This window comes from Nuphar pumila, chromosome 6 (genome assembly GCF_984573655.1).
Source record: "Nuphar pumila chromosome 6, dmNupPumi1.hap1.1, whole genome shotgun sequence".
NCBI lineage: Eukaryota > Viridiplantae > Streptophyta > Magnoliopsida > Nymphaeales > Nymphaeaceae > Nuphar > Nuphar pumila.
In genome coordinates, this window is record NC_143254.1 from 133,979,475 (window position 1) to 134,051,563 (window position 72,089).

Genomic DNA, 72,089 nt, shown 5'->3' on the forward strand with positions numbered 1-72,089 from the left:
AGCATCTCATAATCACTTCACTCAACTAGGTAGCTAGCAGCATATGTCAGTAGAAGAAGGGGAATGTAGCAAACACAGGTCACTTTCTTGTGACTCCGGGCAATAGGGAGTAGAGGAAGTGTAGGAGTCACTTTTGGATCTTGGAACTCGATCATGCAACTATTTGTCTCCAATAGTGTTGCAAGTATCCTCGATGAAGACGATGAACCTATGAGCGGTAAGCTTCACCATAATTCACACTTGTGATGTACGGTATCCTAATAAGTCTGTCATGCATTGATTGATGAGAGATGATGTAGAAAACTTGAAACAATTGTACAGATGATACCAACAGATACCAAAACAGTAAAGAAATTGCAAATCAATACAGTTAGTATTATAATAGCAATCTGGATGACTCTGATGATGACCAAAACTAACAAGCAAACTCTAATAACATCTTGGGGTATCTCTGAGACTACTTTGGTAAACTCTAATACCAGTTATAGTATGCTCTTACACCAATTGGTATGCTTTGATACCAATTGTCACGGCCTTTTCTTCACACTTCCTATCTCTCACGAAGAGGGAGTTTGGCAGGTTGTTTGGGTCGTGTTGAACGTAGCTTTCCTTAGAGGCGAGAAGCAATGTAAGCCTAGCAAAAGTGTATTCGAAGCAAGGTATATTTCATGCACGCTTAGTATAGCATAATGTCTGGAGCAATAATTTCGAACAGGTCAGTAGCGAGGTGATGCCAAAGTCTTTGGCGTATGAGCTTCCAAGCCAACAAGAGACGAGTGTGTTTCCTTCCTGTGGTGAGCACATGAACAATTAAGGGTCGTAAAGCCTGCTATGCGTCTGAGTGAGCATCACGAACATTAGAGTGAGCATCAAGTTTTTGAGATATACTGAACAAAGGAAATATTGTATTTTGGGACCTGCAGGCCCCATAGAGTGCAGAGCGCACCCCACGAGGAACCCATGTTATGATAGAGAAGACCTTTCGCCCCTCAACCGAATTCAATTGTTAGTATGATGTAGTGAAACTCCCTAGCCAAGAGGGATCATTGTCACTCAACATGCACTCATCGAGGCCCTCATAAGGGTGTGAGGTTGGGCGGCAAGGCGGGCGATAAGCGTGGGCCTTATGCATGCCTAAGATGCTCAAGTAAAAATTTTGCATACTCGTGAGCATCCTCATGCACTCCGATGTGCTACTCATGAGATATAGGGGTTGCATACTCAAGACCACACGGTATTATACCAATGCAAGTAAAAAAGAAGGTCCCCTATATAGGAGTTATGGGTGCTAACCCCCACTAGTAGGAGGAACCCTAATACTACTTAGAAACATAATGCTTTTGTCTCTAATGGTGTTTCTGAATGCAGACTTCATATTTTATCGAAATGATTGCACCAAGGCCTTCCCCACATATGAATGTGTTGGTGAGATTTCGATCTTGGCTCAGAGATTTTCAATGTGCATAGAGATACGTGGTCCTGAAGTTTGGGCGGGCCCGCATAGGCACCAACATGGCACCTCTAGATGAAGTAGCTCCTTTATTTGTTTTAATTTCAAGGATGTGTTCCTCACATATGATTGTACAGGAGAATACTCAACCGTGGCATATGAAATTCATATAGAAGTCCTTTGTTTGCGGATATGAAGGTGAGACGGGTCACAGGTGGCGTAGTACCCCCGAATCATGGCACATGGACACGGGTGGCCGGAGAGAACCTCGTGGCATGGAGTTGAGCAGGTGCACTTGAGATGTAATGCGTACACTAAGGCTTGCTTGCTGAGATGCTAGCGAGCAATGTTGTGTTGCCTCGTGCCGCCGCTGCATGACATAGGCAAGACATGGGCTTTTCACTTAGCAACGTGTGTGTCATCATATATAGGCCCCACCACAATGCACACGTACATGCATCACTTTTGGCTGGTGATGAATATAGTTTGTCACATTCTCCTCCACTAGAACAAACTCGATGTCCTTGTTCATACTTCTCTAAATTGAAGGATCTTGAAACCGAATCGCATAAAATAAGGTAGAGCAAGCATCCTTCAGAAGACCGTGTCCAAGGTAGTAGAGTAGAGCATGTAGCTTAGTGTTAGTCCCTTTGAGTTAGGGAAGCAAAGTCCCCAAGAATATGGCATATGGAAGCCACCGATGAAGCACCAATATAAGAATCATCACCCACGAAGATGTGTGGCGTAGCAAGCTGCCTAGGGGGTTTCAAAGTTGAAGGCGGTCCAGTCCTCTTGAGTTGAGCGGTTGTTTGGCACCCCAAGTGGTTTGTTGAGTTAAGCAGAGCAATGCGATCACGAGGAGATGTGACCCAAGCAACGTAGCAACATAGCCCACTAGCAGTGAATAAAGTTTGTCACATACTGTTGTGTATATCAAGCGACTGTAGACTTGCTGCTACACATGGCTGGCCGTGCAAGGTCCCTACACATGCGGGCAGGCCCAAATGGGCCTGCTATGCCACGAGGCTAACCCGACTGCATCATGCATGTCATGGCCAGCTTATTCTTATTCCAAAAGGGTTTCGCCCTGCATACTGTACACACCCTCATGCTCGGTTGTTGTCTCTGTGCTCATGCACACACATGTCACACATTTGCACAACCCAATCTTGAACCTTGGCAAAAGGCACAATTCATGGCACACACATCTTCTACACTTCGCATTGTGCCATGTCCCATACCGCGCCGCGCCACAAAGGCTTCCAAAGTCATGTCATGACTTTTTTTTTTTTTGCCTCTTTTTGATAGAAGTGGTTAAGATAATACAACCTTAATCATCCAACTATTTTAGTCGGGTCATGGTATTATGCTATTTATGAAAAATATGTTCTCACCAATGCAAATAGCAATGGATTGTTTAAAAAACAGACAATGACGCAGATGACACTAATTTTCAGCACAATGCAGCAACTTGCCATGAACTAGAAAATATAACAAACATGACCAAATTACAGTTTTCTTAACGATTTTGCCCTTTTGTTTTTTGTTTGGTTGAAATCATTGTTTTTGCATTTTTTAGGTGGTAAATGAGCCGAACGAACAACACAGCTTGTTTGGGATCGGCTCGCTTACCAGTTGGCCCAACTCGGGCTCCTTCTCGGGTCTATGCGAACCAAACCCAAGCTGGTTCGTGTTAAAAAAACCAACGTGTTAAGGCCCAACTCGGGCTCCTTCTCGCAGCTCGTCTCGCCAAGATCGTTTGACGGACATGAACGAGCTTGGGGCTAGTCGGACTACGAGCTGCTCAGTTCATTTCCTAGTCCTAGTCTCAACTTACATGGCTCCCGTTTTTTTCAATGACAACTTGCATTGCGCTTGAACTTATCAGGCGACAACTTACCAAGGTACCTAATTTTTCTGGTGACAAAAAGGTAAAACCATGAAAAAAAAATTCAAATGACCAGATTTGTCAAATTCTGAGTCATGAAGTGACCATTTTGTTATACTTGGTGCAAAAAGTGAGTGTCATCTACGTTTTTGTCAGTTAAAAAAACAAAAGAATACAAAGTAATGCTAGACCCGTGGAATCATTCAAAAATGAAAAGAAAATTTCATTTAGGGGCCAATTTTTTGCTCCTAATTCCAAGAATGGGCCTCATATTTCTAAATTTCTTGATGCGGGGCTTTCAAATTTTTTGTGCCTAAGGTTCACATTTGAAGGTTTCAATGACAAACACTGGCCCATATCAAGAATTTTAGAAAAAGTGAGGCATATTTTTGTAATTAGGGTAAAATGTAGACATCTAAATGAAAATTCTCCAAAATGAAATGGATCACGGGATTGTGCACGTTTGTATGTGAGTAAATTGCTATTAAACTTTTTTCACTAGAGAAAAATTAGTTCATTTGAGGGTTGGAAAACTTTTCTCTAGAGGAATTTTTCATGAAAATGATCGGTATGACAAATATGAAGTATTCTCTCAAAATGCAATAAAATTTCTGAAATTCTCTCGTTGTCCAAAATCGCAAGTAAGAAACTTTTTAAGACCTTTTTACCCTTCACATCCTTCTGCCCGTTGGCTAATATTTTTTTGCAGTCCTCAAGAAATACGCAAAAAACTATGTTCTTTATATGGTCTTCTCTGTTAACCATAAAATTGTAAATATCTTTGCAAAATTGCATAATTTATACTAAAGTCATGAGAAACAGTGTGAACCTCTCTTCTTTTTTCTTTAACCATCACTTAAATGTATGTTCACACCTTTTTTTTTTATGAAGCACACAAATATAATTTATGTGAACCTCCTTTAATGGTAACTTTGCAAATGATGAAGTAAAATCACATATTTTATACCAAAGTCACGGGAAACCATATGAGCCTCTTTTCTCCTTTTTGTAACCCTTAAATATATTTTCATACTTATTTTTTTGCGGTCTTCATGAAGCGTGCAAATATAACTTATATGAACCTCCTTATGATTATAATTTCATAAATAACATAGTAAAATCATATATTTTATAAGATCACATATCTAATTGTGCAGAGAGACACAAATGTATTATATAAGAAGATCATATATATATATATATATATATATATATATATATATATATATATATTCATTAAAAAATGAACCTGGTCATACATATATATTCATTTAAGTCATTCAAAAATGTACTTTCTTATACACATATTCATTTCATTCATTCAAAAAATGAACATGTTGCAAACATTTATAGTACATAGCTTAACATTAGAAGATTTGATCTTTGGCTTCTTAATGCAATTAGAAGATTTGCATCATGATTTTTGAAGTACTCTACTTGGGTTTGGCGGAATATGTCATATAGGGTCATTAATTAATGAAATAGAGAAAGGCTCAACATCAGGAGGTTTGATCTTTGGCTTCTTAATATCAGTCAGGTTACTATTGTTGTCTGTAGACCCTCTCTTTTCTCGAACAAATGATTGAGGAAAAATTGTTACCTCTACAATCTGACTCTTGAGCCTGTAAATCTTGCAATTCGACCCTGAAGCATGCACTTGTTCCTCCAATGGCTTATTTCCAACCAAACATAGCTCAACATCACATTTTAGGTTCGATATTTGGCTTCTTAATGCCACTTGAATTACTATTTTTATTCGCAGACCCTCTCTTCTCTTGAGCAAATGATTTAGGTGAAACCATGTCCTCTGCGCACTACCCATAGTTGAGACTTTCTCTTTTTGCTGAGAATCGTCAACATCATTCACCACCTCATCATCTCCACCTCTTATCTTCTCTACCTCAGTCATGACATTTTCCCTTTATTGTTTCAAATTCTTCTCCAACATTGCTTTTTAAAGGCAAAAATAAACCCTAAAATGTGAATTGTTATTTTTTTAATATCGAAGTATCACAATTAATGTGGATTGTCACATATTTGAGAGGAAATTCATATACTTGAGAGGACCTTAGCATATTTGAGAGTGCAAATTAGTCTGAGTATTTGTGAATTTTTGAAGTTTGAGTTTAACAGGATGTTCGCAAATATAATTATTTTTGCAACAAAAATGTGTGGGCCTCTTTCTACACGGTCTTTAACAATATTGGTATAAAATATATGATTTTACTAAGGTTTTTGCAATTTTATTATTAATAACCTAGTTTTGTCTTTAGCTCTGGAAGGTTGGATGTCATTCATATTGTTGCGATGATGATCATTAACATTGGGCTACCCACATGGTTCTACATCCTCTTATCATGTAGACCATTATAATTGGTCATGGAAGTTCTTCATTGTCTGCATATTGAATATTTATATTCCTAATTAGTTTAAGCAACTGCATGCCCTCAACGTGTACAATATTACTATCATTCATTGTTCAGGACAATTCATGTTTGGAACATCAACATCGTTCATTATTTGGGACATTTTAAGTATTTCTTATTGCACTATGTGAACCACTATGTAAATGTCACCACTAAATAACATCGCTTTTACATCATCATTGTCAAAAATATTTACTCAAATTTGTTTGTCACTTGTCTTTGAAGAATAAGTATAATAGACATTGACTAACTCTTCACTATATTTAATTTTATGAGATAATATAACAAAAAATTCTTTAAAGCTAGTGTTTTTGGGGGGCACTAAAGATCTCCAGTTACTTACGATCATCAACGAGATTGTTCCCTTGCGACTTACAGTGTACAGTTGCGCTTAGAGTCTGTTTTGCTTTTGTTGAGTCTGATGTAAGCTGCCCGGTTTAGGTGAATCAATACCCCGAAGGGGTAGCCCGTATACTTGAACTGTAATGGCCTGCGGGCAAAATTGTGAATGAAGTAAATGCGTTGAGCTTTCTTTTGCTCACCTTCGTTGTGATTGCTTCTTGTGATTGCAATTTCTCTTCCTCTATTCTCTCTTGCTCTCTTGCACTCTGATTACAAGCTTCCGCGATCGGCAAGCGAGCTACTAGTAGGCTTGCGGCGGTGAGGATGGATCGTCGCGCCGCGCTGGCCCATTGAAGGAAATAGGCCCGTGATAAGTGGTATCAGAGCTCATTCTCGTGCTGGGGAAGGGACTCCGGAGTCGGTGTCGACAGACACGCCAACAGGCTACGATTTGTGAGCAAGACATTGTGGCGCCTTATCAAAACTTGCGCAACACCAAAGGCAAGTCAGTTGTCGAAGCTGAGGAGATGGGTTCACCTCGGGGCCAAGAAGAGTTGGCTGCAACTGTTAACAAGCGGATGAAAAAAGTGACTTCGCATGAGGAAGCGATTTCACGCGCATGTGAATCATTTAATGAACTGAATGATGTGGTGGCGAGCCTACAAGAGCAGGTAACTTTATTAATGGGGCAGGTCACTTCATTGACAACTACAGTGGCCGATTTGCAGACTGAAGTATGGGAGCTTCAGTTGAAGAACCATACGTTGCAGCGGACGGTGACCCTAAATAGCAGAAATGGTGAGAGGCCATCAAGGATTGATGTGCCAAGACCCGTAAAATCCAATGGTTCTCGTGACAGCAAGGCTATTGAGAACTTTTTGTTCCAAGTAGAAGACTACTTGGATATCCAGAATGTGACCCTTGAAGATATGAGGATTAAGGCTGCAGCGGCCTTACTTGATGGAGATGATATCGCTTGGTGGAGGCGGAAGCGCAATGACATGGAGAGGGGTCAATGTGTGATAGACACCTTTGATGACTTCAAAATGAAGTTGCGTAACTACTTCATGCCAAGAAATGCGCATAGACAAGCGTACTGGATGGTTCATGAACTCAAACACTTTGGTTCATTGCAAGAATATATCAGAACGTTCCAGAAGCTTATGCTGGAGTTACCCAACATGCCAGAAGACGACATGCTCAAGTGGTTCATTGTGGGACTTCAGTTATGGGCACAGTCTGAAGTGGAAAGGAGCAACCTTCGTATTTTGGAAGATGCAAATGTGGCGGTTGAGCGCTTAGTTGACACTCAGCGTAAGTTTTTCACCCCATCAACCAAAGTCAGGAAGAAGCCTGACTACGGAGGCAAGAAGGGTGAGTAGCGCAATGATAACGGTGAGGCGTCGACACACCATCAATCTGAAAAGAAACAGAACTTCACAAAGCATAACAACAGCAACAAGGGTGCGGTTGTGACATGCTGGTTCTGCAGTGATAGACATATCGCCAAGCAGTGCCCAAAGTGCCTCGTAAAGGACGACGGGCAAGCCAATGCTGCATAGGAAGAATGCAGCGATACTGAATGCAGTGATACTGAAGCGATGCAACCAAGGATGGGGACCATGTGATCGATTAACGCAGCTAGAAGTTGTGCGGCTAAGAACATGCAGGTCAGTAATGAACTTATGTATGTAGAAGTCATTATGAATGAAAAGTCTACTACAGCAATGATAGACTCCGGGGCCACACATAACTTTGTCTCGCGGGAAGAGGCAGAGCGGTTGGGCTTGAAAACTGTGCCAAAGCAGATGACCATCAAAACAGTAAACTCTGAGGCCAAACCTATCCTTGGTGAAGCAAGAGATGTGGCTACTCAAGTGGGGAGTTGGGTCGGCAAAGCCAACTTCTCTGTGGTGCCCCTAGACGATTTCAAGGTGATTATGGGTATGGAGTTTCTGCGAAGCCAGAATGTTATGATGCTGCCAAAGTTTAACACGTTGACGATCATGAGGTCAGACTTGTCCCACACAATGTAGTGCCTTACGCAGAAAGGCAAGTCTTCAGTGTTATCGGCAATGCAACTGAAGAAGGGTGTCAAGCATGGGGAGCAGACATTCTCAGTTGCAGTGCGTGCAGATGAAGGGAAGGTAGAAGCAGCAGTGTCGCCGACCCTAGCCCCACTATAGGAAGAGTTTCGGGGGGTGATGTCTCCGGAATTGCCAAAGCGTCTTCTGCCAAGATGTGAGGTCGACCACAAGATTGAGTTGACCCCGGGAGCGAAGCCTCCCGCAATGGTTCCATACTGTATGGGGTCAGCTGAACTGAAGGAGCTGCGCAGGCAGCTAGACGAGATGTTGGACGCAGGCATTGTTTGTCCATCAAAAGCCTCATTTGGTGCCCCAGTCCTTTTCCAGATGAAACATGATGGCTCCAAACGATTATGTGTAGATTACTGTGCTTTGAACAAGGTCACGGTGAAGAACAAGTACCCATTGTCACTGATAGCGGACTTGTTTGATCAGCTAGGCAGTGCCCGTATCTTTTTCAAGCTAGATCTGTGATCGAGTTACTGGCAGGTGAGGATTGCTGAGGGTGATGAGCTGAAGACAACTTGCGTCACCCGCTATGGTGCGTACGAATTTCTAATAATGTCATTCGGGTTGACAAATGCTCCAGCCACGTTCACGACTTTAATGAACCAGATCTTCTACCCTTAGACAAGTTTGTGGTAGTCTACCTGGATGATATCGTGGTTTACAGCAGCAACATGGAGGAACATGTCGGGCACTTGCGAATAGTGTTTTAGGTGCTAAAGGAGAATGACCTCCATGTCAAACGAGAGAAGTGTCTCTTCGGGCAGGAGGAGATTAGCTTCCTTGGCCACATTGTGGGGCGTGGTGTGTTGCGTATGGATGGGCAGAAGATAAGGGTCATTCAGGAATGGGTTCCGCCAAGCAAAGTTCCAGAATTGCGGTCATTCCTCGGTTTGGCAAACTATTATCGATGTTTCATCGAAGTCTATTCCCTCATTGTTGTGCCCCTCACAGATTTGTTAAAGAAAAATCGGGTATGGCTCTGGACAGTAGCGTGCCAAGATGCCTTCGATGGCTTGAAGAAATCCTTAGTGAGGGAGTCAGTGCTATGACTGCCTGATCATTCGAGACCCTTTGAAGTCCACACGGATGCCTCAGACTTTGCCATTGGCGGAGTTATTATACAAGATGGTCATCTGATTGCATATAAGAGTCACAAGCTTAAAGATGCAGAGAGGTGTTACACAGTGCATGAATGTGAGATGACCGCCATTGTGTATTGCCTTAGGACCTGGCGGCACTACCTTTTGGGTGTCGAGTTCGTCGTCAAGACAAACAATGTGACCATGAGCTATTTTCAGACATAGAAGAAGTTGACGCCTAAACAAACTCGATGGCAGATGTTTTTGGCTGAGTTCGACTTTGCCTTGGAGTACAAGATTGGAAAGACCAATGTTGTGGTGGATGCCTTGAGCCGTAGGGTTGAACTGACAGCTGTGCGCGCGGAGCCTTTTTGAAGTGCATTTGGAGGGTGCATTGCTGAGCCGCATCCGTGAAGGTACGCAGCAGGATCCGACCGCACAACACCTTGTTTCTCTTACGCAGGCAGAGAAAACTCGGCGATTTTGGCTACAGGATGGCCTCCTCGTAACAAAAGGGGAACGCATCTTTGTGCCGCGGTGGAGAAGCCTTTGTCGAGAGCTACTTAAGGAGTGTTATGATACACTATGGGTCGGTCATCCTGGTCAGGAGCGGACCTTAACACTCTTTGAGCGCGACTACGACGACGTTGAGGGGTATGTGCGGACATGTCTCATCTGCCAGCAAGATAAGGGGACAAACCAGAAGGCTGTCGGTCTCCTTGAGCCTCTACTAATTCCAAAACGTCCTTGGGATAGCATCTCCATGGACTTTATTGTTAGTCTGCCAAAGGTAGAGGGCCTCAGTTCTATTTTGGTTGTGGTGGATCGTTTCTCAAAGTATGTCACCTTCATCCCAGCTTCCAAGGAGTGCCTTGCAGAGAAGACTGCAGAGTTGTTGGTAAAGCATGTGGTGAAGCACTGGAGCATACCAAAGAGCATTGTGAGTGATCGCGATGCTCGCTTCACGGGAAAGTTCTGACATGAAGTATTTCGACTACTTGGCTCTGAGTTGTTGTTTTCAACAAGCTTCCATCCGCAGACAAATGGGCAGACAGAGCGCATCAACGGGATACTGGAGCAGTACCTTAGGCACTTTGTTAGTGCCAATCAGAAAAATTGGGTGAAGTTCCTTGATGTGACACAACTTTGTTATAATCTGCAGAAGAGCGAGTCTTCAGGCCACAGTCCGTTTGAGATAGCCACGGGGTAGCAGTCACTGACCCCGCACACTCTTGCCGCACAAGAAAAGGGAAGGCCATCCTTCACCTATCAGTTTGTTCGCGACTGGCACGAGCAGAATGAGTTGGCAAAGGCATTCTTACATAAAGCGGCAAAGAGAATAAAGAAGTGGGCGGATAAACACCGGCGGCCCGCAAGGTTCCAAGTTGGGGACCAAGTGTTGGTGAAGTTATATCCTGGTCGCACAGGTATCTTCCGCGGGTAGCACCGCAGACTACTCAAAAAGTATGAGAGACCCTTCATCATCACAAAGAAGGTGGGCAAGCTGGCATACAAGCTGGAGTTGCCCTTAGACTTCAAGGTTCACCCGGTGTTCCATGTGTGCAACCTCAAGCAGTTCCATCCAGATGATGGAGACCCGGAATGCAGTGTGCCACTACGCGCTCCCATCATGCAGAGGGCCCCGGCAGCACAACGGGCCGAGAAGCACTTCAGTCAGATCCTTCGCCACAAGGTCAACTACTTGGGGCAAGCGAAGAAATACTTGGTGCAGTGGGAGGAAACAGTGAAACCAACGTGGGAGCCTTCATTTCGAATGAACAGCCGCTACCCGGCTGAAGTCAGGGCTTACCACGAAACAGATGGCGCCGAGGACGACGCATGATTTGAAGGGGAGAGCATGTTCCCTTGCGACTTATAGTGTACAGTTGCGCTTAGAGTCTGTTTTGCTTTTGTTGAGTCTGATGTAAGCTGTCCGGTTCAGGTGAATCAATACCCCGAAGTGGCAGTTCGTATACTTGAACTGTAATGGCCTGCAGGCAAAATTGTGAATGAAATAAATGCGTTGAGCTTTTTTTCGTTCACCCTTGTTGTGATTGCAATTTCTCTCCCTCTATTCTCTCTTGCTCTCTTGCACTCTGATTACAAGCTTCCGCGATCGGCAAGCGAGCTGACTAGTAGGCTTGCGGCGGTGAGGAAGGACTATCGCGTCGCGCTGGCCCATTGAAGGAAATAGGCTCGTGACAGAGACAATGGTGTAGTTTAACAAATATTGAGGCTATCATTAACTGCCTACGCAGAAAACAAATACACATTACACCAACAAAGTTAACCATAGCCCCATTACACGAACACTGAAACACTAAAAAAAAATCAAAATGAAAATAAAACAATATGCATAATATGAAACTCACTTTTCGACCTAACCGAAGAAGACAATGCGAAGGATGTTGCAACCGCGTTAGAATGCAATGATAAAGTGTCGCTAGTAAATCATCAGAAAAGAGTGGACAGAAATAGTGGCTGAAAAGTTATTAGATTGGAAGATCGAACAAGTTGGGCACCACAAAGAAATCCTAAAAAATGTCGAAATGTCCCTGGGGTGCGGACAATCACTTTTCATATAATAAAAAATTGCAAACATAAAAGAATATCACATTTAAGTACCATATATTTGTGGAGTTAATAACATATTTGTGTCTTTCTACACAATTAAATATACGATCTATAAAATATATAATTTTATTGTGTTATTTGCAAAGTTACTATTATGAGGAGGTTCGCATAAGTTATATTTGTGTGTTTTGTGAAGACTACATAAAAATAGGTACTAACATACATTTAAGTAAGGGTTACAGAAAGGGAAAATAAGGTTTACATGGTTTTTCGTGACTTTGATATAAAATATGTTATTAGACTTTGTTATTTGCAAATTTACAATTTAAAGAGGTTTGCATAAGTTATATTTGTGTGCTTCACGAAGACCGCAAAAAAATAAGTGCAAACATACATTTTTTTTTATGGTTAAAGAAAATTAGATACGAGGTTCACACTATTTCTCGACTTTGAAATAAAATATACAATTTTGCTAAAATATTAGTGATTTTATGATCAACAGAGAAGATCACATAAATAGCATATTTTTTTGTGTGCTTTTTGAAGACCGCATAAAATGTTCAAATATACATTTAAGTGTGAGGTTTTGCTTTAGCCGAGCAAATATTTCAAAAATATTAGGGCATTTGGGAAAACGTGTCATATTTGTCACGATCATCTTTTGAAATTTTCACATTCTTGTGAATTTTTTAGTTCTCAGGTTTTTCATAATGAAATCTTGGTTCCATAATTTTTTTTTCTATGAAAAGCTTTTTGTTCCAATCAGGTCGGACGAGCGCACAAGAGTTTGGTTTAGGGGTCTAATCAAGCTGAAGGGACACTCAGCTGCCACTTGAACAAACAAAAACCATGGATGGCACGCCTTCTATGCTTCCAAGCTCTTTCATAATAATAGGACAAGGTTAAAAGCATATAATTGCTCGTAGAACCCATCAGACCTGCTGCATAATTAGGAACATGGGCTCAGTCCCAACCCATTCAATACGAGGTGGAAGAACCTAGACTTAAGGTGTGCCATCAATTCCGTTCTTTTCTATCACACAAGCAAGCTCCTGTGCCCTACCAGCCTGAGCGACCCAGTCTATCCTTAGCACCACCACCACAAGGATGAGGGTACAAGTGGCAACTCCGACCAAGAACCCCAAAAACAACCCATCCAGCCCAAGTCCAACCTTGAAAGACAGCACCACACTCACCGGCAATGCCAAGAAGTAGAACCCACCAATATTGGCATACACAGCCCGGGTGGGCTTGGCCGTCCCTCTCAAAATCCCTCCGGAGACTGCCATTGGAAAATTCAAAACCTCAAGAGCCCCCATGAAAACCATCATCCTCTTCACTCCCTCCACCACACCATGGTCCCTGCTGAAGACCCTGCCCCACACCGGCCTGATGCACACCAACAGAGAACCACCAATACAACCCACAAACACACTGGACGCAAGGGCAATAGTAGCAGCTTCATATGCTGTCTGAGGCCGGTTGGCGCCGAGCTCGTTCGCCACCCTTGTCGACGCCGATGTCGCCATTGATAACATCACTGAGTACAGCAAATTGTCTGCGTTTAGCACAATGGCCAGCACAGAGACTGCCCATGGGGCGTCGGGAAGCCGCCCGGTTAGCAACACCAACATCTCATAGCACCACCACTCCAGGCATGTCATCAAGCAACAGGGGCCGCAGAGGCGCAACAATTGAATCCAGTCATGAATCGACTGCGCTCGCAAGCACCTCCACCACCACCATGGCTCGCTGTACTCGTCGTCACGTTGTCCGTTGGAATTTGCGAAGATGTATAGTAATAAGAGGAAGACCATGTTAAGGTCTGTCCAGAAGATGGAGAGGGCAATGGCGGGAATTCCACCTTGGTGGTGTGAGAGGAAGATGTTGACGGGTATATGAAGAGAAACTGAGACTACAGAGCACAGCAACAGGGGCACAGTGATCCGCTGAGCGCTCAAGTAAGCCTTGAGAGGACATAGAAATGAAGTGGCCACTAGGTCTGGCAATAGATAATGAAGATAGGTCTGGGCTATCTTTGAGATCTCTTTGTTCTGGCCAAAACAAAGGAGAATCTTTTCTACGTTGAGCCAGAGGACAACGATCGGTATGCTTGCGAGTAGGAGGAGAAGGAAGGCCATAAAGAGTGTTTTGTGAAGCAGTCTGAAGTTCTTAGCACCAAAAGCCTGACCGCAGATGGGTTCCATTGCGCTAGACAGGCCGGTGAGCACCGAAAACCCAGTCACGTTGGCAAAGGTTAGAGCAAGAGCTCCTCCTGCCAACTGAAGCTTGCCGAGCCGGCCCAGGAACGCTGTCGATATGGTTAACTTCACTAAACAGGCGAGGTTCATGGCCGACATGGGCAACGTGAGCTGAAGCAATTTTCTTTGCTCCACAGCAAGCGTCTTCTTCAAGTCTAGCGGCCATCTTGAAATGTCAGCAGAAGGTGGTGCATGAGCAGGAAGAGGGTTTTGATGGTTGATTTCTTCTACTCTGCAACTGGATCTTGATGGTGTAGACATCTTTCCTTCCTTTCTTTCTCTCTGTTCCTGTGAATCTTCCTTTTAACTTTTGGAAAAGAGAAGAAGGTTGTGGGTTTTGATTTTGCGTGAAGAAGGCAATGCTGTCGTACGAGCACTTGGCTGCTTTTGAGGTTGAGTGGGTGCAGAGATGAGGTTTAGTTATGGTGTGTGCATGGTTTTCATGAACGAGGTAGCGTGAATGGATGATGCTGGCGGTGACGGTTAAAGGCACAAGGAGTTGCTTGAATGGAAGGTACACTTCCTTTTGGCAGTGGCCACAATAGCTGAATACTTTTTTTTCATTAGATCAACGATGTGATATTGAATATAATGGGGATTTTAATTTCGTTAGCGAGTGGGTGATGAGAAAGAAGGCAATAGAGCATATAAAAGGAGATACGGACGCTCAATAAGGCTCACATAATCACTATTGGAAAGAAGATATAATCAAACCCGCTTTGCTTCCACCACTCATCCTATTGCGTAAACAATTCTGGCTTCCACATCCCCCTTTTAAATAAAGCAGGGATATTCTCTCAAAAAAATAATATAAAGTAGGGATATCTTTTCTTGCACCAGGGGACCCCCATCCTTTTTTGGTTATATTATTGAGAGAGAGAGAGAGTATTCTTAGTGATCCCTCTCCCTTTTAGCTTCCATTATTTTGAGAGAGAGAGAGAGAGAGCTTTAATCTTGCCTTAACTATTGATCGGGACATTTACCAGCAAGCGACCCGGAAATGAAGCATCTGATGTGACAGCTGCACTGACAGCCATCTGATTGCATACTAAAATAGTGCACATATAAATGCACGCAGACACCCATGAATGCCACAACAGCCATATCAAATGGTTGTGATTGTGAAACAGTTTCAGTGCATAGTCAACCTCCGAGTTGGCTTACATAAACTACCGAGTCACAGGTTGGATCCATTCCAAACATGGATGATTCTTAACGTTCCCAAAGAAAACATCAATTCATGCCACATAGCACATGCTTTATTAAGTTCAACTCATAACAGAATAGCTGTTAACTTTTTTATAGGTGGAAAGCTCCCAAATGCGAGTCTCGATCGGGTGCAATATCATTGCACAAAATTTTGTGCATTAAGCACTCCATCGCCCTCCATCAGGTCTTGGGTCCCACACCTTACAGGCCCTGTCCCCAAGATGGATGGTGATCAGGTGCTTAATGCACAAATATTTGTGCAAACATATTGCACCTGATCTTTTCACCACAAATGCTTAACCAACAAAGAACATACAAGCATAATGGAGTATTATTACCTGCTTATAAGCAAAACCTCCGAGACACTAACAAGGAAAGAAACGTAGGAACAAACACCAAAGAATGGATCATAACATTTCAAACCAGGAAAAGGCTGAAGAAATTTGTAATAAACACAACAATGTCGACTCTGCCAAATAAACTATGCTTCTGCTATTACTTTGAAAATGACAAGTATTTCAATACTCTCTCTCTCTCTCTCTCTCTCTCTCTCTCTCTCTCTCTCTCTCTCTCTCTCTCTCTCTCTCTCTCTCTCTCTCTCCATACATATGCTATCAATCTACAGATAAACAATCATAAAAAAAAAACAAAAGGGAAAGGCTAGAAAGGTGAAATATCGTACACTGAAGAAGCTTAATCAACATGATTTAAGCAAAATTGGACCCACCCAGGTGTTCAACATGTCACTGAGTGCCACCTGAACTTCACCTGAACCATGCTCACAGCTGATCAAGCCACAGAGTAATGGAAAGAATTGGGTCACATTCTTCCCAAATGAATATTCTTCCAATCCAGTGATAGCCTGAAGCGTTGCAACAACAAGTGGTGCACGTGCTGCCAATTCTCTTCGTTTTGCTGAGCCCAGTGGAATCAACCAGTGAGGACGAGAGAGAACATCAGCAGCATCGGCCTGTGGAAAATACTGTGCTGTGTTAAGGTAAACCTGCAGCACTTCTTTGCACAGGCCGATAAGGAAAACTTCTGCTTCAACTTCTCCATAATTGATGGGTTTGTCAAGTATTAGATTCTGCAATAATGTTAAGCATATTTGGTATGACTCATTCTCAAGGCGCAGCAAAGGAGGGTCCTGCATCTGCGTTATCGAGCCCAGATCTTGTAACTTAGACCGTAGTGTGCCATCACTATTTATCTTATGCGCATGGGATGCAACAGTATGCAAAGCATCAAAGAGTACCACAGTGTTCTTGGCAGACAGATGGGTCCGGTACATGTTATAGATCTCCATAATAGCCTGCAAATTAATGCAGAAGAGAACAGATAAGAAATTTTCTCCTGCTAAAGTTTAATAGAGGCTTGGTTGGTCTCAGTGTGTTGGACATTGTGTGAGCATCAGGAAAAAAAGGTGACATGCACACATTAAGCATTTCTGCATATAAGCATTTTTCCTAAGAAAAATCAGTTCTGGGCAGACAATCGAATGGACAGCCACAAAGAAGAAGTAAACTACAAGAAAAAATTATGAAAAAACACAAATAGGGTACAAGTATCCAACAAGCCTTATCCTTTCACTAGCAACCAGAACTAATTTATCCTCCCTTTGATTCTTCACTGCATTATCCTAAGTACAATGGCCTGAGTACTTCAAGAGCCAATAAAACGTAAAAGAAAAGTTTAAAGAGTAAATAAGAAAAAGAAAGAATCTCCCACATGCTCCCCAGGCAAAAATGAAGGAACAAGAACAGACAAAGAAAAATAAAAAAGTCAACCTGCAAAGCTCCAACATTCGTACTGGAGTTTGCCATAGTACTTTTCCTGTTGCAGAGATTCAATTAGGAATAGTGCAAAAATATATAGGGATGTACTCTAAAGTCATCAATGCCAATAAGGCGCCTATTCGAATATGAAGCAGGCAAGTTCGTTTTTGTTAATAATTCCAAATCCCCATAGTAATGATCACTTTGCACTTAGACTGGATACGAATTCAAATATCATCCTACGTTATAACTTATGACTCATATATATAAGGTTTATATATATATAATATATAGGATTAATATTTGGTGCCATTGAAGTCACAGAACTATTGAGTATAAATCACATTTTTTTCATATGTTTTAGATCCGTTTGTAGATCAGACCTTATGGATGTGAGCTACAAGGTTTGTTTAGTAAAAGATGAGTTTTGAATCATGTGATTGTGACAAGTAGGTTTTTTAAAGGCTTCAAAAATCAACAATCCACAATGTTATATAAATATATATACACACACTTTAGTTGTATAAGTATGAATATATTTACATATACTATATGTATATTATATATAATATTTTTGTAATTATTGTGTAAATATTTTTTCTGTTTTTTATTTTTATTTTTGTATTTTTTGGCTGGTTTGACCAAGCCTTGACTAGACATTAGGACTAGTCTAAGGGCTAGTTAGTGCCCTTCTTGTGTATATATAGGGGATCTCCCCCTCTTGTAAAGTATGCATTCTTTGTGCATTTCAGCCCTAATAGAAATATTTAATTTTTAAAGTGGGTGTGTGCTCTCTTTGGCCCTTAGTGGCTCTTGTACTTGTGCCCTTAGTGGTTTGTGATTGTGAGCCCTTAGTGGCTTGTGTTTGTGCCCTCTATGGGTTGTGTGGACTCTCTCTCTCTCTACTTCATTACACGATGTCAAAGCCTTGAGCTCTTGATTCTTGGTGATACTAGTGATCAAGTTGTTTGTGTAGACGTGAGCTAGTAAATCGTATGTTCGTGGGTCATGAGCTCATAGTGTCCATGAAGCCTTGCTATCCATCATCCATATTCTCCTCCTTGTCTTCTCTATCTTCATTCTCATTTCTTTGCCATCATTATGGAGGACAAAGAATTTATCACTGCCATTCATGTGAAGCTCAATGACTCCAACTACGTAATATGGGCTTCCATTATGAAGCACCACATTTGGGGCAAAGGAATATGAAGATTAGTTGATGGCACTGAGAAGGAACCAAAGTTAGTCCTCACCAAGAATGACAATGGAAAGGAGTTCGCACTTCAAGGAGAAGACATGAACAAGGTTGTTGCCGACTATGAAAAGAAGTTGAAGGAATGAAAGATGGGTCACTCTAAAATCATGCCATGGCTCGTAGTGTGGATATCAACAAATGTGCAAGCTTGGCGAAATTTGATTATGCAAATGACGCATGGAAGTATCTCTAAGACATGTACTCTCTCAAGTATATTGCACATGTGTAAAACCTTCAAAACAAAGTAAGGACCATGACCCAAGGAGGCATGAGCATGCACAAATACTATAATGCTCTATCTGTCCTTTGGGATGAGCTAGCCCTACTTGAGTATTAACTTTTTGTACTATCAACAATTACCCAAAGCACTCATGCAATGAAAAGTAGATAACAAGAAGTATTGAGGCTGCAATCCCACATGTCCCAACAATAGGGCAATGTATGCTCTTCTATTCCCTTTAAATTGATATATATGACATATTACAAAACTGCTTTGGAGAGCATAATTCATCAGAATAAAATACTAAGAGCAAAAGAGACAAACAAATAAAGAATAAATAAAACATAACATACAATTCGGATCTGGATCAGAATCCAGACCCGATCCAAGGTCAAGTCTCAACAGCCTTCATCAAGTTGTACATGGTCATTACCATGGACAACTTGCCCTTCAAGAAACAAAATCTTTGTTTAGTGAGCCCTTTTGTAAACAAATCCACAATCGGATTTGCTGCAATTTCCTAATCTTCTATTTTTTGCCTGATAAAATACCGGTCTATTTCAATATGCTTAGTTCTTTCATGTTGAACAGGATTCAACGAAATCTTGATTGTACTTTGATTATCATAAAACAGGATGGACATTGGAATCCTCTCACCTAATTTAGTTAGAAGATGTCTAATCTATGCTACTTTTGGCATGGCAGCTGCCATGGATTTAAACACAGCTTATGTGATGAACCAAGCTATGGCCTTTTGTTTTTTGTTGCTCCATCACACCAAGTTTCTCTCCACAAACACACAATATCCAAATATTAACCTTCTTTCATCTGATCTCGTGCCCAATCAGCATCAGAGAAGACCATCAACACGTTCTCACTTTTTACTCTTTTCTTGTATACCAATCAATCTCCAAGAGTCCCTTTCAAGTAATGCAGGATTCTTTTGACAACTTCCATGTGTCCTGTTTTAGACTCGTGCATATATTGAGACACTTGATTCACTGCATAAATTATGTCAAATCTGGTAAAAGTCAAATATTGGAGCATGCCCACTACACTTCTATACTTGGTTGGGTCATCATATAAATCTTCATCATTGGCACTCAATCTTTGATGAATTGGACTTGGGGACTCAGAGTAGCTGCTGGTTTGCATTCTTTCATTATTGTTTTACTCAACAAGTCTAAAATGTATTTATATTAGGTCAAAACAAGTTCAACAATCTTTTGATCTACCTCTACTCCAAGAAAATATTTGAACCTTCCAAGATTCTTGATCTGAAATCAAGAGAGCTTTGATTTCCTCAATATGAGTTTCACAATTACCAGTAATAATAATATCATCCACATATATAAGAATAAAGTCATCTGGTCTTTTGAAATCATGTTTTTGAATTTCATCTGAAAAATTTTTGAACCATGACTGTGATGCTTGTTTTAGTCAAAATATAGCTTTCTTTTAACTTGCAGACATACTTCTCGGGACCTTTCTCATTAAAACCTTGAGGTTGCTCTATATACACTTCCTCTTTAAGGGCTCTCCCAAGGAATGCATTCTTCACATCAAGTCGGTTTAATGACCAACCATGATCAAGTGCCAAGGACATGATGATTCTGATAGTTCCCATCTTGACCACAAGACTAAAAGTTTCTTTGTAGCCCAAACCATATTCTTGAGTGAATCCTTTCGCAACCACCCTACTTTTATATCGCTCTATGCTTTCATCTAGCTTATATTTGATTTTGAATACCCACTTTGAACCAACAACATTCTTATCTTTTGGCCTCTTCACACTCTCCCATGTTTGACACTCATATAAGGCTCTTAACTCTTCATTCATGGCTTCAATCCACCTTATATTATTGTGGGCTTCCATAAACTTCTCGTCTCTTCATGTTTCTTAATTTCAGCAAAAAAGATTTGGTGCTCTAGACAAAAGTTTTCATAGTTCACCCATTGATCAATGGGATGACACACACGTGTGGATCGTCTAACAGCTTGTTCTTCAACTGCTTTACTTTCCATCTCCTGCTGATTTACATTATTTTGTTGTTGTACCGCATCTCTGTTATGACCGACATACACATGTCCATATCTCGAGCCTCCCTCAGACTGATTCTGACTATCGACCAGATTAGGAGGATTCACATCATCACTATCTCCTTTGTGATTATGAGCTGGTTTTTCAACCTCATGACTGGCTGATTGCTGATTTTCTACATGATTTCCATGCTGAATACCTAAAATCAGATGTGCACTCAACCACGGTTCATAATTTCTGGCTCGTTCTTATCTTCCCCTTGAATTAAATCCTTGCATACATTCTGAAAAGAGTATTCATCAAATATAACATTTCTTGAAACACAAATACATCTTTTCAAGGCATCATAACATCTATATCCTGCATAATTATCAGCATAGCCTACAAACTTACAGGTAACATCCTCATCTCCAAATTTATTTATGAGACTTTTATCAATGTGAACATAACAAGTGTAGCCATAAGCTACAATCATAATCTGGTTGCTTCCTATACAAAGAAAAATATGGAGATTTATAATCAAGAATTTTCATGGGCAGCCTATTTATGATATAGACGGCAGTATGAAAGGCTTCCGTCCATAAATTCTGAGAAATGTCACCAGCATGCATCATAGATAAAGCACTCTCAACAACATGATTATGCTTCCTTTCAGCTAAGCCATTTTGTTGAGGTATCCGTGAGCAAGAATTTCTAAGTTTGATTCTGTTTTCTTATAGAAATTCAAAAAATTCTTTTGACATGTATTCCCCACCATCATTGCAGTGGAAATTAAGAATCCGAAGGGAGAATTGGGTTTTGACATGCAGGAAATTTATGGAACAAAGGAAACACTTCATATTTGTTTTTCATAAAATAGATCCAAGAATAATGACAGAAAACATTAATGAAAATAACATAATATCTGCTACCATAAATAGAATTAATGGGAGCTGGTCCCCGGACATCAAAATGAATAAGTTCAAATGGCCTCAAAGCTATGTTATTCAAAGCATTAAAAGGTAACACATGACTCTTGTACACGCAGCAACTCGGACATAAATTTTTACTACTAATGGATGACACAAAACCAGATTTATGAAAAAGACCATAGTCTATTAATGTAACCCTGACTATAATGAACAAGACGAAAATGCCAAACATTGAATTTATTCGACTCTGAATCATTAGAAACGAAAACATCAAGAATCGGCTTTGAGTGAGCAACACGATCCAACTAACAATCCAAGGATGAAGAGTCTTCCTTATTGACATACATATTTCCTTGTCTCTCCCCTTCAGCGTACATCTTCGTGAGAAGATCCTTCACATACACAAAAGAGAGAGTGAAGACAACAAAGGAATGTGTATCATCAAGCATAGAGACAAAAAATAAATTCTTTTTTATATTAGGAACACACAAGACATTAGATAAAGGTAACAAATTAGAATTGGACAAACTAATAGTTGCATTTCCAATATGAGATATAGAGTGATGAGTACCATCTCCAGTAATGACTTTATTCCTACCAAAATAAGAAACCAATTCAGATAACTTAGCTACGTCACCCGTAGTATGACCAACTCCCTCAGAATCGATATACCAAATGCCATCTTCATTCTTTTTGAAATTCAATCTTGCAAAGGCAGCAATGAGAGCCTCTTTATCCCCAGAAGTTTGAGAACTAGAGCCTCTTCCTCTGACCCTGATTCTTACTCTATGAAACATTCACTTCAGAATTATAACTGGGGTCATTTTTAAACCAACAATTGGCCTTGACATGTTCTGGCTTCTTGTAAATGTAACAAGTGGGGATAGATTGCCGTCCCTGAACATTTGGGAGAATATTTGGAGTAGGGAAGTTGCCTTTACCCCCTTGACCATTCACTCTACCACATCCTCTGTAAAAGTATCTTCAACAAGATACTAGGATCAAGATTACAATATTCTTGAAAATAAATACGTGTACACACGCACAACAAGAACACTTGTGCACAAAAGCACAATACAAAACTCACAAATGCACAAATGCATACACAAGAATTATAAGCATTAAGAAATAAGATTGGGCAATAGTCCCAAAGCCACGAAGAAAACAAGAGGGAGTGCCCTTATTCATAGGGCTTAGTGGGCCTTGGAAGGGGCTCCACACATAGTCGTTGGAGCCCCTCCAACGGTCACAAATGTGACCATTGGAGGGGTCCAACGACTAGTGTGTTGGCCCCTCCCAAGGTAAGTACAATAATTAAAAAAAAGAATTTAAGAAAATAAAAAAAAGAAAAAACAAAAAAGGGTTACAAACATATTCACGAAAAAGAACATGTGTAAAAAGACTAAACTACCCCTACGGCTAACAAAATAAAATATATATATTTTATATATATAATAAGTAGATACATATACATATATGTAATATATGTATATGTATTACCATATATATATATAATATATATATATATTAGCTTACATTTGATTTACATGATTTAACACCCCCTCTCAAACTTAGGGCAAGATGACCGAGAGTTTGCCAAGGAGGAAATTGAAGCGTGGATCACACAAAGCTTTAGAGAAGAAGTCTGTCAACTGAAATTCTGACGTGACATATGAAAGGTCAATGACTCCTTTGAGATATGCCTCACGGACATAGTGACAGTCCATCTCTATGTATTTAGTTCGCTTATGAAAAGTGTGATTTTTCGCAATATAAATTGCACTTTTGTTGTCACAGCACAGCTTGGTGGGTCCTTCTATTGTGATCCCCATGTCTTCTAGCAACTGATGGATCCACACAATTTTCATGGTAGTAGTCACCATGGCACGATATTCAGCTTCAGCCGAAGATAGAAAAACTTTTTGTTGCTTCTTACATCTCCACGAAATCAGTGAGTCTCCTATGAACACACAAAAACCAGTGGTGGAGTGACGGTTATTTGGGTCACCTCCCCAATCAGAGTCAGTATAAGTAATTAATTTTAAATCAGAAGAAGAGGACAGAAAAACTCTCTTATTTAGAGTACCATTTATGTATCTTACAACTCGCAAGATGGCACTCATATGGACTGATGTTGGTGCATGTTGAAACTGGCTTGCAGTATGGACTGCATGAAAGATATCTAGTCTGGTAATACTCAGATACATCAAAGATCCTACAAGCTGTCTTTAGGGGGTAGGATCCGAAAGAGGAACACCATCATCAATCTTCATTTTTGCTCCTATTACAGCAGAAGTTTCACAAACCTTTTCATCTGTAATACCCGACCTGTCAATGATCTCAGAAGCAGGCTTAGTTTGAGATAAAAAATACCTTCTATGAGAGTATGCTACTTCAATGCCCAAAAAATAAGTTAGAAAACCCAAATCAGACATTTCAAATTTATTTTTCAAAATTGATTTTATACTCTTAACCCCGTTAGAATCACTACCAGTGATAGCATATCATCCACATATAACAGTAAGATCACAATTCCTGCATTGGATTTTCTAACAAACAAAACAGTGTCAGTAAAACAGGATGAAAAACCATTTTTTATCATTACAGAATTAAACCTATCATATTAAGCCTTAGGGGCTTGTTTCAAACCATAAAGTGATTTTTGAAGGCGAAGCACCTTTTCTTTAGGAGTCTTCATTCCAAGAGGAGCATCCATATATTCTTCTTTATTTAGATCTCCGTTTAGGAAGGCATTCTTAACATTCATTTGATAGATGTTTCACTTGTTGATTGAGGCAACGGTTATAAGACATCGGACAATGATCATTCAAGTCACTGGAGCAAAGGTCTCCTCATAATCAATCCCATATTCTTGACTATACCCATTTGCAACCAGTCGGGCCTTATATCTCTCGAGAGATCCATCACTCTTAGTCTTAACCTTAAATACCCATCTACACCCTATTGTTTTCTTACCTTTAGGAATGTCTTGAAACTCCCATGTCTTGGCTCTTCTCAGAGCTCCGAGTTCATTTTCCATTGTGGCTATCCATTCTGGACATTTCTGTGCTTCATCAAAGTTTTTAGATTCTATGTAAGAATGAATAGCGCTTAGACATGCTCTATGTTTAGGTGAAAATGATTCATATGAGATGAACCTAGAAGGAGTTTTTCTATGTCTTTCGGTCCTACGAAGGTTCTCCTCACTTTGAGGAACAGTCCTACTAGCATCATCATGTCTTTCAAGAGCACTTCTGAAGGTGTTTCTATCTCTATGAGTATAAGTGATGGGATCTCTAGGAGGTTCCTCATCGACATGTTGATGAAATGGAGAGGACACAGGACTGGTTTCCCTGATTTCATTATCACTTGAGTCATTCTGATTTGACTCATCATCACTAGTATCATCACTTTCAATTAATAGATCAAATAGAAAAGCGTAATCTACATTCTCGTCATTAGATTCAAGGCTTTCGAAACCACTAAGATTTTTCAAAAAAACTTACATTTCTGGAAACATATAATTTGTCATTTTTAACATCATAACATCGAAAACCCTTTTGGGTTTCGGAATAACCAAGAGAGGCGTAAGGAATGGCCTTTGGAGAAAGTTTGTCATTTTTATCAATAAGGACAAAACATTTACATCCAAAAACCCTTAACCTGCTATAATCAGGTTCTTTCTCATACAAATTTTCAAATGGAGAAATCTTGTTCAAATTTTTTGATGGAAGTCTATTTATGAGATAGACCGATGTAAGAGCTGCCTCAGCCCAGAGTTTCTTTGGAATATTTTGCGAAATGAGCAAGGTTCTAGTTGTTTCAATGATATGCCTATGCTTTCGTTCAGCTAACCCATTTTGTTGTAGGGTTTTTGGACCGGATTTTTGATAAAGAATATCATAACTTTCAAGATAACTCTTGAATTCGTTTGAAAGATATTCGCCACCAAAGTCGTATCTAAGAATTTTTAAACTTCCATTGAATTGATTTAAAACCATCATATGAAAAGCTTTAAATGTTGAAAAAACTTCATGTTTATATTTAAGAAAATATATACAACAAAATCTAGTGTAATCGTCCACAAAAATTACATAGTATGTGAATCCTCCTTTAGATATCACAGGAGCCGGACCCCGTACATTGGAATAAACAATTTCAAAGGGTTTTGTCGTAAACATGGATCTTTGAGTAAAAGGTAGACTTTTCATCTTCCCAAGAATACATTCATTACATACAAAATTTTCTTTACAAAGATGTTTAATAAAAGGCAAATAAGAGATTTTAACAATGTGGGGATGTCCCAGTCTCTTATGCTATACATGAATATCTTTGTTTTGAGCAACATTACAAAATTGGTTTTTGGGAATTTGAAGAAAATCAACATAGTAAAGGTATGTTCTCCTAAAGCCTTCCCCAATCAACCTCCTGGACCGGCGATCCTGTATCCAACATTTGTTAGAAGAGAATTTTATATTGCAACCATGGTCCGAGAGTTGAGAGACCGAAAGTAAATTTAAATTTAGTTTTGGTATAAGACAAATTTTTGTAACAAAGAAATCTTGTTTTTCAAAATTGCATATTCCTTTAATTTCAAGAGGTGTCCCATCCGCCGTTGAGACAAAAGATGGAAGAGAATTTTTAGAAAAATCGGAAAGAGGAGAAGCACTTGGAGTCATGTGAAATGATGCACCGGAATCTAGAAGCCAAGATGTCTTATCAGGAGGTGAAGAAGACGACATAGCGGCTCCAGAAGTTCCCCTCTTGAGAAGAGGTTGTAAAGTTTCCACGATTTGTTGAAGAGAGAGAGAGACCCATTTGATGAGGATGGTCGTTCCTCCATTTGGGATGTCATAGCCATTGCAAGTAACTTTTTCCATTTTGGGCAAATGGGTTTGATATGCCCCGATTCTTTACAAAAATGACAATTTCGTTTACTATAATCTCTTTTGCCATATCGATCATTTCCTCCTTGACCTTGATTCTTGAAATGAGGAGGTTTGTAGGCCTTCACATTATTTCTGGGTCTTGATACGGCATGGACACCTTCACAATCTTCTAGAGTAGAAGAGGTAGCAAGAATGCTATGGTTATTCTTACTAATCCTCATACGGGTTTCCTCTCCACTTAACTTAGTGATAACATCTTCAATAGAGGGAGATGTGAAGGCGGAGAAAAGGGAGGACCGAATTTGTTCAAATTCGGGTCTAAGTCCATTCAAAAAATTGAATAACTGATCTTCCTCTAATTGTTTGTGTCTTAATTCTATTGCTTCTCCACTCCACTTTGTTTCAAGCATAGCTAGCTCGTCCCAAATAGAAGATAGTTCGGCGAAATATTCCCGAATAGTCATATCGTTTTGTTGAAGGGTCAAAGCCCTCTTTTGGAGATAGTATTTGTGTGATAAATTCCTTGAAGTATACATTTTTTCAAGGTATAACCAAACTTCGGAAGCCTTTTTAAACTTAATGATGTTGGCATTGATCTTGGTTTCTATGGATGAAAAAATCCAAGACAAGATCTTGAAGTTCTTCATCTCCCGTTCATCATGCTTTCTTGAATAATCTTCAAGGGTCTTTTGTCTATCTTCCCCTTCAAGAATCTTAATATCCCCCTTTTCAATGACTGTAAGTTTGGGTTCGGGTTCCGGTATTGAACCTTGAACGTACCCCCAAATCCCCTTTCCCTTAATATGGGCTTCCATATTACCGGCCCAAACGTGATAGTTTGAACCATTAAGTTTAAAACCAAAGGAAAAGTGGGAGTCTTTTTCGCCCATTAGAGAGGATAGAAGATGAGAAAAAACATGTACCTCAAAAGTTTATCACGTCTTCCTTGACAAAAGAGACTTCTAAAATATTGTCCAAGGAAGATGATGTACTTCAAACTTCAAAAACTTTGAAGGCACGTTTTTCGAGGCACTCAAAAATGAGGATACGCACGATCCGCCTTCTTCAACGAGGCTCGAATACCATGTAAAAGTATCTTCAACAAGATACTAGGATCAAGATTACAATATTCTTGGAAATAAATACGTGCACACACGCACAACAAGAACACTTGTGCACAAAAGCACAATACAAAACTCACAAATGCACAAATGCATACACAAGAATTATAAGCATTAAGAAATAAGCTTGGGCAATAGTCCCTAAGCCACAGAAAACAAGAGGGAGTGCCCTTATTTATAGGGCTTAGTGGGCTTTGGAAGGGGCTCCACACATAGTCGTTGGAGGGGTCCAACGACTAGTGTGTTGGCCCCTCCCAAGGTAAGTACAATAATTTAAAAAAAATAAGAAAATAAAAAAGAAAATACAAAAAAGGATTACAAACATATTCACGAAAAAAAATGTGTAAAAAGACTAAACTACCTCTACGGCTAACAAAATAAAATATATATATTTTATATATATAATAAGTAGATACATATACATATATGTAATATATGTATATGTATTACCTTATATATATAATATATATATATTAGCTTACATTTGATTTACATAATTTAACATCCTCTACCACCTCTGAATGAGCCTCTTCCTCTTCCACGATACTGAGTATCATGGGAAGAATTGGTATCTCCACCAAGAGACATCTCTTAATGCAATAACTTTGTTGTTAATTCATCAAACCTGGGCAGCTTCAGGAGATACTACAGAGTGGTAGAAATAACATGAAATTCATATCCGAGTCCGCTGAGAGTTTGTTGGTCATTTTCTTTGTCTTGGACTTTACATCCCACTATAGCCAATCGATCTGCGATGGATTTCATTTTATTCAAATAATCCAGCACGCTCATTGGCCCTTCATGCACATGATTCTAACCTCTGAAATTTATAAATATGTCTAAACCAGCTTGTTCCATAAATCCATCGTTGTGCAATCATCCACTATACCTACAAGTACCTCCTGGGATAAAGTGGAGGTAATGTAAGCAACCAGGGTTTGATCTCTTTTCATCCATGGCACATATTTAGGGTTCCTTGAATGAGTGATGGAAATAACAACCCCTTTGTCATCTTTATTCTCATGCACGGGATACTCTGATGGGATTTGGATTGACCCATCCGAGTGTCCAGCATCCTCCTGACTTCTGATGAAAGGCATGGCCTTTTCCAGGTAAGGAAATTCGAATGACTTAGTTTCTCAGAAACTAATTGAGGAAGGAAAGTGGAGGGCAACCGAGTATGACGGTTTGAATCCATTAAAGAAATGAAACAGAAAGAATGTGTGAATCACGGGAAGAAATGGATTCATGAAAGAAGATATCACCAAGTAAAGAGGGCATTTATCTCAATAACTCCAGTAAAACTGAAATAAGAAATCAAAAAGTAACTGCCAAGCTCCATGAGAAAAATTATCTGAATCTGCATTCTTTTTTTTTTAATCAGACACAGCAGCAGCAAAACACTTCCAACAATGAAGGTCGACTACCTCCCAAGCAATGGAAGGCCAATTATTACGCAGATAGACCTTTGATCAATCACCTCTCTATAGGTGATGTGGTAGTAGGTATCATGCCACACAAGAAGCAGTTTGTGAATGTAGAGAGAGAATATCAAACAAGAAGAGAAACAACAGATTAAGAGAAAAATCAGATTAAGGGACAGCCCAATATAAGATAACTTGCAACACAAGAAAATAGTAGAGAAAAAGAGCCTTTTCAAAAACCCAAGAGAAAGACAATATGCAGCCAATATATGATTTCAAGCAAGACAAAGAAAATAGAGAAAGAAGGATTTGGGAAGAAGAATATTTGAAAAGGTAGACAAAAGAATAAAGAAGACAAGAAGAAAGAGAAGAGGAAAAATCAGGATATTTGGACTTACCTAAAAGAGAAGAGAAAGAGAGAGTGAGAAGCAAGTGAAGGCAGAGCACTTCTACTAATTTTATCAATGGGCTTAGGCCTGAATTTGAAGGCACAAAGTCCGCTCTTCTTCATAGAGGGGCTATTTCCTCTATTGTAGAGACACTAGAAGAGTTGACAATGAAGGAGAATAGACTAAAGAAGCATGGTACGAAGGATGAAGATTTCGTGTTGGCCATTTCTAGGCCCGGATCCAACACACGTACCTACAAGTCTCCTCATTTTGAAAAATCCTCCAATGAGCATGAGAACAAAAAGATCGTTTGTTGCTTTTGCAACGAACCAGGCCACGTCAAACCTTTTTGCTCGAAGAGAAGAGATAAAAAGAAGAAAAGAGAGTGGCGCCCATAGAGCAAGGTGGTGGTGTTGATGAATGCTCTAAGAGCATTGGATCAATGTCACTTTCTCAACTAATAGAGGCTCTACAACCACTTCTCAAGATCCAATCATCTTCACTCTTCGGTGTCGTGGTGTCTACATGCATTGATCTCGGTAAGTCTTCTTGGATTCTTAATTCTGGCGCATCATTCCATATGACTATTAATGAGTTCATTATATCTGAATGTCACTTTAGTCCAAGTGATTCTTATGTGTCTACTGCCAATGGAAGTTCTCTAAATAATCAAGAGTTTTGGTACTTTGAATGACTTAAAAATAGCCAAATTTGAGGCCGATTGGGAGAGGCCATAGAAGAGGATATCTCTACTTCATGGATAACTTATGTTAAACAAATAGAACCTTGTGTAAAGATTGTATTCTCGAAAAAATAAAATTATTACCTTTTAGATTAAGCAATTTTGTCTCTAAAGAACCATATGAATTAGTACATTCGGATGTATGGGGTCCCGCACCAGTAACATCTAAAGAAGGAGTTTCTTATTATGTTATATTTGTGAATAATTATAGGAGACATACTTGGATATACTTTCTTATACTCAAATCCGAAATATTTACTTGTTTTCAAAAATTTCACAACCTAGTTAAAAATCAATTCAAAACCAACGATTCAACTTCGAGGGAGAATTTTTTACTAATAACTTTAAAAATTATTTTAACCATCATGAAATTTTACATCAAAGATCGTGTCCTAATACTCCTCAACAAAATGGTTTAGCCAAAAGAAAATACTGACGTATTATTAAAACCACAAGAACCTTGCTAATTTCAAAAAATATCCCTAAAAAAAATTGGGTTGAAGCAGCACTTAAAACGGTTTATTTAATTAATAGAAAGCCTTAATTCTCTCTAAAAAATATTTCACCCATTGAAAAAATATTTAAAATATCTCTCTATTACAAAAGATTATAGGAGTTTTTTGTTGCAAACTTGCAAATGTTTTATCTTCGCTAACAAAAATGATAAACTTTCTCCAAAAGCAATCCCATGTGCTTTTAGGATATGCCAAAAACTAAAAAAGATATAGATGTTATAATCTCAAAAATGATAAGTTATATGTTTCAAAAAATGTTACTTTTCTTGAAAATGAAAATGAATTTAATAGAACAGGGAAAGGAGGAATATGAGTATTTTTTTATTTGACTCAATGAACATAATTCTTGTGATAAAATTGAATGTGATGACGTTATTGTTGATTATATTGATATATGTGAAGTGCATGATAATGATGTGCATAAAGATGAAGTGCATAATAGTCATCCTCTATCTATTAATGAAAATGTTGGTGAAGCCCATCATGAAACTCAAGTTTATACACGCCGAACTATTTATCATCCTCTATGTGTCATAGAAAAGTATTCTCAAAATCAAAATTTAGGAGACCCTAAAATTAGAAGATCCTCTAGGATATCTAAAGTACCTAGTAGATTTGTATTCAATGAATCCTCTAGTCCAAACTATAGATCTTGTCTCATGGCCATTCATTTTTACTTTGAACCCTCTACCTATAGTGAAGCTAAAGACCATCGGTTAGAAGCAATGAAAAAATAAAGTTAAAACTTGGGAAGTCCAATCCTTGTCCTTAGGAAAGAAACCTATAGGATTTAGATGGATCTACAAGGTCAAAACAAAGTGTGATGAGTCATTAGAAAGATATAAAACTAGATTAGTTGTCAAAGGATATAATCAGGAATATTGCATAGATTACGAGCAAACTTTTGCTCCTGTTGCTAAAATGACCAATGTGAGGACTCTTGTAGCAGTTGTATCTATTAGGAAATTGCTTATTTACCAAAATAGACGTAACAAATAATTTTCTTAATGGGAACCTCCTCTAGGATTCGATTTGGCACACAAAAAGGTCATTCACTTGAGTAAAGCCTTGTATGAGTTGAAACAAGCTCCCAAGGTGTGGTAAGATCAATTAAGCAGTGTGATTATTGAATTGGGATTTAAATCATGTTGTATTGACATCGTGTTGTTTGTTAAGTCTTCTTATGCAAGTATGGTGATTTTACTGCTTTATATTGATGGTATGGTTATCACGAAAGGCGGCAAGCTATGTGACATGGGTGCAGGTGCGGGGGTGCAGCACTTTCAAAAACCTTGGGTGCAGGGGTGCGGCAAAAAAATAATATATATATAGATAGATAGATAGATAGATAGATAGATAGATAGATAGATGGATAGATAGAAGGGGGTCCAGGGGTTCCCCCCCCGACGCGGGTCCTGCTGCGCAGTCAGCGGGCGGGGATCCAGGGGGTCCGCCCCTAGCAGGGGGCTATAGGGGGGCAGCGCCCCCCCCCCCCCAAGAATTTCTTTTTTAAATTCCGCAGCCCATTTCATAGGGAAAATTTAAAAAAAAAAATCCAAAAATGGACCACAATGACCCTGGGTGCATTGACCGCACCTAGGGTCGGGTTGACCTCATCGGGAGCCGCACCCGCGTCGCGTCAACGCAGGTGCGGCACCTGTCTAGCCGAATCCCTGTGACATAGGTGGCAAGCAAGGAGTCAGTCATATCAAAGCTATCCTTAAAGATAACTTTGAAATGACATATCTTAGTCTTCTTCATTATTTTATTGGTATAGAAGTTGCATATTCACCTCGTAGTTATCTCTTATCACAAACTAAGTATGTAGCTGAAATGGTGGCTGAATCTGGGATTATTGATGATAAGATAGTGGATACCCTCGAAGTTATAAATGCTAAGATGAAGAAAGATGATAGAGAACCTCTAGATGATCCAACTCCCAACATACAGATGATTGGAACTCTAACTTACTAGACCCGATATTTCTCATTTTGTCCATTATATTAGTCAATACTAATATTCCCCCACCACAATACATATGTGTTGTAATAAGAGTTGTTAGTTATATTAAAAATATTATTAACAATGAATTATTTTTATCATCTTCTCCATTAGAAATGATTGCCTATTTTGATTCCAATTGTGGAGATGTAAATGGTCATCGCTCAACCACAAGTATTTGTAGTTTTGTAGGTGACACCTTGGTGTCTTGGAAATGAAAGCAACAAAAAGTGCAATTTTCATCTACCAAAGTTGAGTATAGGACCATGGCTACTACAATTTCAGAGATTGTGTGGTTGAAGCAACTCCTTAAAGACATGGGTGTCCACATGGCTCAATCCACGAAGTTGTGTTATGACAAGAGTGTTGTTTACATCGCCAACAATACTACCTTTCACGACCGTATTAAGCATATCAAGATGGACTACCATTATGTTCGTGAAGAGCACTGAAGAAGAACCATCGCACGTCAATATGTCCCTTCAGAGTATCAATTGGCTGATTTATTCACCAAAGCTCTACCATCACCACGGTTTAAGTTTCTTTTGGAAAAACATTCGGTGATATCACAGTAAGTTTTGAGGGGGGTGTTATATATTATATGTATATACACACATACACTTTAGTTGTATAAGTATGTATATATTACATATACTATATGTATATTATAGATAATATTTTTGTAATTATTGTGTAAATATTTTTTTTATATTTTTTGGCTGGTTTGATAGAGTCTTGAGTAGCTATTAGGACCAGAGTTGTCAATCAAGAAAGCAAGAGCGGGAAGTTATTTGGGAAGAAGAACCAAGAAGCAAGGCACTTTCAAAATTTTAGGAAGCGGGAAGCACAGAACGACTTGGAAGCGAAACGAAAATCATCTCGAAAGCGATAAGAGAAGCGAATCGGAAGCGACCTAAGAATCAAAACAAAACTAAAAGCGACCTAGGATTCAAAATGGGAAGCAAATGTGAATAAAAAAGGAAGCGACAATGTAATTGTATATTTTTTAATTTACCAAAATATAAGATTTATGTGATCATTGAAAAAATAAAATGTGAGTATCCAAAAACTGAATCATATATGCAAAGTGCAAACATGTAACAAATATATCTGTTGCAAACATTTAATAAATAATATATCAAATAAAATTTAGAATTCATATTCATGTTGCAACCATTTAACAAATGCATCATGTTGCAAGCATTTAATAAATAATACATCAAAAAGATCCATAATTCATATTCTTGAAACTAAAAACTCATATTTTAGAACAATATACAGAGAGCGAGAGAGGAAGAGGACAGGGAGCAAGAGAGCGAGTGAGAGACAAATGGGAGATAGAGAGTGAGAGAGCGTGAGAGACAGAAAGTGAGGAAGAGAGACTCGAGAGAGCGTAAGAGACATGGAGCATGAGAGAAAAAGAGAGTGTGTGTGCGCGCGCGCGAGAGAGAGAGAGAGAGAGAGATAAGTGAGTACCTTGAGTACCCATGTTGCCTCGCTGTCGCCGAAAGAAGGCTGGAGGTTGCCGAAAAATCGGGGGAGCAGGAGAGAGAGAGATTGGGAAAGTCGAATAGGGTTTCGACTTTCCCTTTTATAGGGACCATTTACCATAATACCCTTTAAAAAAGGGTATTTTTTCAATTTTAGTTCTTTTTTTGTAAAAAATCAAAATGCGAGGTTAAAATGGGAAGATGGCTTCCCCAAAATGGGGAGTGAGCTTCCCATTTAGGGGAAGCATGCTTGCCTTTTTGGGGGAACGTGTTTCCCAATTAGAGGGAATCGTGATTCCCAAATTAAAAGTGTGCTTCCCATGACATTTTGTAAGCACGATGTTTCGCACTTCCGAACTGTGTTTCGGGGAAGCGTGCTTCCCCATGTCATGTAGTGCTTCCGGTAACCCTGGTTAGGAGTAGTGCTTCCAGTAGTTTTGTGCCTTCTATAGCACCAAATATTAACCCATATATATAAGCACATAGTTACATGCATAAACATAATTATGCTGCATTTTAAAAATTCCAGTAAAAATGAAATAACAGACTATCAATCATGGATCAAAAGTTTAAAACACGTCAAAGATATATAGTTAACAAGCAATTAGTAATTAATGAATATATTGTTAACAACAGAAATTGACCACAAGTTGATTGGATCATAAAATGAGAAAATGGGCGAGGTTGGATCAGAAACCCAACTGACCTGTATCCAGGAGTACCTAGTACCAGTATTATGTTGACATAGTACGACATGAGGCTAGAAGTACCCATTTTACATAGATTACGACGGCCGTGATAACAAATAATTGATTTCTATTGTAAGTCATATGTTGCTAATAGAAATCTGTTACGCTGAAATATGATCATTAAAAAATTTACAGGCTGTTATTTATTTGTGAGCCTTTGTGCTGATCTGTTTCATAATAAAATGTCATGCACTACTGTTACTATTGAACTTTAACCTTAAAAAAAATTTTGCACATGCATGGCTTCCATGTTGGGAGAACCAGATTGCTAGAAACCATGATGCAGCACAGGTCACCCATGCCGGTTCATGAACCAAAATAGAGAACTCGGCAATCATCATAATAGAATGAATGAACGTAGGGATCAGTAAATTATAAGACCTTACACAAGTTACCTGATTTGTCTTTTCCAGAAATGATTTCTTGCAAAAGCTTAATGATCATTAACATGCTATAGGTTATATTAAGAAATGCAGGGTCTTCTTACTTAACGATTTTCAGGAATTTTACAGGGGTCAATTGGTTATTTTGTAGAAGTCCTCATGAGGGATTCCAGCTGGGCTCAGATCCTAAGTTGCAACAAGTATGAGACCTTTATTTGTCTCAAATCTGAGAAGAGATCCAACATTAAAAGAGAAAATGCATACTGAAAAGATGTCTCTTTTTTCTTTTATTTTCTTAATGTTTTTTTCTCCCCACAGTGTTTTCTTGGGGTAATCAATCCACAAGGTTCATAGATATCGAAATCAGTAAAGAAGGTTTGTCATTGTATGCAATATATTTGTTAAGAGGCTGACAAATGAGATCTTTCATAACACTTGAAAAATCAACAATGAAAAAAGGGAGACAAACAAAACCTCTCTACAAGACAGAGGTAACCCAGACATTGAATTAATACCAATATAAACCTGATGAATATGATGCACAAGTATCCATATAGAAATAACAAGTGAAACATTAGGGGGGTGGGAGGAGCATACCTGAATAAGTAGAAGTTGAACAGCGGTCCGACACTTGACATCGCTAATGGCAAGATACAGGCTCTGTCCTCTTGAGTTCTCCATTTCATCATCAGGCATGGCTGATCCAGAAAACTCACCCGATTTGCTGGAAGAGTCTTCAGAGCTACTAATCACATATGCACTGTTCATTTCATTTAGAACCCTTGAGAAATCAGGAAGAGTAGCAGTAGTTGCTGCCTTCAGTGATAAAACCACTTCTAGCCACTTATCCTCGGAAAATAAACCACCTGAATGGCTCATAAGACGAACAAAAGCTGCAATACCAATGCCAGCAAGGCTTTGATGAGGTCTTTTTATGAAACTTATCAGCAGCATTAGCACTTTTTTGAGCAAAGGATTAACAGATTTGTAAAACTTAACAAAGAGATCTACAACAAGTTGCAAAGCCAATGTGCATGTCTCATAAAGCCAAGCATCTTGATCTAGCTCACTTCCATCAACATCTAATCCTTGCCCTTGCAAACTATCACCTGATGGATCAATAGCATGCCGAACATAGTCAAAAATGGGGAAAAGAACAGAATCAAAGACCCGCTCCCACAGAGGTAGAGAGAACAAATGGCCATGGTTCCTTAGTGTATCAAAAAGCACTTGTAAGGCACTTTTCCTAATCTCAGGTCTGGGATCAAAGCTAAGCTCTGACAGTCCTGCAAATAAATCCAGAATTATGTTTAGTTATAATATTTAATTTAGTCATTTCAATATATATAATTATATATTAAAGAATTTCAAATTCCAAAAGGATAAGGTCATGGGAAATGGTCAACCGCATCGACAAGAAAACACCATAATGTCTTAAACGGACTATCAACTTACCAGCCAACAAAGGAAACCAAAAATATAAATGATCATCTTTGTCAGTAAATTGCAGACTATCAGTTTTTCCATCTTTTCCTGCATGATGAGAAGGAGCAGGTTTTCCAAGAGCCTCCTTATCTTTGTTCCTTAAAGAGGAGCCAAGATCTCCTTCTGCAAGCTTGACAGCACAAAATCGCAGAAAAGCAATTGCATTGAGGCTAATATCTTTGTTGAATCTGCTATTGGTGAATGCGATCAAGCAGTTAACACAATCAGTAAACGTTGTTGTCTCAGTTTCAGTTATATATGGAAAGTAGTCTCTCACAATCTTCTCAATGATTTCAAAAGCCAACAGCACTATGTTTTTGTGGTCATCATAGGCTGCCGTTGTGAAAACCTGCAAAAATGTGATCAGAAAACTGTCAAGGATCTGGGAGACAAAGAGAAAAAGGAAACAAAAAATATAAGAGTTCAAATCACCATTTGCATAAATGAGTCAAACATCTAAATTTTTTTACATGCAAGCTAAAGCAAAGTAATAAACACCTTTAAAGGCGTACATACCATGAACATGCTTTTCCAGCCTGACTTAACATTGTTGACACGGGCCAGTACCATTTGTGAGACACATCTGATTATCAATTCTCTGATTTCAACTGCACTGCTTTTTCGCATAACAATGACAAAAGGTTTCATGAACTCATTCTGGAAATTGTAATTTGCCAGTTCTTCCCTCTCCAGAAACTTCATTGCCAGCTGCCGCAAGGAATCCATAGCAAAAATTGCAATAGAGAGATTTTCAGAACAACCAATATTCACAAAGAAATCACCAAGCACATGCCAAATGCTTGACCAAACAAGCCTGATACGATTCATATTGTAATGCCTGGGCAATAGAAAACAATATTGAAATTAAAGGGAGAAAAAAAGAGAGAAAAGGAATTAGCCAATACAGTAAGCAAGGAGATGCACAGGCTAAAACAAATATAGTAGAAGTTGATTAACAGAAAATATGAAAAATAGAAGACTGTAGGATGATCCTTACGCAATCTCAACAATCTTTGTAAGGCTGAAAACCCGTGGATTGGATGCAGATCGAAGCTCTTCCATGGATACCTTACAGAGTGCCTTTACAAAATCAACTATTGCTTCACTGTTCAATTTTTGGCTTCGTATGAAAATCCGATTCATTTCTCCTACTTGTTCCAGCAAGTTCAAATTGGACACTAAATTGTTCATCTGTTCATTAGTAACCACACCAAAAGCATCTCCACCAACACCAGCGCTATCATATGAACCTCTTCTGACAGCTGCAGCTGCATATTGCAGCCGTCCAGGTCCCTTCTTCAAGACAGGAAGGATGGCTGACTTGGACTGCTTAGATTTGTCAACATCATTCTGAGGTACTGCAAAGAATGTAGCATCAGGTGGAGCACCTTCTCCCAAGAGGTGTAAATGTTCGAATCGTGAAACACATGTCAGAATATGTTCCCATGCTTCTTGTAAATAATTACCATCTTCGTCAGCAATGGTCACAATGGCCTGTTGAATTCAAACATGAGCCTCTAGATCTATTTTAATGTTGAATTCAAGATATCATCCAACTTTACCTTTGACATGACTATTTCCCCAAGAAAAATTAGAAGAAACCTAAGTCACACGGACTCGGCTAAAAGGTCGACGCACCCACGTCGACACGCCCGACACGGGTGCGGCTTCAGACACGGGACGGACACGGTCAACTAAGTGTTGGACTCGGTCAACACACCGGGGCTGAGTCCGTCCACATTTTGGACTTGGTCAACTTTGACCGAGTCTATTTTTTGTCCATTTATTAAAATTAATTTGATCCGGACCGGATCCAAGACGGTATCACACTCAGAAGCTTCTTTATGTGTCATATTTTGGTAAGTTTGTGTTGTTACTTCAATAGAATTACTTTTTTATTTTTGCTTTAAAATTTACAATCTTATTATTGTTATATATATATATATAATTTTAAAATATATATAGCCGTGTCCCCATGTCCAAATTTTTTGAAATTGCTCCGCACCCGTGCCGCACCCATACCCGCACCCATGTGACATAGGAAGAAACGTTCCCCACCATATTTGATTATCAATAAAAAGAAAAAAGCTAAAATGCTTATTGGCACATAATACGTCAACAATCAACAATGACTTTAACTTAACATGACCATCATGATGGAAACTCATTCTTTATGTGTGCATTGCATAGGTGCAGAAAGACAATATGTGTGTTTGTAACAAATGAAATGTTCCATTTAAAGTTTTTGTAATGCCATTGCTACTCATCATATTTAAGTCATATTTCAAAAGTGGAAACATTGAAGCAGAATGTCATTTCACATGCAAGAAACAAAGTAGACACATCGTTTTATTCTCCCCCTTTAATTTTTGCATCTGTTAACTAGGCTTATTGACTTTATTCCATTGTGCCTTTTTTAGCTGCTTCATGTTTAGAAAGGACTGTGTTATAGTCATCAAAACTTGGGGTCATGTAAGACGCACTTTATCTAAAAAAATATTACATGGGAAGGGAATGGGTACTACTGTACATTTTTCATGTGCATTAGCATATATGATTTATTCATGAGATATGCCATCAGAATACACCACTTAGACTTCATAATATGCAGAGAACGGACTATACCAACACAGATATGCATGATGAACACAACAAAACACATAACAGACACAGTTGAAAGGGCCACATGACTTTATTAATATTTAGTTTAGATCTTGAGTCTTCACCTTGTTACTAGTAACCTTCTTTCCCTTTGTAAATTTTCACTAGTACTTATTCATGTTTCTTACCGATCGCGAGTCTTTAGTACACAGTTTACCATTGTTCTTAGGATTTGGAATATGTTGACATAAGTGGAAAACAACTTATTTTGGGAAATAGCTAGTCCTCTTAAGCTTAGGATAAATGGTACTTGCATCAGTATTAGTATGTTACAGCTTGGAACACTAAATAGACTAATATTCATGTCTGTCAAGCATGGGCAGAGGATGAAGATGCGACCAGGATTCAAATAAGTACATGTCTGTTTCATGAAAAGTTGGATGCAGGATATATATATATATATATATATATATATATATATATATATATATATATATATATATATATATATATATATATATATATATAGCATAGGACATCAAAATGAGAGAGTTTTCCCCAAACTGTTACCGGTTAACACCACATACACCATAACCTAGCAGCATAATAACTCCATAAGTTTTGGGCAATTACAGTAAACTCAAACCAGTTTTACACAAAATGTAGTCATTGGTGGCAAAAGATCAATAGAATTAGACAAACTGGTCAATCAAGAATAAAAAACAGAGTGCACCACTGACCTTGATGGCATCAATATTTTTCTGTTTTATGTCTGCGGCAGAATGAAGTGAAGTGAATTTTGCAAGTGAAGTGACAAAAGCATCCCTGTGGGTATGCATTCTCATTACTGCAGTAACATGAATGGCATGATGGAAACCTTCAAGACAATGAGAGAGAATGACTTCATCTTCACTTTGATCAAGTGGAACACTGAAAGCAGCTAACATTGGAGCCCAGCAGACTTCAACCATGAATCTTAATATAACCACATCAGTAGCAGCATAATAAACTGATCTGCAATTAAAGAAGATGTTTGCTTCTTCAATTATAACAAGAAATGCAGATAGTTTGCCTTATACACCACACTAATACTTTTCAAAAAACTGGGAATTTATTGAAGAGCTTGGCAGTAGGTTATACATAAGCAAAAAGTTCCAAAAGCTGCATGTACATGCATGGCACAGTTTACAGCTTCTAGAGAAACAAGTTATACATTTCTAATCAATATCGCAGCCACTTTCAAAACTGAAAGTTTCACTGAAACAAGAAAAGGGAATTGCAGCTTACTCAGTCTTGCGTGCTTTTTCTTTGAATTGCTCCTGCATATGCCTAATGAGATCATCACTTGTCTCCATGGTTTTCTCTTCCCCTCTCTTGCGGATCACAATATTCAGAATACTGTCAAGGCCCAAGATTCTATTGGAATTTGTAGACTGCCGTTGTTGGGGAGTTAATTCGTCATCTTTCATTTTGATCTCATTCCGGGAAATACGTTCATACAAGGACCTCAGGTATTCTTCAGGAAGATCTTTACCATCATCTATACCACGATTGTTCCTTATAAAATCATCTTGTGACATCTGCATTAGGAATTTGCATGATAAGCTTGTTCAAGAACCAGATGGAAAAAGAAGTAAATCTGAAACAAGAGACAATCAATACCTTATTTTTAACCATTGGATTATGAGCATCTGTATTAAGAAGTATCACAGAGTATGCAAGAACATATGCAGTATCTGCACTAGCAAATGCCTTTGGGTTACATTTGCAATAGCGTTCAGCAAATTTCTCCATAATACGATCAATCTTTTGTGCCTCTCCAGGCAACCTAAAACCTTGAAGGAAGCATCTGATTGCTTCATCAAACTCCATTCCTTGTAAGTCAAATGAATCAACATAGGCATGCATGACCTTCAATGGCAACTCTTCCCTTTCTCCTAGATAATCACCAACCAAGGTCTTATTCAAACCAGACGCATTCTTCAGAAAAGAAGCAATTTCCTCAGGTGAATCCCCTACTTTGTTTGCTTTAATGAGAAACTCTATCCCTTTCTTAGGTTTTTTATTGAAAAGCAATATACCTTCCTGCCAAAATTTTTACATACATTACCTCTACAATCTTAACGGAAATAGAAGAAAGAAAAAAAATCAAACATGAAGTTGCTAACAGCAACGAAATGCCATGAAAAAAAAGTGTATCTACTTGAAGTTCAAGTTTGTAAGCACGGCGCTGTTCAAATGCTGCAGCTTCTGAGACTTCATTTGCTGGTTCAGGATGAGAATCCACTCCATCAGCAGGTTCCTCAGCATCCCCATTAGCCAAATTGGAAGCGCTCTCTGCATTGTGTTCATCTGCTTCAGATCTCTTAACAGAATTAGGATCTGGAATGCGCAACTGTTTGTTCATCCAATCTCCCATCGATCTCAAAATTGCCACTAAGCACTTCATAGCTTCAAGTTTCAGGGTGGATTCCTGTGGTGGAAGCAAAGTAGTGGGTGCACCTGGAGGGACCCCTTGGGCAGTCTTGAGCAGGCTATTGACCATTCTGTATGTATTTCAAAGCTTTCAAAAATGACAATGAGTTCATAAACATATTGTTTTCTTTCATTTGACTATAACTTAGCATCCAGATGACTATATAACCAACAACCATAGGTTGCCACAAGTAACACCATATGCTTTCAAAAAATGACAACGAGTTCATAAATATATTGTTTTCTTTCATTTGACTATAACTTAGCATCCAGATGACTATATAACCAACAACCATAGGTGTCACAAGTAACACCATATGCTGAACTTTATTTTCTAGGTAAGTAAAGGATCCTAAATTATTCCATGGTGAATCAAACTACTTTGGCCAAAATAGCAAATACAATTATATATTTGCCTACATTCAACCATCCAAGCAAAGGAAGGTCCAAAATCTAAAACAAGCAATGATAGGAAGGCATTCCTCCAATGATTTAGTTTCATCGATCGGACTCTACATATTACAATTTTGTCATTTATTAACATGTTTTAGATTATTTTTTTTTATATTTAGATGTGATCTTTTATAGCTAAAACTCAACAGTCCTGAGTCCACAATACTTTGTAAAAATTTAGATGCATTGTGAGCCATTGATTTTTAATGTTTTGAAAAACATGTGTTTGAAAAATCATCTAAAACATATTTCTTTATATAATGGGATGACAATTATTCCCTTCTTAGAACTAAAATTCTTTAATTGCGTAAATGTAGAAGCTAATTCCTATATATGGAAACTTGATGTCCTTGATGCATGCTTCCCTTGACATGGGAAGCTTTGGGAAGTACCTAGCTTCCAGTTTCTAAAGGGGCATTTGAGGATATACAGGAGATTCTGAAAGCTAGGTACTTCCCATGTCAAGGGAAGCATGCATCAAGTTTCAGTGTGTGTGTGTGTGTGTGTGTGTGTGTGTGTGTGTATATATATATATATATAAAACTTGGGTGCCGGGGGGGGGGGGGGGGGGGGGGCTCGAGGAAACCCCTATGTTTTTAATAGGGCAGGGCTGGAGGGGTGCTCGAGGTACCCCCCTACCCATTCTCAAGCCCCTTCCTTTTTAATGGATCAAAATGGACTCGGTCAAAGTTGACTGAGTCCATTTTGGACAAAAATAACCATGGGTGCAGGTTGATTGCACCCAGGACCACATTGACCGCATCGGATGCCGCATCCGCGTCGCATCGCACGCAGGTGCAGCAGCCTCTATGCCGAGTCCCTGTGACATATATATATATATATAGACACACACACACACATCCTCAAAAGCCCTTTTAAAAACTGGAAGCTAGGTACTTCCCAAAGCTTCCAATGTCAAGGGAAGCATGCATCAAGGACATCAAGTTTCCGTATATAGGAATTAGCTTCTACATTTACACAATTAAAGAATTTTAGTTCTTCTAAGAAGGGCATAATTGTCATCACATTTTTATTGTATTAAAAACAGATTATGAATAATTGTCATTTAAAAAGTTGTATACCTTTAGATTTGACTCAAAGGTTTTTTAGGTAATCCATGTAAAAACGCAAATCAAGGTAAAATTGCTTAAATTTTCTTCTACACTATTATGTACCTTTTGTGTATAAATTCATAGTACTCTTATGTTAAAGTTCATTCATCATTTGCAACTTATTAGCTGTTATGGCATTAGTGAACAATGACTTTCGCCTAGATCTGAGATGTTCATACCAACTTTCATGTTTATATCCGACACATGTACAATAGACCAATTTTATTAAACAAAGACTGTAAAGTAAGAAAAATATTTTAGATTCCAGTCTTATATTAACAAATAATCTATGCCTTTAAAGACTAAACAACTTGATTAATCAATCTTGGACGTAATAGTAGTAGTATCATATAATATGAGAATGCTGACTCTCGTTTGGTTCTGAATTCACTATTAACTGCTTTCTACTCCTCACTTCCTACTTCATGTGAACCGAAGAACCCCTTGCTTCCCGCTTCTACTTCCTACATCACATCTTGATTCAGGTTCCTTCTCTGGCAACTTTACCTTAATTATTGACAAGGGTAGTGGAAAATGGCTATTCAGTACACCATTTCCAGCATCAGTAAATGCCATCATTTCGAGTGTTCTTCTTCTTCTTCTTACCATATTTTCACTTTACATTTTACTCTAAAAGAATGTCTTAATTTAGGCTTATAACTGATGCCTAAGTGTCTAGGCATCACCTAGCAATAGCATTTTTACCTACACAATTTAATGCAACCTCAGTTTTCATCAGCCTTGACCTTTGATTGTTTTGGCAACCAATAAATATGGGATCAATTCTTGAGACAAATGATTAGCTCAATATGACCACACTCTTGCCATCTAGTGCACTTGGATTTAAAACAAAGTTTCAAAATCAGTTCACTGTTATAAAATAACTATGTTGGTCCCAACAAAAACTGACTAAGGGCTTTCACATCTTGGGGATTTCTTACTCTTGGAGGGGCCACATCAATATGCCTTGGTAAATCTATAGTGGAACAAAAGGTTTTGGTTAAAATGATAGCAACTATGTTGGTCCCAACAAAAACTGACGAAAGGCTTCCACATCTTGGGGATTTCTTACTCGTGGAGAGGCCGCATCAATATGCCTTAGTAAATCTATGGTTAAAATGATAGCAACCAATGTTGTAAGTATCGTCTCGTAGGATTCGTATTATTACTATGGGAAATAACGATATGATACACACTCAAATCACGATACGAGTGTGTATCATATGTATCGCACGATACAACCCTATATTGTACCGTACCATACAATACAGCCATGTATCGTACGATAGAGCCTTGTATTGTACCGTATTGTACAATACAATGTGTATCGTACGATACACCTTCGGTGCACTTAAAAAAATAGGCTGAATCGTAATTTTTCAGTTTTGGGTTTTAAAAACCTCTTGAGGGCCAACTCCCTTATTTGTGTAGAGATCATTAGAGAGATATTAACGCACCCTAGGAGTTGTGAAAGCGATTTGGGTACCGATCTGTGAGCAAAGAAGAGGGCTTTTGCAATTTGTTTAAGTGTACATTTCCACTATTTTTCCACTCAAGGAAGTGGGTTAAGGTAAAAAAAACCTTATTCTTTGTTTTCTATTGAGCTTTTTTGGGGGAAGATGGAATCAAATGATCCGGCATGGCAATGGGGCACTCAAGTAATGAGTGAAAACCGATTGAAAATAGAGTGCAACTATTGTCATACTATTTTTTCGGGTGGTATCTCTCGGTTGAAGCATCATTTAGCCGTGACACATCTCAATGTTGTGGGTGGCATGTCAAGGAATTTGTCGGATGCCATAAAATGGCAATGCCAGCAATTACCCACTGGTCTGAGAGAAAAATTACATGAAAAATATATGGCTGAGACAGAAATGGGGTATACGCAACCCTGGGAGGACGAAAATGAGCTCCCTACTTCTTATCCTACAACCCCTAGCATGGCATCAAAAGTATGAACTTCTGCAGCGAAAGGGAAATGTGTGGTTGGTGCTAGTAGTAGTGTTGTGGGCACAAAAAGAAGAAGAGGGAGTTCTTCGAGGAGAAGTAGAGCTAGAAGCTCTATTAGGAGCTTTTTTCCTCCTAAGATTGCCCTTGTAGCGCAACCCGACATTTGTACTGCTATGTCTCCTCAACATTTAGTCGAGCAGGCAAATGTCATGGTTGAGAGATGGTTCTATGATGCCTGCATTCCTTTCAATGCAGCAAATTATGTGCATTTCCAAGTCATGGCAAATGTTATAACCAGTATTGGGGCTGGATATAAAAGGGCATTCATATCATGAATTGAGAGGAAAAATTTTAGATACTAGTGTGAATGAAGTGAAGGCATATTGGAATGAAATGAAGTAGTCATGGAGAGAAACTGGGTGTAGCATCATGGCAGGTGGGTGGACAGACAGAAAGTCAAGGACCTTAGATAAATTTTATTGTTTATTGCCCTAAAGGAACTGTGTTTTGAAATCAATTGATATATACAACAAATGTATTGCTCAGAATATTTGATCAGGTTGTGGAAGAAGAGGTTCAACCTCAAAATATTGTTCAATTCATTATTGATAATGCAGCAAATTATAGGACAACATGTAAAGAATTGACAAAAAATTATGGGTCATCTTTTGAACCCTGCGTATTGCCTATTGCATAGACCTCATGTTTGAGAACATCGGCAGCATGAATGAGATAAAGCACACAATTGAATGCTACCAAGAAATTACTAAATTTATTTACAATCATGCATGGATTTTGAGCCTAATGAGAAAGTAGACTAGTGGTGTTGAATTGATTTGTAGTGCAGTTATTAAAGTTGCTACGAATTTTTTTTACAATGAAAGTCTAGTAAATAATAGAACTTCAATAAAAATATTGTTTTCATTAGATGAGTGAAATGCATATTCCCATGCACAAAAAAGAAAGTCAAGATAAATTGTAGATATTGTATTTAGAAGTGAATTTTGAGATTCATGCGTCAAGTTATTGAGAATAACTATACATTTGGTAAATGTGCTTTGATTGGTTGATAGTGAAGACAAACCAGCTATGGGTTATATCCATAAGGGCATGGATAAGGCAAAAGAGGTCAATAGAGATAATTTGAATGAAAAAAAAATTTGTGCATGCCTATATAAAACATCATTAATCATAGGTGGACTGGGCAACTTCATCAATATCTTCATGCTGCAACATATTATTTAAATCTAGCACTTAGATACTCTCCTACATTTAAAATGGACAGAAAAGTCAATAATGGACCTTGAATTACATTAAAAGGTTGAACCTTGATTATGGAGTTCAAGATCAAATTATGAGGAAATAAAAAATTATGATAATGCATTGTATGATACGGAGAGACCTGTAGCAGTACAAAATCGTGCCACATCCAGGTAATTTATTTTGTCTATTTCAATTTTAATTTTATATTGTTATTTAGTTATGATGTTTTCTATGATTGTATCTGTTATTATCTTATTGATTTCTCATTTTTTTATTTTTTGTCAAACATATGGTGGACCAGGTTTGGAAGTGATGTTACAAACTTGAGAGATTTTGGCATTCACATTCTTAGCCAAATGTGTATTGCAAGTGGATGCGAGAGAAATTGGATCATCTTTAAGCAAATACATACAAAACGAAGAAATAGATTGGAGCACAAAAGGCTCAATGGCCTCATCTACGTTCGCTACAACTTACGGCTAAGCCAAAATTATATAAATTTATAAAGTTTATTTGTCATTTTCATGTGTTTTCTTAAAGTTTTTTTTATATCATATAAAACTCAATTTTATTTTTTTCATATCTTTTTAGGCAACTAGAAAAGTTATCATAAAGGAGGTATAAAGAGAAATTTGATCCCATTAGTTTGACAATTTTTGATGTATTGGATGCATAGGTTTAAGAAGCAAATATTTTGAATGAAGAGGACATTCAGTGGATAAACGTCGAAGGAGCTAAAGACATAGATGATAAAAAGTCCATGTACATTAGAGATGATGTGAATGTTGAATGAGGAGAAGAAGAAGATAATGATGATGATGATGAAAATTGATGGTATATTTTTAAAAAACTTGGTTATTTAACTGTTAAGTATTCATAAACTTGGTTATTTTGTTTTTGTTTATGTAATATGAAAGTATGAATCTTGTGACATGTTCTTAATTGCAAGATATTTAATATTTTGCATTGTTCTTGTGAGATAGTTGATGTTTGATGATGTCCTATGCAGCCTATAGAGACATAAATGCTTCATATGTGATTTTATGGTTGTATTTTGTGCAATTCATCATTGTTTCATATGTTATAATTTTTTTGAATTTTTGCTAATTTTTCTTTATTTTTCATGACTTTTAAAATTTTGGAAAATTTTATCAAAAACTTACGGTATTTTACGATACGATATGATACAATACACATCTTATTTTGGACCTGATTGATATGGGTAATGATACGATACGATACTTACAACCTTGATAGCAACTATGTTGGTCCCAACAAAAACTGACGAAGGGCTTCCACATCTTGGGGATTTCTTACTCTTGGAGAGGCCACATCAATATGCCTTAGTAAATCTATAGTGGAACAAAAGGTTTTGGTTAAATTGATAGCAAATATAAGAGTATTAGTATTTATGGCTCAATTTTCTAACTTGTAAGAGATGTTATCCACATTTTAGAGATCCAAATTTCCTGAAAGGACCAAGTAATTTGAGATGAATTGGCATTGTTATCATCAAAAGCATCTTTTAGGAAGAGTCTCTCTTCCTCGTATTTCAGTGATGTCACAAACATAGCATTCTTCATAAAGCCTCATTGAGCAATTTGCATCTGAGTGCCTCTACCAAAACCGCTTTTCATCTTATTAAACTTTGATGATCTTAAAGGGGAGAGTGAAACTAGCTATACTTATTAACTGTGATGTGTTCTACATAATAACACATTATTTTTGTTATATGCATTTTTCTGGTCCTTCATGTCCAGGAGTTTCTCAGTGTGTATCTTTTATGTATGAAGGATGTTTTCTCTCACTTCAGAACAAAAGGAAAGAGGCTATTCTCCCACAATCCACATAGACATGCAAGCATATGTCAGGACACAAACACGCACACACACTCATGAATGCATGAAAATAAATGCACAGAGATGCACCAGAGTTTGACATCACAGTAACCATTTATCAGTAGAAGACCAAATTTCTTGCATATTTTTCCTTTGTCTCAAATAGAAAAACAATTCACTTATCCCACTATTTTCTTAAGAACTTTTTTTTAGTGTTTTCTTTCAGTTTTGTTTCTTGAGCATTTTCCCAATATTATCCCTGGAGAAACCATGATACTTTAGTATCAGAAATCAGTTTGCTGATACTTTCCTGATGATGATGATGATGATGATGATGATACCGTTGAGTCATGACTATCGTTTAAGGTTTATGAAAATGAAACATTGTTGTTAGTTAAACAGAGCTAAGTAACATGGATTTCACCAACAATGCTGGGCAGATAAACCATACCTCTCAAATATGTTGGATGAGTGAACATCGCAATCATAGTTGATGAATATATCAACCAGGATCTGTGAATCTACACAAAGTTTTTCCATGAACCGGAGCACTATCATCTTTTGCTGAAAATTTGGTTGAGCCACATTTTCCAATACTCTGAGTACAATCATAGGGAAGAAGACCCCAATCTCAGCCTTCAAACCCGCTCTAAATCTTGATACCAAACTAATGAAAATGGAGCAGGAGAGTTGAAAAACTATCATAAGTGTAGACGCACTGTTCTTTAGCAGAGATAAGCACAAGTACTGCTTCATAGCCCCAAGAAACCTGTTCCATTTCAAGCGTCCATTAACAAGAAGCATACGTTGAGTTAATTTAAAGTTCACTTAACATAGGGAGATTTTTAGCATGTCTCCTATGGGAAAAAACAAGAAAATATTAGCAGTTTATAAATTAACAAAAAAAAGGAAGTTAATATAGAAAAGGTTTACAGAAACATAGGAAAAATAGTGGGGTTCAAAATACAGGAAACAATGGGTAGGAAGATTGATCAAGGAGAAAAAAGGACAGCAGTAAAACTCCTGGGGAGACAAAGATTCCATTTGGATCACAATGAGATACAGTTAGACTGAAGCGTCAAGTGGCAAAAATTGGCAAAAAAAGGTAAATTGAGACAATGAAATGATAACATAGATTGTAATCAAACACAACTATTGACTGTTTATCTGTTTTGGTGCATGTAAAAGATTATCCAACTGAAGTCTAGGTCCACACAACTATTGACTGTTTATCTGTTTTGGTGCGTGTAAAATATTGTCTAACTAAACTTTAAGGTCCATACAACTATCAAATGTTCATCTGTTTTCGGTTCAAACAAAACATTGTCTAACTGAAAGAAGAACGAGGAATGTAACAGAAGCAATTCAGCATTCGAATGCCAACGATAGAAAAACACCTCTCACTGGTACGGAAGATCGCTCCTGCATTCTCCAGCAGTATCTTGAGCAGCTCTAAAGCAACAATCTTACCGCGCATCAGCAACGGATCTGCCGACGCATCCTTCGGTGGGGTCTTCATTGAGAGCTTGCAAAGTGCCCTGAAGACCAAGAATGCGTCCCTCCGAAGCTTATTACCGATCTGGACCTCCGCATCATCATCGTGTTCACCCTCTCCATCGGCCAATTCTCCCTTCCTTCCTTCCAGAGCAGTCTTATACATGCTGATCTCCCAGTATTTGGCGTCAAGCATATCCTTATCAGTCGAGTCCAGCAAATCCGTCGGATTCGTGGTCTCAACAGCCGTTTCAAATGCACCATCATGCCCGCCCATGGACTTCAGGGAAGGCGATGGATTCAGAACAACATCAATGTCCTGAATTATCTTGGTGATGAACCCCTGAACAAATTGGGTCATGTTGGAATCCCCTTGCCCGGATTTTTCTGTGGGCTCCATGAGCTCGGCGACCACGATTGGTTGGACAGGCACCGTCGAAGAATCGGCCTCCATCCTCCTAAAGACAATGACGAGCATCTGGATCAGAGATGCCTTGGCAGTCGTCTGATTCACGACATTCTTGCTCCCCAAATAGATGTCGTAGCACGTCCGAACGACCTGCAACAGGCAATCCCCGTGGATCCGCAACGAGGTCGACGTAACAGCGGAGAGCAGCGTCTTCAGCACCACCAATTCGATGCCTTCATCGCCCAAATCGTGGCATTTGCACACGGATTCGATCATGTGGAAAAGGAGCTTCGCCTCCGGGTTCCCATCGGTGTCGGCCTCGCCGCAAATGTGGCTGTGCACGATCAATTTCTGGATGCAATCGAGCGCCGGATCCGCGATCTTGAGGAATCCCGACGAGCAGGCCCCGATCAGGGGGCTGAGGATCGTCTCGGAGTCGGACAGGCTGAAAGCCAGAGCCCCGTCGTGCAAGGGTCCCGGAGGCGAGTTGTCGGAGTCGGAATCCGGGGGGTTTCCGGAGGGGCCCAACTTCTCGATCACGGATTTGCACTCGTGGACGAGCTTGGAGTGCTTCCGCCAGGAAGCGTTCTTGATTATCTTGTCGAGAGCGGGGTTTATGAGCAGAGCCAAACGGGAACCAGCTTCCGCGGAAGCCATTCCCGCCACTTAGCCGTTGGACGCTCGGATCGCCCTCTCACAGGAAGACGCGATGAGAATGGGCACCAAGTCGAAGCATTTCCTCTACTGTTTCATCTTCAACTTTTCTCCTTTCGGAGATCTATTCCCGGTTCCTAAGTTTCTAATTTCCCGAATTTTTTGAGATTGAAATTGCGAAATTGAGCGACTGGGAAACCTTACTCACCTCCTCCTCAATGCGTCCAGCAGAGAGAGAGACTCTTTTATGTAGCTTCGTTGACCCCTCTTTGTTTCTGATGCCTTTAAGAGAGAGAGAGAGAGAGAGAGTTGGTAGGAGGCCGTCGGCCCTCAGTAGACCGGCGGTCACTTTATTCGATGACGGGGAAAATGGAGAAAAGGGGGCGGGCGAAATGAAATGAAATAAAATGAAAAAATAAAAAAAAGCCGCCTATCTTAAGATTTTTATTTTTAATAAGTTTCCTTTGAAGGTTTAACGTAGATTGTGAAAATCATATCTTGACATGTGAGTGTCCCGAAAAATAAGCCACCGGTACCTTCTCATGCACATGACAACATGGTAATATTTAACGGATCCAGAATCTCCTCCTCCAATGTTTGCGTTAAGTTCAAACGACATATGTGAAACTGGCACGTGAAATTATGGGGTTCAAATCAATGAACGAGCTCCTCATCGAACAGAGGCACTTGTTAATGTCACCAAGTTGATGGAACGTTAGTAAAGCCATTAAGGGAGAAGCGACCCTTGGGAGAACCTCAAAGGTTTTACCAATTCAATGAGATATCTGGATGGTTAAGTTAACACTATCATAACTGTTGATGTCCCAAGTTCAAATCCTGAAGTTTATCCCCAAGCTTGCTTATCATCAAATATATATATATATATATATAGAGAGAGAGAGAGAGATAAATGGAAACCTACCAGACAGAAAAGGTATCAACCCTACTAGCTAAGAATTATTTTGGTATTTTTTCAAAATTCTGATATGTTCAGCATGATTGATTTACTAGAAATTGATACTTTCATCATCCATTTAGGATGAAAAATTGGTATTTGAAGCCTCAAAAAATTATAAAAATTATAGATCGTTGATTTTTTAACCTTATAAAAACATATTCATGCATCCAAATTAAATTATTCAAGTGTCAATTTCAAGGAAATTAATCATATTGAACACATCCGTAAGGTCAGAATTTCAAAAAAAAACACCAAAAATTTGGCTACCATTAGTAGGGAAGCAATCAGGTAGCTTTCCACTACTATATATATATATATAGAGAGAGAGAGAGAGAGAGCAGTGGGACCCCATGGGTTTTTTTTTGCAAAAATCTGACCTTATGGATGTGTTTTGCATGACCGGCTCACTACGAATCGACTATTGAATCATTCATTTTGGATGAATAAAATGGTTTTCGGAGCCTCAAAAGTTATAAAAAATTATAGACCACTGATTTTTTAACCTTATAAAAACCTATCCACGCATAGGAATCAAATGATCCAAGACCAGATTCCTATGAAAACAAGCACATAGAACACATATGTAAGGTTAGAATTTTGAAAAAATAGCAAAATTTTTGAAAAAAAAAACATTTGGTACCAGTTGGATATGGATGGGATCGGGTAGCTTTATATATATATATATATATATATATATATATATATATATATATATATATATATATATATATATATATATATATATATATATATATAGTGATTGGTAGTTGCTCACACGTTAGGTGCGAAATGTACATGTTAAATGGGTTTTTCAGCCTTTTTCATTTTATTTTTAAATCATGACCATGTAGATATGATCTATGTACTTGATTTTATAGGAATCAGCTTGAAGCGTTTGATTCTGACACATGGGTGGGTTTTTATAAGGTTCAAAAAATCAACGGTCCAAAAATCTTTGTAAATTTTTAAGGCTCCAAATATCATTTTTTTATTGAAAACACATGATCTAGGTGTGAATTCCTCGTAAATCGACCATTCCCAACACATTTATGGGGTCAGAACTACAAAAAAAACACCGAAGAAGCAAAAAAATCCATTTAGCACGCATCATTTTGCACCTAATGTGTGAGCAGCTACCAATCTCTCTCTCTCTCTCTCTCTCTCTCTCTCTCTCTCTCTCTCTCTCTCTCTTTCTCTCTCTCTCATTACACTGTCATAATTGTGATGTCTCAAGTTCAAATCCATGATGATCCATGACAAGTTAATAAGGGTTATAAGGTCAGGTTTATTTTAGACAAGATCATTGTGGGTAGTCAAAATTAAGTTTAAGGGCATATTCGATGAAGATCATGGTTTGTTCAAGCTAAATGTTTTTTAAATGAATAGCACATCTATTGCTTTTACTTATATGGATAGTTCATTGTCTATAAATGTGAATGTCTGGCCTCAAAGATTGGGTCATGTTAGTTTAAAGAAAAAAAATAGTTAAATTAGGATTATTGCTAGATTTGATGAAAAATCTTTTAGTAGATGCAAAGCTAGTATTTATGAAAAAATAATAAAAAAATATATTTCAAAAATAGTAATTAGAGCATTGAAGATAATTCATACAGACGTATGTGGACCTTTTAGGGTTCAAACCCATAGAGACATGTTTTACTTCATTACCTTTATTAATGATTTTTGTAGACATGAATACATATACATCATATCACATAAACATGAGGCATTTGAAAATTTCAAGGAATATCATCAAGAAGTTAAAATCAACTTAGATGCAAAATCAAAGTGTTAAAATATGATCGAGGGGCTAAGATAATCTCGCATAATAGTACCCTCACAAATAGGCTTTAGACTTTGGATGCTAGATGAAAGGTCATAGGTACTAGGTGCTAGATGTTGAAAAGGTAGAAAAAAGCCACTATTTGTAGTTTTTCTAATGGATCTTTGACACTATTAGGTGGATTTTGGACCCAAGTATCTAGTTTTGGTTATTATGCAGTAGCCTAATCCTGCTAATTTGAGGTGGCAAACTTTGGTTGGCTGGTGATTTCTTAAGAGATAAAAAGTGAGGTCTTTGGCAGACCCTAGAAGGATAGGTTTTGACATATGGAAGGTATAATCATGAAATCCAAGGATTTTAGAAGGTTTAAGCAAGGCTTATTCTCATTCCCACACAGTTCTGCACTAAAGTAGGAAACTTTGTTTGACAACAATTGGCCTAATGACAAGTCAAATTTGATAACAACTGAGTCTGATGATAGTTCAGTTCTCGAAATCGTCATGAGACAAACATGCTTGGACTCTAACAATAAGCTAACTTGTTTTGGTCATATCTCCCTAATCGAATGTCATATTGAGGTAATTTTTGATGCATTAGAAAGCTAATATATCAAATGTGATCGTTTTGGTGGTCAAAATTGTACTCAAAGTAGGACCTGCCTAAAAAGACATGTTTAATTCATCTTGAGAAGTTCTAATAACAATTACTCCATGTTTGATGAGAAGACATAGTTTGACAACAATAGGAAAATTTTGGGCCAAATCTAACAACTTAGGTAGGGTCTAATGAGAGTTCAATTTTTTTACTTGTCGTCAGACAAACAAGCCTCGACTACACTAATAGGTTAACTTGTTTTGGTTATATCTTTGTAACTGTGTACCCTTTGAGGTGCAGTTTGGTGCTTTGAAATGCTGGCATCCACTACTTAAACTTATATTTTATGCAAAAATGTGATAGTTTTGGTGGTCAAAATTATACGCAAAGTGGCCCCACCTTAAAAGATGAGTTTTAGACTAAACAAGTCAACTTGTTTTGGCTATAACTTTGTGCTCGGGTATCAAATGGCTTGATTTTTGTCATGAATTGCTTAGTTTTAACTTTCTTTTTAACAACAACTTTGAGGATACAATTTTGAAGCCAAAATGTAGTGGATGTTGAGAGTGTTTTATGAAAGACTCATAAGACTTTTAGTCAAAGACAACTTGTTAAAATTAGGATGTCTACAAATGGCCCTCTTTGTTGTCGAGTGTATGAAGCTTGGTTGATAGCAAAAAAGTAAACATGTCAATTTTTAAAAGACAAGTTTGACACCAACATCAAGGTTTTTTGATAAAGAAAATCTTTCGAGAAGATAATTGACTCAGAAGGTGCATTCTGAAGGCATCTACATAGCTTTACACAATGGTCTCCCTATAATACTTTTTTTATATGAGCGAAGAGGTCTTCGCTGAATAAGACCAAGCCAAAGATAAAGCTAGTACCTTATTTTATATGAGGGTTTTCCCTTGAACTCTGTTAGGCAAGCATGATGTCTTTGCTGAGTAAGGTCAAGTGAAAGATGAAACAAGTGCCTAAAAGCATAAGATTGCATAAGAGAGAAGGTTAACAACATCATATAAGACTCTTTTTTGAAAAAGATGATGCAAGAGACAAATCTTGAAAAGAGCAATGTTTTTTACCAAAATAACCATGACCACTGACTTACTTAGGAAATGATGATATATATGTGCTTGTTGATTGGGTATCAGACTGCTCCATCAGTCTATGGGATGACCTACAAACTTAATGCCTAACTATTTAAGTTAGAGAGATCCAATGATAGAATTGGATAGGTTTTGCCTAATGGGATAGATAGGTTTGTTGTAAAAACACAAAGGTTAGCAAAATATTGCAAAAATGCATGGAGGTGCATTTAAAAATGCCAAGCTGTATGCAAAGTGATTGCATGGGTATCATGCATGAATGAGTGCATGGGATATGAACTCACGTATGCTAGACATATATGCACGACTTACTTTATGTGTCCATATACGTATACATGGGAAATGATAATATGTAAGTGCTCATTGAATGGGTATCAGATTGCTCCATCAATCTATGGGATGACATACAAACCTAATGTTCAACTATCTAGGTTAGAGAGGTCCTAATATAGGATTGAGTAGGTTTTGCTTAATGGAATAGTTAGGTTTGTTGTAAAAACACAAAGGTTAGCAAAATAATGCAAAAATGCATGGAGATGCATGTAAAAATGCCAAGATGTAGGCAATGTGATTGCATGGGTATCATGCATGAATGAGTGCATGGGATATGAACTCACACATGCTAGACATATATGAACGACTTACTTTATGTGTCCACATGTGTATACATGAGACTATGACGACTCTTATGAAGGACTTTCTAAGACATAGACCCTAAATGCATGTAATGCAAGACTCTGGACTCAAAGGATCCAAATCAACAAAATATTTGGGTCCACATTTGGACTCAAAATACAGGACAATGCTTCATTTAGATCTCGACTTACAATGACTTGGATCCATGTTCGATCCAAGAACCCATGAATACCCTAATGCCATCTTGTTTGGGCTTGACTTAGATGAGAATGAGTGGTACCACACTGTATACATCTTTTTCTAATGAATTCTTGTGTTGATCCAATTCATGTTGATGGGTTACTCTTATTTTTCTAGACTTGGACCCATCTACCACTCCCATTCATCCTTCTACAATCGCGTAGATGAGTTTGGGGTTAGCCTTGACGTTATTAGTGATATTCCTATTGATCTGTCATATTTAGCCTTCATCCTCACAATGTTGCCTTAAGATTGGTGCCAGTCTAGAGTGATTGAGACACCATGGTAAAATTTCTTACCATTTTTGAAATGTCGCTCATATATCTTTTTAAGATAAGGCATAGGAAAGTCTATCCATTTAGACATTGACCTTTTTCTTTCTAATTTTTTTCTGAAAATTTTAAGTAAATAGTGAAAACTTCTTTTTGGACTGGTACTTCCTTTTCTTAAAATTCTTTTTTCCACATAGGATACAAGACAAATTATTTAGAAACTCACAAATCATGGAAGGAGTCTCAAAAAGATGTCTGAATGCTTATGATTTCTGACATAAGAGAGTGACACGAGACACAAATGAGTGACGTGAACTTGCATGAGTGATCTTCCACAAAAAAAAACTTGTCATGCCTCGGGATTTTGAAAACTTTATATAAAAAATTTCTGCTCGTGTGTGCATAAGTATGCCCCAGCTATCCTGTTTTAATGTGCTTTTATTCAAATTGACTTTGAAATTTTGCCATTTTAATCTTCCTCCTTCTTTCAAAATTATCCTGAGTTAGGAAAAACTAGCTTGGGATTGACCATCACCCTCCTTACTGAATTCTAATAGGAACAAAAAGCTAACTATTTATAGGGACTCAAAGTTAAATATTTGTAGTGCTTGACTGCCATAATAGGTCTTTCACATGCTAGAACTCTATAGGCCGATATAGAAATCACCTTGGGGTATTTTCTTGCCCATAAAAGAAGATAATATCAGAGATAAAAGTCTAGGTTCACCCTAGGTCAATTCACCTTGTTATGGCTTTCCCCAACTGATAACCTACCAAATTTCTCACCTTAAGTCAACACACTTTTTCCTCTCTTCTCACGTGTGGCCTTTTTGGCTCTTTTCACCTCTCGAACCAATGTTGTGAAAAGCGTTGAGGCATAGCGAGGCACTCCACCAAAACCCGAGGCGAGGTGTAAGTCTCTAGGCGTAAAACGTAAGCCTCAATTTTTTTTTTGAAAACTTAAAAAAAATTATTAAAAAATATCTAAAAATATAAATAAATAAAGAAATGCTCTATTGATGAAGTAACAACCAATAAAAAATAGAAAATCTCAAATAAGTACTAAAAATATGAGATTAACATATAAAAGTAACTAAGAAATTGATTACATAACTAGAAAACTAATTATATAATTGAAAAATATAATGTCCTATAAAGCAACAACCAATAAGCAATAGAAAATATCAAATAAGTACTAAAAAATATGAGATTAACCTATAAAAGTTAAAATATATGAGATTAACATATAAAAGTAAAGAAACTAATTAAATATGACATATAAAAGTAACTAAGAAATGAAAATTTCTAACTGAACTGAAACTGATTATTGAGAACTTCTTATGAGATTAACCTATAAAAGTTAAAATATATGAGATTAACATATAAAAAGTAAATAAACTAATTAAATATAACATATAAAAGTAACTAAAAAACGAAAAATTCTTCTTCTTCTTCTTATAAAAGTAATTAAGAAATGAATTCTTCTTCTTCTTCTTCTTCTTCTTCTTCTTGTGCCTCACGCCTTAGGTTGGCGCCTTGAGGCACAAAGGGTCGTGCCTCAAGGCGAGGCAGGCCTTTTTCGACTCAAGGCGCATTTTTTATAACACTATTTCAAACCATTGCCACCTGTACTTATGACTAGGTGATACTTTCTACATAAATGGCTCAACCAAAGAGGTATGATAAGGTTTTTTCTCACTTTAAGCACACTTTTTTCACACTTTGCCCTTTTGGCTCTTTTCACCTCTCGGTCAATTTTGCTATTAATGGAGTCTATCTCAAGATAGTGACTTGAGATTTCCTAGGACCAACTAAAGAAAATTAAGAAGCAAGGTCAAGCAAAAGTTGATTTTGACATGATTTTAAGCTCATAGAGTTAGTCACCTATGCAAGTCTAGTATGAACTTATGTCAATGACTCACGATATTTAGCTATGAATCCCCATGATTTGCTTCTCGAAATGTCTAATCAAGACATAATGATTTAGGTAACTCCGCTTCCATCGTCAATCTTTCTTCCTTAAGATAACCTTTTCCATTAGGATTTGGATTTTCCTGACTCTATTTTCTTGAAAGACACATTTTCACAGTACAAGAGGGCTTTTTTTTGCAAATTTTTTAAAGGGGTCCAATTTAATAATAAAACTTTTTTGAGTACATGGCATTTACTGGATCGAGTAATTCAACTCCCTCAGAATTGATTAATTAGCCGATAAGAATTCTCATGTAAGAATTTTTTGACAACGTATAGTCTTTCTCAATTGGTGCACCACTTTCAAAGAGGATGTGGGTATGTGTGGTGAATGAACCAGAGAACCAATTCGCTGACTCGAAAGATTTTTCAATCACAAGCTTAGTATAGTATCACTCAAATTTTCTTTTATATCCCCCAACGTGTTTAGTTGCTAAGAGCCCTTTTCAAGACAATTTTGGAAGTTTAATTATGTTCTCCCTCTAATCCTCAATATCATCACTGAGACCTTCTAACTTGTTCTTTGAAGACTTCTAAAAATTAGAAGCATAAGGTTTTCGAAAAAATCCTTTTCTGTGATTTTGACACCTTTTTATTTTTTTGGCTTTTGACACTTTCATTTTTTTGAACTTTTTTCACAATATAAGAGACATTGATGAAAAGTAGAGGATTGACACAAGACTTTCTGATTATCATTTGCAGACACAAGAAAGTTGTGGAACGAGAGGGAAGATGTATTGTCCCCAACAAAAATAAAAATATTTTTTTTTGGGGTTTTCAATTTTCATTTTTTTGGGGTTTTTCAATTTTCATTATTTTTGGGTTTTTAAATAATATTATACAAAGTCCATGTTAGATTTGTATACATGGGTTTGGGTATTGCTATCCATGGATGGATTCATAGTTGACTTCTTCAATGATTGATGATTTTTCAAAAGAATTTCTTGTATCAAATGACATACTAGAGAATAGCAAGTCTATCCTAGAGTTCCATCGTCTGAATCCCAAGGGAAAGGATTTATTATGTTCATGAGTTCATCATCCAAAGAGATATGATCAAAAGAGCTAAGATAAGTATAGAGCCCATCAAAATCATCATATGACACTCTAATTTTCAGTCCCTACTGGGAAAGGATTCTTACAAACGTCCTTGCAAGCATGAGATCTTCATGGAATAACCTCTTTAGGCTGAAATCTTTTTCCCTTGTTTCTCTTGCTTCTTGCCTTTTTAAATCGTCAAGAGTGTTCCAAAGATAGTACTCCCAAGTTGACGTCGTGAGATTTTGGGTATACTACTTCCAGAGACTTGCCTCTCAAATATGATGTTCTCCTTCCACTAAGCATCCTTGGTCCAGATCATCAATCCACTTAGTGTACCCTCTCCATTCAGTGTGTATTCTAATTGCCGCTCTAGGGTAAGTCCCCACTAGTTCTGGAATGACTCATGTTTTTAGCTCTTCTTGAGTCAATAATCGAAGCCTTGGTAGTAATGTTCCCAATGCCACTGGGTAGGATCATCTTCACTTCACGAGATTTAATCAGTCGTCAAATATGATTTGCACCTTCACTTCACAACTCAAGACTCCGATCCAATCCTAATATCTAGCATTATTCCCAAAAGTTACCACATCTGGAGGAGGTGGTAACAAAGGACCAGGGTCATCACAGGACCCTATGCAATCAAGACCTGACCTTGGGTGGTTGAATCCTTCACTATCATAGAAACCTTTTTCATCTAGAATAACTATGGTAGTGTTGTCCCCAAGATGGATTTCATGGAATGAAAAGTTTAGGCCTTCTGACTCAGAGTTGTTTGGTGAATTTGACAGATTCTAGATCTCTTTGCTTTTTAACTCAAAACTTATGATGGTCTCCCTTTCAATGAAGTGGGGACATGGTCTAGGGATAACATTATCTTCGATCTTTGCTTCACCTTTGATACGGTCTCGCTAGAAGTCTTTCCCAAGATCTATGCCTTTTTTAAGTTCTCTAGCATTTCCACAAACATGTAATGTGCAGTGATGCATTTTTACAATATTGTAGATTTAACAACAGAGTTTTACAGTGGAAGACATTTGTTAGCTTAATCCGCAGTTCTTGACTGCTCAATATTCATCTCACTATACGATGCAACATCAGATTCTCCTGAATGAAAGTCCTTTGGATCTCTGCCTACATTTACTGACCGAATCTTTTAACTGAATTTATACACTGGATAGTTAACAACTACAAGGTTTGAAATAAAAGTCAGTTGATGCTTAGAGTTGAATTTGATGAAAGCATTTGCAGATGAACCTTCAGCTAACTTAGGTAGATCATTATAGACTCGTTTCAGTCGTTAGATGTCTAGAATCAACATCATTTGACATCGATCAGAGGCTAGCAACTTAGATTAGTGACTAGCAATAGCCAAATCATTTCATAGTTCTCATAACTTCAAATTCGAACAACTGATTGTCTAGGTTCTCTGTATTTGTGTTAGTTTCTGATTTGCTACAAAGATTCATTAATGGAGAAGAAAGGTAGAAGAAGAATTGTTGAAAAAGGTGACAAGGGTGGACATGCGTGAGCTCCTTAAGAGATGAGCTAGCTCATCTCTAAGGCCTAGTCCTCACTTAGTGAGACCTGCTCTCAAAGAGAGAGCCCAAGAGAAGCCCTGCAGGCTTTAGAAGAGCCTTACCGAATTCCAAAATATTTCCAAGATTCAAAAGATAGAAAAGTCATGGCCTTGAGTCCTATTTATAGGCCCAGCCAATCTGTACAACACAAAGTCTAGCTTGGTCAACCAAAGCTGAGGTGGTGCCTCGTGGGATGGTCAAACTTGGCAACCCACTCCGCTCCAATGAAACTGCTCCAGCTAGATGCTCACTTGCGCATAAATGCCAACGGTGCGCACGTGTGTGCCACCACATTCAGCTGCACCGCGCTCGTGCACCGCTCGCCCTTGCATGTATGCCTTGTGCACTACGTGCATGGTGCGCTGCGTGCTTGTATGTTGCGCGCCCATGCGCTACCACAGGTGCACCACATGCATGTGAGCGCGTCTCTTACGCGCTACGCCGCACATTTGTTTGTTTTCGTCCATGCGCCACACACTCCTACCGCGTCATGCACATTGTGTGCTGCACCTTAGATGTGCGCTCTGCGCATGTGTGCACATGGTTAACGCTCTGGTAGATCCGTGTGCCTAGTGCAGATGCCCTGAGCATACACTCTGATCGGTCCTCATACATGGGTTGCCTGTGCAGATTCAACCTTGCACATGTAATTCTCTCATGAATGAAGCTATAGCACTGGCTCATGCTTGATCGAAGACTGCAGGCCAAGTATCCGTAGTGAGGTTTGTACCACCTTTGCCTTTATAGTCAAATCCTTCTCCAACAAAGTTCTTAAGTGTTGAATCATGAATTCGGCTGGAGAGCATAACAAAGTGTAGCCTTTTAGAACAATTCATGATTGCTACTTTTGATGAATTACCTTCTGTTGACACCAAGGCAGAGTGTATGTGTTCTCCCTTTTTCCAGATAGTAGGCATGTTTGTTCTATCATCTATCCTCGGGATCATTGATTGGGCCATCTTGATGGTAGGTTGTTAGTAAAGATGACCACTAACTGATCCTTACAGAGTATTTTTATGTACTAGTGATATATAGATGGCATTGCTTTCAAGTTGTGAATCCAAGCTCTGCTCAAGAGTAGATTATATGGCGTTGGAATGTCCACCACATGGAATAGAGTCTGGTGAGAGATTTATCCGACTTCTACTTCAAGGATGACATTACCTAGGGTCATGGTAACATGCCCATCATACCCACTGATATAGATTTGATGGTCACAAAACTCTAACTTGGTGATGTTCAACTTCTTTATGACAACATAAGGACAAATGTCAAGGCCACCTCCACCATTTACCAGGCAATTTGGTATGGAGAAGCTATTAACTTAGATAGTGATAAAAAGGGATTTCTTGTATGAAAATACTGGCTTGAGAAGGTGATTGACACCTGAGTCATCACATGAGATACTAAAGGTGACAAACCGGTCAATTCAGTAGACGACAAAACCTTTATTTTGTTCAAAATTCCTTCTATTGCTTGCATGTGCTCTGTTGATTCCTTGATCAATTTTAGGATGGAGATAGAAGTGGTGACTTTTGACAGATGGTTCTTAATGCAATATTGACTCTTCTTTCCATGATCTACTTTTGTTGGAGCCGTCAATAGTTCTGCCTCGGGTTTAGGTCGATGTTAAGATCCAATCTGATGAGGAAGAAGAGAAGCACTTTTTTTAGATGCTCTGGCTGGTAGAGTTTCATGGATCGTGTGATGTGATCAACCCCTTGTGTTGGGGCATGACCCAAAGGAATGAAAATGGTTGGGAGTGCTTTTGATGATTGGCTACCCTCGGATTTTGACGACTTTGTAATTTTCCCTATTCAGGTACACGACATTGACTTGTTGGTTTGATTGCTCTGACTGAGATTTTTGACCCACTTTAACAACTGGTATGAGACTCAATTTTGGAGTAACCCAAAACTTTTTCGGATCATCTCGTTTGACAATGACTTGAGGAATCACCATGACATTAGACCACTTTTGGCATTCACGTGGACAAATTGCCTAAACCTTATTTGTGACTTGATTTACAACATCAACACTATCATTTGGAAAGGGATTAGTATAGATATTGATATTCTCATTTTTAGTTGGTTTCTCTTCACCAATGAGTTGAAGTTCACCTTTGTCAAGTAAATCTTGGATGATATGATGGAGTATAATACACTACTCTATATCGTGTTCCATAGTTCAGTGAAACTGCAAAACTTTATAGGATTTTTTTCCTTTACTGGTGGAGAATTTGGTACTTCAGGTTGTTTATTCATGCTTGCTTTTAGTAAATAATCCAAGACTTCTGTTAGAGATTGCCTATACCTTGCAAATTTTCTATCTCTAGTCCAGCTCAGGTTCTAGTTAGAATTGGGCTGCCTCTGCTTCTGACTTTTGTGTTATCGAAGTTGCACTTGAGGCCTTTGAATGACAAGCTTTTGTTGGGCCTGATTTTGAGATACCCCTGCCTTCCCTTGACCTTGATTGGACCCCTTAGGATTTCATTATGTTGACTTGATTTTTAGAGTCAAACTTCTTTGATCTATACATGCCCCTTTCATATCAACCAAGTGGTTGTATTGATTAGGTCTACAAATCTGTCACATTTTTGGGTGGCCAGAAGACCTTTCAGTGGTTGGTTGAAGTTATTAAGGATGATCATGGGTGCATGGGAATCACACATGGGGTCCTTCATTTGATGATACATAGCTCTCTATCGGTTATAAATCCTTGTGCATCATCATCATTTTTGGGGTGAGATCGTACAATTGCCTTATTGTGGGCCGTGCATTCTTGTTATATATGAATCTCTCTATGAAAAGATCAATCGAAATATTAAATTTTTTGATTTGATAAATGTTTACTATGGAAAAACAAGCCAGGTCTTTCCTTTCTAAGCTTCTAGGGAGCCATTTTATGAGAGCACGATCATTGTTTTGATAGTCATAACAATCGTTTAAGAACATAGTGAAATCGATTTTTGGATCCCCAACCCCACTATATTTTATAAATTTTTTGGGAGCCACCTCCGAGATCCCGTCTCCATCTAGAATAAAATCCCTGATTTTATACAACCACCTTTCACCTTTGAACTGCTTCATTTGACGATGCATGTCGAAGAACTCATTTTCCAAACTTTGCATTATATCTTCATATTCTTCATTATTGGCTCTTGGATACGGGTCTGAGGAGGAGAATCCTCTCGATATTGATTGATAAAAGACTATTTGGTCAGGAATTGTTTCTTGAAGCTGCCTCTATTGTTGATACTGAAAGGCCCTAAGTTGGATTTCATTTTCTACCATTTTTTGCTGAGCTCCTCTTACCACCAATTTTAGGGCAACATTTTCACATTCTAGGTTTGGCTGAGATTGCTTACTATCATAGTCATACATTTCCTGCTTTCTTTGCCTACTCGACTCTACCATGATTGCCTCAGGTCATGAACCACTTGCTTTGCTTTTCCCAATGATTTTCATAAATGGCCTCAGATTGTAGATTATTTGTGTCCCTTCCCAATTAAGCATATCTCGCCTTCTTCGTCGATATCTTCCCATTCAGTGTCATGTCCATCTACTTGGTCCTTATGTTCCGAGTACTCTAGGAGTTCTTCTATCTCCTGGCTATTTAGATCATTTTCCTTTTTAAAATTTTATTGGACGTCATGAACCTAATGATTTTTTTGCTTATATTAGGAAGATTAGACACCCCTTAATTTGGTTTTTGAATCTTTGATTTAGTTTTGGGAGATTCAGGATCTCTTGAGATTCCGTATTAACATTCTTCTTATGATCTCCTTTTTTCATAGGTATGGGTTCTAACAACACACAAGGGTCTAAATAAAACAACCAACACATGTATTCAATTTTTGAAAACAAGTGTTCCAAGATCTCTTTGATACCTATGAGACCACTTTAATGGGTTCTAATAGGTAAAGGCTCCTCCTTTCAGGCCTTCCATAAATATACCTAAGCGAACACTCCCGGTATGCATGAATAAGGTATCCAACTTTCAGGGTCCACCACCAATATACCCTAGTTAGCACTCTTGATACAGGGGTGTGTGTGTGTGGGTGGGGGGGGGGGGGGGGGGGGGGGGGTCAAAAGATCTAAGGAGTAGGATAGGAAAAGATTTGAAAAATAAAAGCCCTAAGAGAAATGATAAATTAATAAGAGAAGCAACCACAAAACACGTAATGTCCCACACAAACCAACTTTTCTAAGTTGTTGGAGGTTGATATTTTCCTAAGATCTAAGTGAGATGATATTCTTCAGCAAGGGTCTCTAAGTTATTTTTTTAGAAAAATTTAATATGCAAGCACATAATTTATCCAATATTTTTACCTAAGAAAACAAGAAAATCAAGAAAATCTCAACTTTTCAATGAAACTAATTAAAATCATTGAGATCCGATAAACGGACATAAAGATATCACCCCAGAAAGACAACTATATCAGGAGCCAGACATGCACTCGGGTACCCATCTCAAGAAAATGAGACTTTTCAGACACTTGTGTTGGAAATCTTGAAAAAATTCTAAAAAGGCAGGAAAGCTTGACATCAAGATCTTTCCAATGACACCAAGCATGCAAAAAATGGACCACCGTTGCAAAGATATGGGCTTGAAAAGTTCACACTATGCTATCGGAAAGAGAAACAAACTTTGGATCTTTAGTGAATCCAAGATCCAAAATGCAAGAAAAGACTAAAAAATAAAGTACTAGCCTGTATGTCGAGATATGCGATTGTCAAAAGATGCTACCATAATGAATGGGTCCCACTGTGAATGTAATTATGTGGATCCCTATTTTTGAAAATATTTTAAAAATAGATTTTAAAATAGATATTTGAAAATGGATATGGTTTTTTAGCGTCTAAGAGACAAGGGTTATGTTTTTTTGGAATACGAGCTTTTGCTCATCTAGTGAGCAGGGATTAACCAACTCAGGGGTGCAACTTCTTGTCTCATGGTTCTTGGTGTCGTGATCTGATGTACCTCAATTTGCTCTCTTAAAAAAATATGAGGTTGATTGTGCGGAGCACCACCAACACTCAAAAAACACAAAAACCAAGAAAATATAAAAAATTAGAGATAAACATTCTCTAATAAACGAAAATAAAATAAAATAAATGAAAAAAAGAGCTTACCACAGGTTTTGGTCCTACGACTCCAACGAGCACGATGAATCTGACAGGGCTTCCATGTCATTAAGACTCCCAAAGGTTTGGGTATGCTAGAGTGGACTCGATGGGGGTGGTGAATCTAAACCTAGGGGACAATTAGAGAGCTCAACAAGGTGAGGGCACAGGTCTAGGATGATCTCTCACTGCAATACTCTTACAAATATGCTCCAGACTTTAGATATTAGATAAAAGGTCATAGATACTAGGTGCTAGATGCTGAAAAGGGAAAAAGAGCCCCTATATATAGTTTTTTTGATGGATCTTGGGTCCTATTTGATAGATTTTGGATCTGGGTATCCAGTTCTGGCTGTTATGCAACCTGATTGATTTGATTGATGATTTAAGGTGACAAACTCTGGTTGGTTGGTTGATTTCTTAAGGGATAAAAAATGAGTTTTTTGGCATGCTACAAAGATGGGTTTTGACTTAAAAAAGGTCTAGTAATGAAATCCAAGGTTTTTAGAAGGTTTAGGTAGGGCTTATTCTTGTTCTAACACGTTCCTAGGTCAAAGTATAAGACTTTGTTTGACGACAATTGGTCTGACAAGTGGGTGTTTTTTTCACCTGTCCGTTGACAATTCATGTCAGATAACAACTGGGACTGTTCGTTCCCTGACTTGTCGTCATACAAACAAGCTTGGACTCCACCAACAAACTAACTTGTTTTAGCAATATATATCTCCCTGTCCTATTGAGGTGATTTTTATGCTTTGGAAAGCTAACATTCCAATGTTGCTATCAGGTTTGCCATATAGATAAACCACTTAATTGAAGATTTGGAAAAAGGCATTGCATCATGATTTGACTCTCATGGCTAAGTGGAAGATGTTAGCTTGTAGTGGCCATGGAGCCTCAATCGTTTGAAATTCATTAGTTAAAGAGTAGTTGGACCCACTCTGTCTGATGCATGGATTGCGCAAGTCGGTTGAGGAATAATGACCCTTATTCTGGGCTGAAACGACAACCCAAGGGAGGATATATCTAGCACAAGTTGTGTATGGAAAGGTACACACTTAAATTACCGAAAACTCTCATCATCTTCTTCGTCTTTCACTACGCTGCTCTCCTTCAGAAATGAACAGAATTCCAAAGACGAATGTGCACTGTTCACATCCTACAAAACTTGTTTATGGTCTATACGCTTTTATCATGCCATCGATGGCAGGGTACTCATGTACCAGTTACCACTAAATGTTGCTTCAAATCTGGCAGGATAAGAGCCCAGTTACCTTCAGTATTAATCTCATTTTCATGGATTTGGATCATTCTACTCGTATCCACATAAAAAGGGTAGGATATGGATATGTTGTAGGCCCGGAATGGACATGGATATTGTAATGTTCTTAGAAAGACTAGTGAAATCCAAATAGAAAAAGGAATTAATGGAGTATTGAAAATAAAGAAATCCACATGAGTCAATTCCTTCCAAAGCCTTATTTTGGTTTCTTGGAAAGATCATAGAAGATGAGAAAACAGTAAAATCCCTATTTGCCAAGGATTGTGGTTTCTTTTAGCATCTATTTCTTGTTTATTTCTTTCATATTCATTTCTTTTGGATTCTCTCCAAGTCGTTTCCACTAATTCCTCCCAACTACCACCTTAACCTTATATTATAACAAATAGTTTTTGAGAAATGGCTCAAAGTGTGCATTAGTTGAAGATGACCTAATCGAATATCAAAATGGTACCTCTACTAATTATGTCAAGCCCATAGCACCCCACAAGCCCACCTGGGATCGAGTGCAATGTAATTCCACAAAATACATGTTATACCCCATGTCTTTGCGTGGCAATTTTCAAGAATTTTGTAAAATTTATGACGCCCACAGTCTGAATTGAAGAGGTGTTGCATAATTAGGCGGAGTATCACCTCTTTTTGTGCAATGTGATTGCACCTCTTCCATCCTTCCACAAACAACTACCATTGATATAGATTTTTTTTTTTATGATGAGGAACCCTCGCCGAAGGTGGGGCTTCAGGACCGTCTTGCCTTACGTGGCCCACCTCTGAAAGATACGGATACGCCCTGCGCCAGTGGAGTTTGACCCGGTGCTGCCTTCATCTCAGCACCTTCACAATCACCCCGCTAGCCATGCGGGTGACCCCGCAGTAGTAACTACCGCCGATGTCCAATCCGCTTTCAACATACCATCAAGATAATGGAGCTAAAATGAGAAGCCAAGTCTTTGGGTAACCCCAAGGAGTTGAAGGGTTTGGATCCAGGACCCATGGAACTACGCTTCAACGACCACACCAAAATGCAGCCTTAAAGACTTGTTGCTACCTTAAGCACACTATTACTGTCAGGATTCGGGGTACGTATCCATGGTCATGCAACGCCAACCGCAGCTATGGGGTAGAGGGGCGATTTGGTCTCTAAAAGAACACATTGTAAACATTACCAGTGTTGGTGGCAATGTTGTCAGTATCGGAATCGGACCTGTATCGTTTGGCCAACGATCTGATACTCAAGTGTATCGTTCTGAATAGGCCAAAAAATAATCAAATAATATTACATTTTCATCAGACCGTGATACATGTTAAAACTATTAAAATAATATTAAAAAAATAATTTTAAGCTATTTTTATATTTATTAAAAAATAACCGATTCAGGTCAGTATGGTATCGATAGGATACGTATCGGCCAATACTCACAACATTGGTTGGTGGGATGTGGCTTGTTTGGGTGTCTAATTTGAGTGAGAGATGGGAGGGGGGATGTGAACCCCTGTCCTCACCATTATTTGGGAGCCCGAACTTGATGAATGCAGCGGAGATGAGTAGAGGTGCGTATGGAGATGGCCTTCCCATCTTTCCATTTCAACTACATCCTCACAAGGATATAATTGGTAACTGCACTCCCAATACCCATTTTCATCTTCATATTCCCATCACACCCTTTTCATCTTGGTTAGGGATGCAAACGGTTCAGATTTCTGATCAAAAACTACATTGGGAAGTCAGATCTGGTTGGAGCAGGAACAGCCAAAATTTGCAAAAGCCCCATCCTGAATCCGAACCGTTTGCAACCCTAATCTTGGCTCCATCACCAGCTCCATACCAGTTCAAGAAATTAATTAGGGACCCTTTGTTTCCATGGACAGGAATGAAAACGCATTTCTTGTGGAAGGCACGTACTTCAAAATAGTCCCATGGGAAATTGCTTCCCCAGAGGGCCCATATGAAAGGACTTGCAAATGCGGGCCCCAAAGAATAGAGTTTGTTTTACACACTGCAGTACTAAATTTCTGAAAATATACAACGGATGGATTCTAACTCTGCCTACAAATGCAGCCGAATTAGGCAGATTCAAGTCTAGACCAAGCACATCCTCCAATACCTTAAGACCTATCTGTTCACAGCTCATGTATTTTCCTAAACAACCTTCTCTTAAAAGGTAATATGGTTTTGAGTGTTCTGTTAAAATCATGAAATAATGCCTAGATCTACTCCACCACTAAGACTCTGTTCTGGAACTAATAGTTGTGGAAATTGAGGATTTGGACTTAAATATGGTCAAACTACTATGGTAGTGGTGGTTGTTTTGGGAGAATGACGTTGAGAAGACAGTTTATGAAGGTTGAACAGGAAGTGAGGCTGTTTCCCTTTTGTATCTGCACTCGAAATAAATTTGGTAATTGGCCACCTCTTACAGCTGGCAGCTGCCAAGTCCAGGAAATAGTAGCTGCAAGTTTTTTTAAAAATGCATAGCTCTGCTTGGGAACTGGTAACTGGGATGAGAGTTCATAAAATCATTAGAGCTTAAGCATCACAAGTACAGGAGGATCTCACGCAAAAGTTTTAACGTGGTTGGCTCCACCAGGACCTATGTCCACGATATTAACCTATCTCTCTCTCTCTCTCTCAACGAGAGAGTGGTCTCTCTATTTATGAATTTAGCAGACGGTTTACAATGCTTAGGAGCAGTGTTGTGAGAGGCGTACGCCTCAGAGGTGAGGCGCACGCTCAAGGTACTGAGGCGTTGCTGTGATGCGCCCCTCATCAACCTCCGACCAGTTGTGACCACCGACCACCGGAGTTGCTGTGCTGCAGCTGCTGCTCAGTCTTCTCCGACCACCGGACGACCGTCATATCCCTCGCTTCCGTACCAGCTGGGCGCGTGGTCCTTCTCTTACTGCCTCCCTTCCCACCGCTTCACTTCCATACCAGTTGTGAGAGGTACGCCTCAGAGGCGAAGCGCAGGCTCAACGCCTCGCTTCGCCTCATCGCATTTAACAACCTTGCTTAGGAGGACACTTTTTGAACATGACAGAAACCTATTTCCTTAGGAGACCAATTCTCCTTAGTTTGCTTTCCAAATACATTTTCTTTTTGGTAGGAAACTATCCATTAGGGACTTCTTTGAGCTTGCCATAGCATGGCATCCAACCTCCTTCATCACGACGACTTCTAGAATGGGTAGGACCCTTCATAGCGTTGGCACCATCTTCTTCTAATTTTGGACTCTTTTCTTTAACATTCTTTCCTTTAACATAGCCCTGCAAGCTGAACGTTCCATAGGTAGCGTTTAGCTTAGACCGAAAAACATTACGCTGCAAATTAGGAAGAGGCTTGGCAAGAACATCGACAATCTGATACTTGGAAGACAAATGCTAAAACTTGAAGAGCTTTCTTTGCTATCTTTCCCCGAACAAAATTCAAATCAATTTTGCTGTGCTTCCTTCGACCATGAAAGGTAGGATGTGCTGCTAAATAAGTAGCGCTGATGCTATCGCACCAAATAGTAGGAGCTTTATGAATTTTGACTCCCAATTCTTGAAGCAAATACTCCAACCCAAGAAACTTCTGATGCAGCATTGGCAACAACTCTATGTACCAGAGAGGGACATGACTTGCTGCTTCTTGGAACTCTCTGAGATTAAATTTGGCCAGAAAAAAACTATATATCCTGACATGGACCTCCGATAATCTGGACAACCTGCCCAGTCAGCATAAGAATAGACGAATATCAAGGAGGACTTGGCTGGGCATAGAAGAAGACCATATTGAATAGTATGCTCAAGATACCATAAAATACATTCCACGTCTCTCCACTGATCAATGGTAGGATGATACATAAACTGTCAAACTTATTTACACTATAGGCAACCCACTATGATACCAACCCACTACTGAAGTTGAGAGCTTTGCTAAAACTGCCATGGTTTGGTAGGAACATATTGCGAAGGAAATTTTCATGCTCACATAGACTTAGGTCTAATATAACCCTCCTCACTTTAGGATTTGTATGAAAACAATGTTTGCTTCTTCAAAGATTCTCAAAAAATTCTATCGCTTTAGGTTTTAGATCCCTTTGTTTACTTGCATGTGCTTATGTTTTAAAAAAAACAACCTCACCTATGTCTACCCGGTCTTCACGTTACTGGGCTTTCTTTCAGAACTATAGTTCAAGACAAAGCCTCACAACTGGGCCACTTATTTGGGCTAACGCCCCCCTGCTACGTACCAAGGGCTATAGTCCAACGTATATCAGCAAGCGCTCAAGGATGTTAGAAAACATGAACCTAGAATCAGAGAAATTGATTTTATGCCACGTACATCGAGCCTCGACTCGAGTATATAGGCATAACATGATTGAACACGACTGATCTGAGCCTAGAGTCAGGATTACGGTTCTACAAGCTCTTTCAAAATTGATGCATTTAGAGTCAACTTCTTAGGGAATGTTGTATGTGCATAATTGTTTGTGCAGGATGTGATTGAATGTGATGTAGTCGTTTCCTATTTATTTTTCCATATTTTCTCCATTT

The 72,089-nt window shown here is 38.5% G+C and overlaps 2 protein-coding genes across 2 annotated transcripts; both read right to left on the bottom strand.

The window, feature by feature from the left end:
- Positions 1 to 12,859: 12,859 nt before the first annotated feature.
- Positions 12,860 to 14,377, bottom strand: LOC149836351 (protein DETOXIFICATION 56-like). The gene has a single exon (XM_090009757.1). It carries the CDS (start codon positions 14,375 to 14,377, stop codon positions 12,860 to 12,862), a length of 1,518 nt encoding a protein of 505 aa, XP_089865883.1.
- Positions 14,378 to 15,746: 1,369 nt separating this feature from the next.
- LOC149836352 (brefeldin A-inhibited guanine nucleotide-exchange protein 2-like) lies at positions 15,747 to 51,431 on the bottom strand. Its single transcript, XM_090009155.1, has 11 exons — positions 49,805 to 51,431; positions 48,859 to 49,176; positions 41,520 to 41,862; positions 40,979 to 41,401; positions 40,604 to 40,896; positions 40,057 to 40,330; positions 37,713 to 38,209; positions 37,232 to 37,553; positions 36,686 to 37,064; positions 35,828 to 36,516; positions 15,747 to 16,637 (listed from the first exon to the last, which is right to left on the bottom strand). Exons 1-11 carry the CDS (start codon positions 50,965 to 50,967, stop codon positions 16,023 to 16,025), a joined length of 5,316 nt encoding a protein of 1,771 aa, XP_089865281.1. The 5' UTR covers positions 50,968 to 51,431; the 3' UTR covers positions 15,747 to 16,022.
- Between the last annotated feature and the right edge of the window lie 20,658 nt (positions 51,432 to 72,089).

What these genes read in the sequence shown, in the direction of transcription:
- LOC149836351 (XM_090009757.1), bottom strand. Translation starts at nt 14,377, where the DNA reads ATGTCTACACCATCAAGATCCAGTTGCAGAGTAGAAGAAATCAACCAT.
- LOC149836352 (XM_090009155.1), bottom strand. Translation starts at nt 50,967, where the DNA reads ATGGCTTCCGCGGAAGCTGGTTCCCGTTTGGCTCTGCTCATAAACCCC. An exon ending in TCATCCAACATATTTGAGAG is followed by an intron (nt 41,863 to 48,858) that starts GTATGGTTTATC and finishes AAATACATACAG; the next exon opens with AATGGTCAATAGCCTGCTCA. An exon ending in ACAAAGATTGTTGAGATTGC is followed by an intron (nt 37,554 to 37,712) that starts GTAAGGATCATC and finishes TCTATTGCCCAG; the next exon opens with GCATTACAATATGAATCGTA.